This window comes from Pelobates fuscus, chromosome 11 (assembly GCF_036172605.1).
Source record: "Pelobates fuscus isolate aPelFus1 chromosome 11, aPelFus1.pri, whole genome shotgun sequence".
NCBI classification, from domain to species: Eukaryota; Metazoa; Chordata; class Amphibia; order Anura; family Pelobatidae; genus Pelobates; species Pelobates fuscus.
Window position 1 is genome coordinate 114,746,532 of NC_086327.1, and position 67,362 is coordinate 114,813,893.

The following is a 67,362-nucleotide window of genomic DNA, read 5'->3' on the forward strand; positions in this document are numbered from 1 at the left end:
ATAAACACAGGTTACTGGCTATGGGAGGATAATGTATAATAAACACAGGTTACTGGCTATGGGGAGGATAATGTATAATAAACACAGATTACTGTCTATGGGAGGATAATGTATAATAAACACAGGTTACTGGCTATGGGAGGATAATGTATAATAAACACAGATTACTGGCTATGGGAGGATAATGTATAATAAACACAGGTTACTGGCTATGGGGAGGATAATGTATAATAAACACAGGTTACTGGCTATGGGGGGATAATGTATAATAAACACAGGTTACTGGTTGTGGGGGGTAATGTATAATAAACACAGGTTACTGGTTGTGGGGGGATAATGTATAATAAACACAGGTTACTGGCTATGGGAGGATAATGTAAAATAAACACAGGTTACTGGCTATGGGAGGATAATGTATAATAAACACAGGTTACTGGCCATGGGAGGATAATGTATAATAAACACAGATTACTGGCTATGGGGAGGATAATGTATAATAAATACAGGTTACTGGTTATAGGAGGATAATGTATAATAAACACAGGTTACTGGCTATGGGGGATAATGTATAATAAACACAGGTTACTGGCTATGGGGAGGATAATGTATAATAAACACAGGTTACTGGTTATAGGAGGATAATGTATAATAAACACAGGTTACTGGCTATGGGGGATAATGTATAATAAACACAGGTTACTGGCTATGGGGGGATAATGTATAATAAACACAGGTTACTGGTTGTGGGGGGATAATGTATAATAAACACAGGTTACTGGTTGTGGGGGGATAATGTATAATAAACACAGGTTACTGGTTGTGGGGGATAATGTATAATAAGCACAGGTTACTGGCTATGGGGGGATAATGTATAATAAACACAGGTTACTGGCTATGGGATGATAATGTATAATAAACACAGGTTACTGGCTATGGGAGGATAATGTATAATAAACACAGGTTACTGGCTATGGGAGGATAATGTATAATAAACACAGGTTACTGGCTATGGGGAGGATAATGTATAATAAACACAGGTTACTGGCTATGGGAGGATAATATATAATAAACACAGGTTACTGGCTATGGGGGATAATGTATAATAAACACAGGTTACTGGCTATGGGGGGATAATGTATAATAAACACAGGTTACTGGCTATGGGGGGATAATGTATAATAAACACAGGTTACTGGCTATGGAGGATAATGTATAATAAACACAAACACAAAAAAAAAAAATACAAAAAAAGAAAAGAATGCAGCTTCAGAATTAGTCTAAATTGTATGCTGTCTAGGAGGTGGGAGGGTCTGGGAGGGAGGGTTTGCTGCTGATTGGCTGGAATGTGTCTGCTGACTGTGAGGTACAGGGTCAACGTTTACTCAATGATGATGAATAGGGGGCGGACTGAACATCGCATATGTTCGCCGTCTGTGGCAAACGCGAACAAGCTATGTTTGCCAGGAACTATTCGCCAGCGAACCGTTCAGGACATCACTAGTTAACACAGTAAAGGAGTTTAAGCATGCGTGGGATAGGCATAAGGCTAGCCTAATTATAAGATAAGGCCAGGGACTAATTAAAGTATTTTAAAAATATTGGGCAGACTAGATGGGCTGAATGGCTCTTATCTGCCGTCACATTCTATGTTTCTATGTTTCTGGTAATGGCATTGCAATTAGAAAAGATCGTCAACCAGGCTCAACTTTTTTTTTTCTCTTCAATAATCATACAAGATCTAAGCCAAGTTTGCGAGAGTAACAACAATCAAGATGACAATTTCGCAGGCTTCACAAATGTATCAGAGTAGTGCTAATAGGTTATACCTGTTACATTCCACACTGACATTGTTACTTATGCATGTTTAAAGTACTTTGAAAGCAGACATTTTGGGCACATGTGCTTTTGTTATCCAAAAGAGAAACCTCAAGTTCAACATTGTGCAGTTTGTTGAAGAAAGGAACTAAAACAAGTAATAATATAGAATGTTTCTGCCCAATGGCCTAAATCATGTATTTTTCTTATGTTATTCAATTCACGAGTTATATTAGTTTACCAGTTATTTACTCTTTATTTGTATAAGCGATATCCAGCTAAGCTATTTTTTGCCAAACCGACAATGCCAAACTTATTGTCGAATTATATTTCAAAGTTATGATTTTATTGATTCCTCGTCATTAAAGGGATACTCTAATCACGATTAACTCTGCAACAAGGTATCGTGATTATGATTCCAGGAGACGTTTGGTGCCGTCCCATGGTGATCTGATTTGGAATGGTTTGACACTTACCTGGCTTTTATCCTCCGGGAGGCATAACCACCTAGTAAAGCTAGTCAAAATGCGGAGTCAAATGCAAGAGCTGAAAAAAACGCTTGCGCTGTGCTCCTGCACAGCAACAGAGTTTCAGCAATCAGGTAATCAGGAGAGCCGTGCTGAGTGCGGAAATCCTGATTACCTCAGATTTTTTAAATGGCATCATTGATGGAGGAATCCATATCTGTGTCTGCCACAGATTTAGTGGATGCCTCTCCAATGTTAGAAAGCTCCATAAGAGAGCTTTCCTTGCCAGGGATCTATCCTTTTCATCTTCTGAGGAGGATATGGGCCCAGTTTTATGTAAAGAGAATAAAAAGAGGTGGCTGGTCTCTTCTGCCAGTTCCTCGTCTGACTAAAAATGTTCTGCTCCTCCTTCCCCTCATACTTGTTTGAGTAAGCGAAAAATTAAAAGGACAGGATCCCAAAAGAGGAATAGTGTGTTTCCCTCATTTGAGCACCAGAAACACCTTCCAGAGAAAAAGGATAAATCTCGTTGGAGGTTAGCTAATCCTTCTCCTTCCTCTTCTAGAGCGTTTGCTCATTTTTCCTCCCAAAGCCGTTCCAGTTCTAGACACAGCTTTCCAGAAATTGACTGGGTATCTGAGGAAGTGGTAATTTCAGCAGCTTCCACTGAGTGAGGGAAACTTAGCAACGTTCAGAAGACTAGAGTGAGTCTCCTAGGAAAGACTCTCGCATCAAAATTATTTCACTCCAGATGGGTTATGGAACATGACTCTGAGGTTAGAGATTTTGCCAAACTAGCCTTTAGATCCCCCTTGGTTAAGGAGGATGACCGTCTCCTCAGGAACCACATTGGTATCACGAACATCCAGTCTTTAAAGGCTCCTGACGTAGATCCTGCTCTGTTATCTATCACAGGGAGCAGTGTTTCTACAGATCCCACAGACCAGACTTTTCATAATATACAGATTAAAATTGCTGATACTATGGGCCCACTATTACTGATGCTGGAGAAAGCAGAAAAAGAAGGCAATGCTCAGAAACCTTCTGCTTCATCTCTGCTGGCGTCTAAGATTACTTTATTGAAAACATCCAGCAGGTCAGTGCTAATTATTGGCCAATCCTTTAATTACATCTCAAAGATTTGCAGAACCCACTGGCTCCATGCAGCAGGAATGTCTGACCTAGCCCCTAAATCACATGAGTTCCCAAATTTGGAGAATTCTTACCTTTTCAGTCCCTCATTCATTCAGAGGTTAAAGGCCATTATAATGCAAAGAGATCCTTTTCAGAGCTCAAAAAGTCCTTTCCTGGCTACAAGAAGCCTTTTCGGACAGAGGGACACCCCTATCGGGCTGCAGTAGCATCCTGACAAGCATCTCACCAGGCCAAGTACCGCCAATACAGTGGAAAACACAAGCTCCCAGGTGGTGGCAGAGGAGCTCAATCCAGGGGTGGACTAGCTTCCAAGAGAAAACCCATGGATTCAAGTAAGTGTGCCTCCTCACACGCCACTAAATTGGAAGGATATTTCTTCAGACAAATGGGTTGTAAAGATTTTTCAAAGGAGTTTACAACTCCCTCTATTAAGGTTTCCAGTTCAGAGGTTTGCACCCGGCAGAGAGAAGAACCCAATGCTAGATGCCTCCCTTTCCCTAGCTTTAAATCATGGGAAGATTGAGTTGGCAGACATGTCTATTACAGGATGGGTCAGCCCATCGTTCCCAATCTCAAAATCAGACGGTTCCTGGAGACCGGTTTTAAGAGTTAGGTCTTTGAATACTTTCATCAAAAGAAAAAGGTTCAGGATGGAGGGTTTATCAGATCTTCCAGGCTGAGTACAGAAAACATTTTTCTGCATAAAGTTAGACCTAAAAAATGCCTTACATTCAGTCCCTATAGCCAAGAAACACAGGCGTTTCCTCAGGTTTCGGTGGAAAGGAAAGGTGTGTCAGTGTACTGTTATGGTGTTTGGACTATCCAATGCACCATACACATTCTCCATAATAATGAAATCAGTGATAGTTCATGTCAGACTAAAAGGTTACATGTGTCTGTACTATCTAGACGACATCCTGCTCATGCACCCAGATGGGGAAGTCCTTGCTTATCAGAGGGATTATCTTGCTTCACTTTTACAAGACCTAGGATTTGTAGTGAATTTACAGAAATCAGTCATAATCCCACCCAAAGCATTCTCTTTCTGGGTTTTGTACTGAACACCAGGACTATGTCACTAGGAATCCCTCAAGACAAATGGGACAAATTATTGGTACATCTGACTTCATCTCTCAGGCACCAGAGTTGGTCCTTGAGAGATCTGGCAAAGATTATCTGGAAATGAATAGCTTTAACACCAGCCTACGAAGATTTCCCTTTACTTTGCAGAAGAAATCAGCTGGTTTGAGGGAATCGATTAAGACAGGGTGGCCATTAGGAATCAAAATTCTTTCTCTCCAAGAAAGTCAGAGAAGAGTTGAAGTCTATTCGGAGGTTAGAAATCCCACTTTCTCGTTCCCTGTTAGAGCAGCCGTTTGCAGTTACTCTGACATCAGATGCCTCAAATCATGGTTGGGGCGCGTTTACAGCCCAAAACGCAATAAGAGGAATTTGGTCAGACCAAGAGAGACTCCTTCATAGAAACATCTTGGAGTTAAGAGCAATAACATTAACTCTCTAGGGCCTATTTCCTCTAAACCAGTTACCGACGTCGGTAAAAGTCCAATTGGACAACAGGGCAGCGGAGGCTTATATAAACCACAGAGGGGGCACAAGATCAAGGGGTCTTTGTTTGGAGAGTCTAGATCTTTGGTCTTGGGCTTTAGCAAACAGAGTTCGGGTTTACATTCAGGGAGAGGCGAACAAGATTCTCTCTTGCCAGAGTTTGTCTCTGGCAACGATTCAATTAAAGATTGCTCTATTCCAAAGGATAGAAAGCAATTTTGGCCAGAGACAAGCATATCTGTTTGCATCCCAAATGTCTGCACAAAGTCCCAGGTTTGTCTCCAGGATTTGGACAAAGAAAGCTTGGAAAATGGATGCACCATCTTTCCAATGGACAGATGTTCCAGCCCCTTATGCATTTCCCCCTCCATCTTTACTGATGAAAGTGCTGGAGAAGATCCGCAGGGACAGGGTACAGAGTTTAGTTCTCGTTTACCAAGTATGGATCTCTATACCCTGTTATCTATCAGTTAGTCAATGGAATCAAGATCCCATTGGGCATGACTGTGGACTGCTTTCAGGGAACCAGCGATCATTTGCTCAAGCTTCCCCAGCTGATGTTGATCGCAGCCCTGGTAGGCTGTTAACGCATCCCCTTTTATCAAATCAGGTCCTGGACATCATTAATTCATCTTTAAGACGCAGAACTAGGGTAAGATATAGAAAGATGATTGAGGAATTCAAAGAATGAGAGGTTTCTTTTCTATCTACTTCTCAGGGATCTGATACCATGTCCATTGGCTTTAGAATTTCTTACCCTTAAGTTCCATTCTGGTTTAGCGGTCAGTACCATCAAGACCTATGGATCTGCTTTAAATTTCCTTATCCCTAACTTTACTCAGGGTGCCCTGTATTTTAGATTGCTAAAAGGGTTATCAGTCTGCGGCCAATATACTCCATGTTACACATCTACTTGGGATGTAGACCTCTTATTAAATTTGCTTAATTCTTTGGATAATGCTAAAATTTATTTAAGATGGACTGCTATTAAGTTGGCTTCTTTGCTGTCACTGACCTTGGCAGCTAGAGGAGCTGAGTTAACTCAAATCCATATTTCAGAACCATGGTTGTTCTGGACCCCGGGAGGGTTCCATATTATACTGAAAGGGAGACAAAAAACTCACATACTTCCCCAGGTTTGGTGGAATTGGATTTGGTCCAAGATCCTTCTGAACCAAGCTTATGTTTAGTCAGTTTATTACAATCGTACCTTGACTTTTCCGCTGCATTTAGAAATGATATCAGTCAATTATTTACTACATCAAGGAATCCCTTTCATACAGCCAAGGTTAATACAATTGGAGGTTGGATACTTTCCGCCATATCTTCGGCTGGTATTGATGTTTCCGTGTTCAAAGACCACTCATTTAGGGACGCCTACTAAAGCAGCAGCAAAAAGGCCTTCCCCTCCCTATTATCTTGAAAGCTGCAAGGTGGTTGTTCAGTAAAACCTTTGTTAGATTTTACTGAAGGCCATCAGAAGTTGAAAGACTTCAGTTTCTTAGGACCACTACCACGTGTGTGCTACTCTACCAACTAGCTTTGTTAGGAGGACAAATCGGAGTTTGCAGGAATCTATGACCTGCAAACTTTCTTTGTCTTAGGGATGAGCATAACCACCAATAGCGCCTGTCCCACCCTCCCCGAGTGTAAGGCTTTTGCCTGCTGGTGGTAGTTTGTTTTTCTTTACATAAGGTTATCTTGTGGATATTCCGGCTTTTTCTTACTGTTTTCTGTTTTCTTTACAGACTATAACCGTACTCCAAGACAAGACCAACAAACCAAGGATCCACATAAGTAGGAAGATTGGATGCTAATAGCATCTGCAATAGGAAATTCTCATGGGCTCCCTGCATAAAGAATCTGCGTTTAGAGACTTGTTACAATATATCATTTTTCTTTACAGAACTTATTTTGTTGCAATTTACGATGTTCCAGTTTCAGTGTCTATTTGATACTTTCTTAAAGCGGCACTGTCATGCCGAACTTACCTTTCCTCAATCTCTTCCTCTTCTACCCCTCTCTCAGGATCTGTTCTTCTTTTCTTCCTGTCTCCTTTAGTTTTCTTTAAAACCATAAGACAAAGTAGGGACTCTTTGTCTTATGGGATTCCTCCGCTTGACCAGCTCTGACCAGCGGAGGAGCAAAGTGTGCTTCATTTCCGCTGGTCAGAGCAATTTTCCCATGATCCCTAGCTTTCCTCCCTGTTCCCACAATGCTTCCTGTCAGTATTGCCAAACGTCCTGTCACTTAGACAGAACGCCGGCAAAACTGCCGAATTGCATCCTAACAGAATTCTCCATTGGTGTTAGGATGCAATTCGGTACTTTGTTTGTATCGGAATTTCATTCTAATGAATGAAACTCCGATCCTATTCATTGTCGCGGCTGCATCTTGCAGCCGCTTAGTAGATAACTCCCTAATTCCCACGGTATCAGGGAGCTATCTACTAAAAGGCTGAAAGACCTAAATTGGTCTTTCAGCCAACTTTACTAATACTAAGTAAAGATTACTTAGTATTAGTAAATAATATGCCCCTACTCGCTATACCGCGAGTAGGGGCATGTCTAGTAAGCAGTGAGCAGCCTGTGGCTGCTCACTGTAAAAAACAAAAAACAAAAAAAACAATAAACACCCCCCCTCCCCTGCGCGGGGTTAAAGATTGGGGGGGGGGCGACCTACTGCCCCCCCCCCCGGCCCCCACCCCTGCGCGGTGGGTGGGGGCCCTAATAAAACAATAAGGGGGGGGGACCTACTGTCCTCCCCCCCGGCCCCCACCCCTGCGCGGTGGGTGGGGGCCCTAATAAAACAATAAGGGGGGGACCTACTGTCCTCCCCCCCGGCCCCCACCCCTGAGTGGTGGGTGGGGGCCCTAATAAAACAATAAGGGGGGGGACCTACTGTCCCCCCCCCCGGCCCCCACCCCTGCGCGGTGGGTGGGGGCCCTAATAAAACAATAAGGGGGGGGGACCTACTGTCCTCCCCCCCGGCCCCCACCCCTGCGCGGTGGGTGGGGGCCCTAATAAAAACAATAAGGGGGGGGGGCCTACTGTCCTCCCCCCCCGGCCCCCACCCCTGAGCGGTGGGTGGGGGCCCTAATAAAACAATCAGGGGGGGGGACCTATTGTCCTCCCCCCGGCCCCCACCCCTGCGCGGTGGGTGGGGGCCCTAATAAAAACAATAAGGGGGGGGGACCTACTGTCCTCCCCCCCGGCCCCCACCCCTGAGCGGTGGGTGGGGGCCCTAATAAAACAATAAGGGGGGGGGACCTACTGTCCTCCCCCCCTAGCCCCCACCCCTGCGCGGTGGGTGGGGGCCCTAAATGAACCCCCCCCCATCAAGGTGACTAGGGGTCCCAAGCCCCTAGTCACCCCCCACCCAAAACATTCTATCCCCTACCTACCCCCCTCACCCTAAAAATAGTGAGGGGGGAATAAAATAACTAACCTGTAAAAAAAAAAAAATTAAACTTGCCATTTGACGTCTTCTCTTTTCTAAATTCTTCTTACTTCAGCCCCCCAAAAGGCCAAATAAAAATCCATAAACCCGTCGCACTTTAAAAAAAAAAAAAAAAAACCGAGCGCAAACAAAAATTAATCCATCTTCACCCATGGAGGGCACGCCGCGTACTGAGCTCCGCAGGGCGGGTCAAGGCTTATAAAGCCTTGCCCCGCCCTGCAATTAGGCTTAGAACACAATGATTGGTTGGTTTAAGCCAATCAGAGTGCTCTGTGTCATTTTACACAGCGTGGGAAAATTCAAAAGAACTTTCCCACGCTGTGTAAAATGACAGATCACTGTGATTGGATGGTTTTCAAGCCATCCAATCACAGTGCTCTGTGTCATTTTACAAGCGTGGGAAAATTCCAAAGAACTTTCCCACGCTTGTAAAATGACACAGAGCACTGTGATTGGATGGATTTCAAACCATCCAATCACAGTGCTCTGTGTCATTTTACACAGCGTGGGAAAGTTCAATTTTCCCACGCTGTGTAAAATGACACAGAGCACTGTGATTGGATGGCTTGAAATCCATCCAATCACACTGCTCTGTGTCATTTTACAAGCGTGGGAAAGTTCTTTGGAATTTTCCCACGCTTGTAAAATGACACAGAGCACTGCGATTGGATGGCTTGAAAACCATCCAATCACAGTGATCTGTCATTTTAACACAGCGTGGGAAAGTTCTTTTGAATTTTCCCACGCTGTGTAAAATGACACAGAGCACTCTGATTGGTTTAAACCAACCAATCATTGTGTTCTAAGCCTAATTGCAGGGCGGGGCAAGGCTTTATAAGCCTTGACCCGCCCTGCGGAGCTCAGTACGCGGCGTGCCCTCCATGGGTGAAGATGGATTAATTTTTGTTTGCGCTCATTTTTTTTTTTTTTTTTTTTTTTTAAAGTGCGACGGGTTTATGGATTTTTATTTGGCCTTTTGGGGGGCTGAAGTAAGAAGAATTTAGAAAAAAGAAGACGTCAAATGGTAAGTTTAATTTTTTTTTTTTACAGGTTAGTTATTTTATTCCCCCCTCACTATTTTTAGGGTGAGGGGGGTAGGTAGGGGATAGAATGTTTTGGGTGGGGGGTGACTAGGGGCTTGGGACCCCTAGTCACCTTGATGGGGGGGGGGGCATTTAGGGCCCCCACCCACCGCGCAAGGGTGGGGGCCAGGGGGGGAGGACAGTAGGTCCCCCCCCCCTTATTGTTTTATTAGGGCCCCCACCCACCGCGCAGGGGTGGGGGCCAGGGGGGGAGGACAGTAGGTTCCCCCCTTATTGTTTTATTAGGGCCCCCACCCACCGCTCAGGGGTGGGGGCCGGGGGGGAGGACAGTAGGTCCCCCCCCCTTATTGTTTTATTAGGGCCCCCACCCACCGCTCAGGGGTGGGGGCCGGGGGGGAGGACAGTAGGTCCCCCCCCTTATTGTTTTATTAGGGCCCCCACCCACCGCTCAGGGGTGGGGGCCGGGGGGGAGGACAGTAGGTCCCCCCCCTTATTGTTTTATTAGGGCCCCCACCCACCGCGCAGGGGTGGGGGCCAGGGGGGAGGACAATAGGTCCCCCCCCCTTATTGTTTTATTAGGGCCCCCACCCACCGCGCAGGGGTGGGGGCCAGGGGGGGAGGACAATAGGTCCCCCCCCCTTATTGTTTTATTAGGGCCCCCACCCACCGCGCAGGGGTGGGGGCCAGGGGGGGAGGACAATAGGTCCCCCCCCTTATTGTTTTTATTAGGGCCCCCACCCACCGCTCAGGGGTGGGGGCCGGGGGGGAGGACAGAAGGTCCCCCCCCCCCCTTTATTGTTTTATTAGGGCCCCCACCCACCGCTCAGGGGTGGGGGCCGGGGGGAGGACAGAAGGTCCCCCCCCCCTTTATTGTTTTATTAGGGCCCCCACCCACCGCGCAGTGAGCAGCCACAGGCTGCTCACTGTTTAGTGGACATGCCCCTACTCGCGGTATAGCGAGTAGGGGCATTGGGGAGATTTTAATCTCCCTTGTCCTATTATGGGGGTCATATTGACCCCCATAGAGTGAGGGGGGACATGGGGGGCTTAGGAAGTGGCGAGGAGCACTGCTCCCTGCCGCTTCTATAGTTACATATTACAAGGAGGGAGCTGCACGCCGGTAGCTCCCTCCTTGTAATAAACTGAACGAACAAACTAACACTGATACACAGTGTTAGTTTGTTCGTCTGATTTTTTCTATTCATTCATTCGTCTGTCTGATGAATGAATGAATAGATGAAATTCCCGTTCGCATGTCCAGGTGTTTCACTGGGCATGTGCGGGAATCTCACAGTCTGTGTAGTGTGGGTAGATGACGTGTCCCACAGGGACTTCACCTACCCACACAAAGATGGCGGCGCCCTGAATAAAGATCGGGGCAGAAGATAAAGAATTAAAAAGAGGTAATGTGGGGGGCTTAGGGGCATTTGGGGGTGACTAGGGGGTCGATTGGATGTAGTGGAGGCGGGAGGGGGGTTAAAAAAAAAACGGGATTCGGCATGACAGTGCCGCTTTAAGCTTATACCTTGTTGTTATCTGTTTAGCTGTGTGCATTATACAAAGGTTTTCAAGTCCATCTCAAGTCCGTCTTTACAACTTGTTAAATATTTCCTTGTTCCCCTATTTTATTGGATCCTTGAATTCTATTTTTGTTTAGATGTTTAATTAAGTGTCTCTACCCTTTGGGTAATATATATTCTCAGTGCTTCGTGGGATGAGCTAACCATCCGCAGTTTCCCAATTTTACAAATCTGAGGTAATTAGGATTCCCGCGCTCAGCACGTTTCTCCTGATTACCTGATTGGCTGTAATGCTGTTGCTGTGCAGGAGCATAGCGCAGGCATTTTTTTAGCTCTGGCATTTGACTCCGGGAGGCTGCTACATTCCAACTAGCTTTGCTAGGTGGTTATGCCCATCCCCAAGACAAAGAAAGTTAGCAGATCATAGATTCCTGCAAACTCTGATGTTGGGCTCCCATGGTCTTTTCTGTTTGCGATGGCATACTAAAGTGCAAGTTCATAGTTCAACATTAACAATATCTCTCTACCTTTTGTATATGTGTGTGTATTGTATGTTCTTCACTAATTGTACAGCGCAGTGGAATCTGTTGGCGCTTTATAAATACCAGTAATAAATATATAAATATCAGTTTTGTAGAACTCTCGACATTGTTCATTGTCTGAGAGTATGTATAAAGGACACAACTCATTCAACCTCATTTATTTAATATAATTTACTATAATATCATTTAATATAATGTGCTTGCATATTTTGTGTACCCATGGTACAGCACTGGCAACTATACAGTTTCCTTATGAATAAAACAATAACATGAAGATAAACCATATCCTGTTTGTTATCTTGTTTGGTTTGACAACCTGAGTACACTTCGAGAACAGATCATTGATGAACCCCAAATAAATAATGTATGCAACCCATGTCGGTGCAAGAGAAAACAATCTCCTGTTACACTAACTAGTTTGGCTCAGTACTTGGCATTGTCAGCTACAGAGTGTCACTGTTCATAAATATTTTATGATTTTTTTTTTTTTATAGCTGAATACACTGCGGTTAAAAAAAGACTAACGACACTCCTGAGGTCTCATAAAAAGAGCCACAGCCTCTCCCAGGTCAATGCCAAAAACTACGTACTACCTGCCTCTCTCAGCAAACATGGTAACATGATTGTTATGTATACATCAAGGCTTAAAGAATATAATGTAGCAAACATTCATACAGCATTATTTTAGTGGACGTTATCCTTGTGCTGTAATGGTCTCCAGCCAGCATTTGCTAGGCGACACACTGTTGTTAATGAAGAAGGGGGATGGGATTATAGGAGACGCTTCAACTTGTCAAACCAGAGTATTGAAACTCCCTTTGTTTCCCGGCAACCAAAGGCAGCTTCTGTGAGCAAAAAAAAATGTTTTTTTTTAAATGACTTCCTGAATTAACTAGATTTCACACAAACAAGTAATGTCAGTTTAATGTGTGAGTGATACAGAGAGGCTAAAAGGAGGTAGTTGGAAAGGAGCAAGATTCTAAATCCCCACATGTGAGACTTACTGCTGCTATTGCAGATGGAAAAGGAAGTGGATAAAAGGGGCAGCAATCACATCCCATCATCCGCAGTTACACATTCATGTTAAAAATAGACAAAACCTATATCAGGAAGCATGGAGAACTCAGAAATGGAGGGATGTGCAGATATTAAGCACCTCTACGATGGAAGAATCAAGCCTTAAGGTGAGACAGGTGCAGAGAAAAAAAAGAGTGCAAGCCTTTAGGGCAAGTGGAAATACTAATGTCGCTACTAATGCATTTGCCTTTTTTTCTAAGGATATACAAATATACAACTGCATTCTGGTTGTACATGCCAAAAATCCAACATCAATGGAAACATTAAGGCGTTTTGATTAAGAAATCAGATTAAATTTCTGTTCTCACAATAAATATATGCTGGTGTTAATTACATATATCAGTTTATTTCCAAGACATTTTCAGTTTAAATGAGTTACAAATAGTGTATAGAAAATATCAGCATAAACAATATATATTTTATAAAACATTTTTTTTTTAAATATCTTAGCAAATTATAACAAAATCTGCTATTTCTATTGTATGGAAATTCGTTACCATTGTTTTTCTTTTTTTTTTTTTCTTCTTAAGTTAAAGGATCTTTTTTTTAACCCTGGGCATATTATTTTTTTTTATACAGTTTCTATTAATGGAATTTGAAAGAACAGATATCTAAATAGGGTGGGAAAAAAAAAACGCTTTGTGTCTTATACTCAGCATTCGAAGCCTTGGGCGTATATTTCGTTTTAGAAGTCATTCTATTGAAAGATCCATCACTTACATCCTCTGATCATATAACTTCTTTGTTACATTATGTCTCTTTTGGGTTATTAGAGTAACATCCTTGTGATTATATACCAGTGTTCTTCTTAAATATTCACTAAACGCTGGGTTTTAGGTACTGAGTAATTGTAAGAGGGCGTATCGTTAGTGTGATAACTGAGCAGTTCATAGGACTTTAGTACATAAACACTAATAACTTAAAATTAAACTTATCGTTTTAAGTAAGTTGGAGTGTTTGACCTTAGACTATCATAAATCATATTTTCGCAACAATATGTGAGCTTTACACCTTAACAATAAAAAGGTCAAGTGAAGGCCCTTCCTCTCCCAAAACACAACAGGTGACGCTGGCTAATCACCTGCTCTTTCTACTTTCTAAAATACATTTCTCTAATAATCCTAATTGATAGGAGGATATTGAATATGGCAGGAAAGAATATGAATTTGTTAAATATAGATAATAGCATAGTTTGTTAATTATATTGTGCTATTTAATTTGTGAAATGTTTTGCAAATTAGACATTTACAAATGTCAAGCGTTATAGTCTCATACAGGTGATAATGATCTGAATCAGTGGAGTCCAAAAAAGGTAATCTCACACTATTAGAGGGAACCCATGACAAATGACAATCATTATTCCAGGAGTATGGGATATCTTCTGTCTATCCGCCTTTGACATTAAAAATGAACTAAAGATTATTATTCGCCTCCTTTCCAGTGCCATGACTACTCCAATCCATTGCTTGTCATTGAGAAGCAATAGATTGCTACAAGGCATGCGCGGTCAAATGTCGAGCCCTCCATTCACATGCTGTTATACGCAGCATTTGATTTCCAGAGTGAGTTTTAAATAGTCTGGAGGAACAAGTGCCTCTAGCAGCTGTCAGGAAGACAAACACCAGTAGTGGATTTACTAATGTAAGTAATGTACTAAGACAGCCTCTAGTGTCTTTCTACCAGATTTTACTGGACTCTAGGTCACTTAAACGAGACTGGATGTCATCACGTTCTTCATGAAGACATACAGCATCAGTGAATTGCCCATAGGAAAGCATTGATTCAATGGGGAGGGTTTAATGCGCTTGAGGCACTTGCCGCACATGAACATTAGGTCCCCCCATTGGATGACGTCGGATGAGGTGGAGCGCTGGTCCAGAGCCAAAGAACATCGGCACTGGAAGTGGGTGAGTTATTAAATGGTTTTTTAACACTTTGTTGGTCCTGTGGGAGGCAAGAGAGCGGGGGACCAGAGGGCTCTATGTTATATACAGCTTTGTCTTCCGAACCCTATAGATTCCCTCTACCTTGTAATGTAAACATTGCAATTCCAAAAGCACTGCATTGCTTCCAGTGGTGTATCCTGGTTTTGTGCTGCCCTAGGCAGGACCAAACTCAGGCGCCCCCCTCCCGCCCGCGCCACCCCCATCCAACCCTTCCCCCCACCCGCACCACCCCCACCCTTCCCCCGCCCGCCTTCTAAATACACACACACACACACACACACATTCACTTACAGATACGCATACACTAGCTAACAGAAACACACACTCGCTAACAGAAACACACACACACTTACAGACACACACTAACAGACACACACTCACTAGCAGACACACACACACGCACTAACAGACACACACTAACAGACATACATACACACACACACACACTAACAGACATACACACTAACAGACATACATACACACTAACAGACATACATACACACTAACAGACATACACACACACACACACACACACACACTAACAGACATTCACACACACACTAACAGACATACACACACACACACACTAACAGCCACACACACACACACACACACACTAACAGACACACACACACACACACTAACAGACATACACACACACACTAACAGACATACACACACACACTAACAGACACACACACTGACATACACAGACATTCACACACACACACTAACAGACATACACAGACACACTAACAGACAGACACACACACACACACACTAACAGACACACACACACACAGACATTCACACACACACACACACACACACACACACACACACTCACTCACTCACATATTTAACCCTTTTTTTTTTTAATTTAACCCCCCCAGCCTCCTTACCTTTGGGAATGCTGGGGGGTCCAATTTCTCCCTGGTGGTCCAGTGGCTGCTGGGCGGCACTGGCGAGGGAGCACTTCCCCTGAGCTGTCTGCTCAGCTCCCTCGCGTGCCGCAGAGTGAGGCTGGGAGCCGGAATATGACGTCATATTCCGGCTCCCAGCCTCACTCTGCGGCGCGCGAGGGAGCTGAGCAGACAGCTCAGAGGAAGTGCTCCCTCGCCAGCCGCCCGCCCGCCAGCGCCGCCCAGCAGACCGACCGACCGCCCGCCCAGACGGCATGTCAGTTAGCCGCAAGGCTAACAAGACATTTGCCTTGGGCATTTGGGGGCGGCGTTTTTTTCCGCCCCCTGGAAAATGCCGCCCAAGGCAAATGCCTTGTTTGCCTCGCGGCTAATACGCCCCTGATTGCTTCCAATTGAATGGTTAAAATGACGGGACCACTGCACACAGAGTACTTCATTGACATGTGGTCTGAGTGACTACATTGTTTCTTTAAGGCTGACATCATTAGGGTTATAATTTTGCAGCTTGATGTCTACTTTTTGAACACCCCGATTTGAAGCATTTTTTTTCCACATTAAGATAACTAATTATCTGCATGGCATTTTTTTAGAATACCTATAAAATTTATAGCTGTCCTAATCATTCGCATTGAAGAACATGTCTTGTCTTAAATAGCTTCTTAAGTTACCACACTCTGCTGTGTTACATTAACATGAGGATTTCTTTAACAGGTAACCTGGCAGTACAAGGCTCTTGTTTGTAGAATAAGAGAACTGGAACCCATCCAGTCCATTGTATTACCTGCTCAATTCACACGTTATCCTTTTCTGGGTTTATAATGACCTGAAAGAAGTGTAACAAGAACCTCCAATTAAAAAAAAAAGACAGATCGTTCAATTACCCTGTATGGGAACTCGCCCTGTTAAGTTGAATTGTTTATGTTGAAAAGTAGTGTATTTTTTTTCTTCAATACTTTTTAAATAAACTTGTCAGAAGTGATACAGCCTCAAATCACCCTAATAATACCTCGTCCCCACTTAACCCTTTAATGATATCACAACCTGTCATTTAAACCCAACACTGTTTCAAGGAGTACCCGTGAGTGTATTCTTTCTTTCATCTTATCCTTTAACCCCTGCATTGCCCTAATTTTAACCATTACCTTCTACATTTCCATTACACTAACCATTAACCCAACCCTACATTATGAAAAAAGGGAAAGTGGGGGGTTGGCGGGTGGGGACACAACCAGAAGATGCATTTCTCAAGATTGGTTCCGTCATAAAGACCGAAATATATACAAAATACAGGTTAAGGAACAGCGGACACAAAGTACAGTTTTACATTTTGCACGACTACGTAAAATCACCTATCTCCGCAAACAAATATGGGGATTTGTTTACACCACATGGCCAAATTTTGTTAAGCCGACCACTACGTCACAGTACCCAAATATCGGTGTGTCCTACAATAATTTTAACATGGGAAATTAACGTGAATCTGGTCTGGATTCCAAATATACAAAGAAAAAAGGGGAATTGTGGTGAGGGGGCATTTTTCAGTAGTGGTTCTATAATTATAATTGCATATTTGATACCCAGACTAGATTCCTTTTGAGTGCGCTGTTCTTTAATCTGTATTTTATACCGACCCAACAAAACTTCAGCGTAAGCCTAACCTAAAATGAGTCTCTTTGGGTTTTACATCATTTGAAAAAACTATTTCCTTTCAAAACTTGTGAAAGCGTTATGCTATTAAAATAGTTTTGACGTGACAGTTGTGTTTTAATTTCTTGGCTTTCCCTTTAATCAGAGTCAGATATAAAAAAAGCATTGTATATATGAAGTATTGAATGTATTGCTCCAAAATATTATCTAATCATTAACGTGTAGCAGTAAAAAATTACATCAATCTACAACTAGTGGTTTATACATTTCTTTTACCTTTACAGTCAATTTGAAATCACAACTTCATCCTGTTATCACAGTAAAAAAACAACAGAGCCCACTTTTATGCTTTAATCAGAACCCTAATGAAATGCAGTTAAAAACCAGTTCAGTTGAGCATGACCAAGAAGACTTGCAGCAAGGATTGCGTGACACTTTAAAACATGTCCGAGGGCAGATGGAAAGAGAAGAGGATGGGAGAGAAAAAAAGACAATGGACAAGGTCAGCGGTACAATGGCCAATGTTAGTAAAGAGAAAAATTATCCCGATGAATCCAAAAGCCAAGAGATATGTTTAAAGACTACCCCAAAGCCAAGAAAATCTCGGGAAACTACCAAATCCTCCAGTGACTTCCGTAGTAAGACACCTTCAGTAGCAAACAAGAACAAAAAGAATAAAACCAGAACAAAAGGAGTAGATGCACAAGTACCGAGGATGTCTAAAGGTAGTAATAATAAAGAGAATTAATAAATCTTTATAATGTTTATCAATAAACACCAAAGGCATACATCCAATTTTAAAATATATTTTCTCAAAGCTTTGTTACATTTTCTATGTTGAAATATTCCCAATACCTATTAAGGTATATATTAGACAGCGTTTTTTGTTGTTGTTTTTTTTTTTTTAATGTCATTGCTAGCATATCTGATTAATTGTTTTTCTGTATAGTTAGTGAATTGCAATTACATTCCAAACATTGGAATATTTCGATATTTTGCTAAATTTGGGTGAAGTCTACCAGAATCGCATTAGAAGTGAATTATAAAGACAGAGATTTGTGAGACCCATTAGGACACAAAAAGACAGACCAATGGTCAGCAGAACAAAGTATGCAAGGATGTCAAATAAAGATTCCTGTCCTAATGTGTTTTACACCCCACCTCCTATAGAATGTAAGCTCGTTTGAGCAGGGTCCTCTTCAACCTATTGTTCCTGTAAGTTTATTTGTAATTGTCCTATTTATAGTTAAATCCCCCTCTCATAATATTGTAAAGCGCTACGGAATCTGTTGGCGCTATATAAATGGCAATAATAAATAAATAAATAAATAACTTTGTATGACTGTATCTATCTATCTATCTATCGATCTATCTATCTATCTACATGTCTGTCGGTCTCTCTGTCTTTCTATCTATCTATCTATCTATCTATCTATCTATCTATCTATATATCTATCTATCTATATATCTATCTATCTATTATCTATCAATATGTCTGTCTGACTGTTTGTATCTATCTATCTATCTATCTATCTATCCATCATCTATCTATCTATCTATCTATATATCTATCTATCTATTATCTATCAATATGTCTGTCTGACTGTTTGTATCTATCTATCTATCTATCTATCTATCTATCTATCTATCTATCTATCCATCATCTATCTATCTATCTACATGTCTGTCGGTCTCTCTGTCTTTCTATCTATCTATCTATCTATCTATCTATTATCTATCAATATGTCTGTCTGACTGTTTGTCTCTATCTATCTATCTATCTATCTATCATCTATCACTATGTCTGTCTGCTATCTGCCTATCTATCTGTGATCTGCCTGTTTACAGAATATTATATAACATGGATTATGTGTACGTGACTTTGATGAATTGAAAAAGAGTCAACTTTACAAGGTTTCCACATTTATGTGTGGAATTATTTTACCATTGGTCTATCTCACAGCTTGCTCTACGTCAGCCAGATCTAAAGGCTGCTGTATCCACTGGTCCACAGGTGAATCTGGTCAGGACACACAGTCAAAAAGTTTCCCCCAATAAAAACTCTTAGAAAAAAATGATAAGACTAGATGTGAAGTAATGCCGACAAGGTGCAACTATAGGAACATGCCAAAATATTTCTCATACTAGTTGCTTTATGGGTGCTCCACCACTAGCCAGGTAGAATACAAATGGAGAGGTTTTCTACTAGTTAAAGTTATGAAACATATTCAACCAACAATTAAAGAGGTTCTCCAACCATGCCAGTGATCCCTTCACTTTCATTAGATTTAATAATTTTGCCAAAAGGTAATACGTTCTATAGTTGTCCCTTATGTTAGGAAATAATTAACTAAACTATAGTACTAACTTTAAATTAGTTTTTTGTGTGTCGGGTCAAATTTCTTCAACTTTCATTTTCAGTGTTGATGTCACTGTGGTCTTAGTGACCAGTAATCAGTATGTTATTTGGTAATTAGTAAGATCATTATCATAATGGTTCCTTTGTTCCAATCATCTTCATAGGGCCAAAGGTGTATTGAATCATGTACAAACCTTGGAGTTGACAGGTACAGTGCTAGTGCAAGGCTTCTCTTAGCAACACTAAGAATGAGTGTATTATTATATACAAGATTATCCCAGGGACAATATGTGGTTCAACAAGGAAAAAAATACCCAGGACAAAATTCTTTAAATTAGATCAACCCATAAGATATTTGCCCTCATAACCCCTTTGCCAGTCTACACCTGGAGGTATGTTAGATATTAACTGTAGAGTAATTGGAGTTATTGTTTGTGCTATTCCCCCATTCAAGGTGATGTGCTATTCTTAAGCATCTCAACATCATTAAACCGGTTGATAAAAAAAAAAATTGAAGATACATGTTTCTGGCCAATCTGCGAGTGGAAGGGTTACGAATTGGAACTCTTCGTGCTCTGGGATCTATTAGCAGAGAAGGATTATGTCCAGGCACTTGCTCTATAGTGAAGTGTTAAAGTAGAAATGCAGGAAAAGAAACCTGCTAATCAGCTTTACAGCAGCTAAAGCTCATTATTTCTAAGTCCAATGATTAGAATAAAAGAAGAGAAATGTAGAGCCTTTCCTCATTAAGATATAAGGTGAGTCATCAGACCTCTGCTGTTTACATGCATAATGCTCTAGAAAGGTATCACTAACTTCAGACACTTTTCGCAAGTCATAGGTTTCTGGATTATAAATTTGAAGTCAGTGCTGTTCATTTTAATCAGGGATTTCAAAGTTATTGCACCCGAGGGCCACTGGCCAAGTTGTCTTCTCCCACAAGGGCCACAGATCAATACTCACAACTGCATGTGTGCTTGCACACACACAGCTACACACTCCCATACACATGCCCACACATAGCTACACTGTCTTTTATACACATACACACATATCTAGCTTCCTATGAACAAGCACACCAACACACCCACACCAACATGTTCCCATATATACATGCACACATAAAGGGTGACTCACTCCGACACACGCAGCTGCTCACTTACACTCAAAAACAAACAGCAACACATTCCCTTACACATACACAATGACATGCTCCCACACTGAGCTATACAGTCCCAAACACACAACTACACACTTTCATACACACAAAGCTATACATCCCAAGACACACAGTCAGGCACTACCACAAACATACAGCTACATACTCTGATATGCACACACACAGTTGCACCCTACTATACACAAAGCTACCCAGGTCTTTCAGCACCTGCAGCGTGGCTGGACTCTTAGTAGAGGCTGGTTCCGTATGTTGTGTGCACCAGCCAGCCTCATCACTGAAGTTCTAGCACTCAACTACAGAATGCAGAACTTTAGTAATGAGGCTGTCTGGTGCTCACAAACACTGCTCCCCAGCAGACCAGTCTCTTTAGACATATTAAATAAAGGCCCAAGTATAGTCCTGATGTGAGATAAAGAGAGGTATGCTGGGATTTAGACTTAGCACTCTAATTAGTGACTGTCCCACTCAAACCAGGGAAGGTGGTGACGGGTCCCATGAAAGCATTTTTTGTGAGGATGTAAATTGCTTGGAGCTTGTTCTTTTAGAACCCTGATGTAAATAGTTACTTAATATAAACGTTACTTTTGTGCCAGATTGGGTGTAAATTAATGCTTTGCTCACCCATTCAACATTGAGAAAGTTGTAAGTATGTTAGAAATTATAATGAACATTGTAATGCTATATGTATTTAAATGTAACAGACACAACAATCAGGTCTCATGTGGATAATCCTTGCTTTTTGTGTTGTTTTGGGGCCTTACATATCACATGGTATAGTTATTAATTAATGTTTCCTAGCGCATCTGCTTGACTGCTGACCACTCCAACAGACCCCCTTTCTTTTTCTGCAGTACCCATTGATAAACACACAGAAATACATGTATAGTGGATACAGCAATGACCACCATTTTTTCTAACCATTGCTATATAAAACAACAGCAATTAAGTTACAACAACAACCTGTCAGCTTTAGGGGGATTACCAAATAGACAGATGCGCATCACTGAGGCCCATGAGTCCTGTGCAGCCTTCAGCAGACTGTGACTGCCCAAGTCGAGATTGGACAACAAAACTGCTACTGTTTAACTGCCCTGGCCAGGAATTCCACCACTGGTCCTATTATCACCTGGGGCCGCTACAATGATGTTCCACTATGTCTGGACAGTCCTATCAGGAAGGAAGCAGTCACACTTCCCCCCTCCCCATTTGTCCAGGTAGATTTATCCACTACTATGTATTAATGTACAGTGTTAGATGCTAGAAGCGTCATGTAACTTATAATGGTGCAGTTGTCAAAAACTACCATTATGATGCCCCGGTGCATGGTCTGCATTGTGGATTTGCAGGTAGTCTTTTTTAAATAAAGCATTGTTAGTCATGTTTAAGTACAACATTGTTATGTTGAAGCAATTGAAAAAGTTACATAGTCATGATTTTTCAAAAACAACAGGGGCCACTTCTTTAACCAGTAGATTGTAGACATGGGGTAAAGGTTATACTTTTTGCCTTCATTAAGCTATTGCCCAAAATAGCTATTTCCTAGAAAACTCATACCATTCTACATATTGACATATTGGAGGTATACAATCTGAATGTATACGGGACCTTGGCTCAAGTACATACTGGAACTTAGGAACATGAATATTGGTGATGTTTATAATACTGTCTACTAATTAAGCTCTCTAAATTTGAAAATATAAAGCAAACAGTATTCATTTTATACTTTGTGTATGCTGATGTTTTTCAAAGGACACTGTTAACTGGGAAATGTCATTTCTCAGAATTTTTTATTTTTTTTATTAATGTCTGTATTTAACAAATATGTACTTGTGAGGTGTGCAAAATAAAATCACATGTAGAAATAGACACCTATAATCCTGCAACTGGGCACCTCCATCTTAGCTCCCTGTCAGATATTGTTATACGCTGCCTCCATCTTAGCTCCCTGTCAGATAGTGTTATAAGCTGCTTCCATCTTAGCTCCCTGTGAGATATTGTTATAAGCTGCCACCATCCTAGATCACTGTCAGATATTGTTATAAGCTCTGTCCTTTGCTCATGGCAGCCAGCTCAGGGAAAGCACACAGAGAAGAGGAGACATGAAACAATAGTTTTCCTCTGCCTTTTCATTTGCAATGTTTGCCTTGTCTGAAATAAATTGTGGTGTGATGTGCTAAAACGTTAATATAAATTTAAGAGGAAATGGAACAGCTCATAAAAAAGGTTAAAACAAGTTATATGTGATTTTTGATGTTTTGTTAAATTGTGTAAATTCCAAAGAGATGAACGTTTCTCTTTAACATATGACTAACAGTGTTATATATGAGAATTCAAAGTGAACTCAAAGTGATTTTCACATACAAGGTAAAAGTAGCCAAACTGGAACAAACCTTTACGTCTACTATGCTTCCGGATCGACTACTTTGGCCTGAAATGTGAAACTTTTAATTCACTTTGATACCTTACTTGAGTGAATAACCATGTATCAGTAGATTACAAATGTATATCCCATACCATATCTGACAGCCGTTAAATTAAATGTTTGACGTTGCTGTGCTTTGTTTACCGTTTGGTGAAATGTAATGACTCACTTTGACCATGTTCCACTTTTAGTTATATAGTTTATAGAAATGCCGTGAATTATCATGTGTGGGGACATTTAAAGTCACATTTGCCACATTTCCTGCTGCCTAATGGAAAAACAGTAATATTTTGTTGTTTTTGGCCTTTGAAGAGTGAGATTTTTTTCATCCTTCAAAGATCTCTAACCTATTATATCATATCCGCCCCTTTCTTGCACCAGATACTACCAAGGAGCTTGTCCATGCTCTGGTAATCTCCCGCATGGATTACTGTAACCCTCTCCTGATTGGTCTTCCCAAAAGCCGTACTGCACCCCTACAGTCCGTAATGAACGCTGCTGCTAGACTGATTTTCCTCTCTAGTCGTTTCTCTCACACCTCACCCCTCTGCCAGTCCTTACATTGGCTTCCTGTATGCTATAGGAGTCAATTCAAGGTACTAACTCACACCTATAAAGCACTGAACAACTCTAGCCCCTCTTATATCTCCTCACAGATCCATAGGTATGTCCCTTCTCGGTCTCTCCGTTCTGCCCGTGACCACCTCCTGTCCGTTGTCCGCACTCGTACGGCCAACTCGCGCTTGCAGGACTTCTCGCGGGCGGCTCCCTTCCTATGGAATAGCCTGCCTACCGCCATCAGACTCTCCCCTAGTCTTGCATCTTTTAAGAAGTGCCTTAAAACTCATCTCTTTAGGAAAGCATATGGCCTCCAAGACTAACCCTTACCTCACATACCTGTCTCTTGCCCTCTCCTAAAGGGCAGTCCACCTTATTTGATTGCAAATTCCTGTCCTAATGTGTTTTACACCCACCTCCTATAGAATGTAAGCTCGATCGAGCAGGGTCCTCTTCAACCTATTGTTCCTGTAAGTTTATTTGTAATTGTCCTATCTATAGTTAAATCCCTTCTCATAATATTGTAAAGCGCTACGGAATCTGTTGGCGCTATATAAATTGCAATAATAATAATAATAATAATAATATATGATATGGCCTCCTGATTATATATTCCTCGCTGCTAAACTTGGTTTCTGTTAATGAACAGATGGGGAAATATTAATTCTTATTTTAAAATTTTTATCTGCCTGAAATATGTATCGGTCACCCCTTAATTCCACATACAGAACAATGCTTTTTTAATTTGAATGTACCCATCTTAAGCAGGAAATGTTTTTGTATGCCGATGTGTTCTGTGATAAATTTGTTTTTTGTAACCAGTGTATAGTATTTCCACTTCAGGAAGACTCATTTGCACACAAAGTGAAGAAGATAGCTGTATCAGACAGGCTTACTGGGTGACTAATGCCTGTGATGTATGCAAAAGCACACATTAATCAATGCCTCTGTCTGACAAAAATGCAAATGTCTTCAAGTACAAGATACTTAATGAGGATAGACCCGAGGTTCGACATTGTGTAAACCTCTTCTAAAATAAACCATATCCTTTTTAACACCATACAGTTATATTCGAGTCACAAAACGAATGCAACATTTTGGTAAAAATGGGTAAGCTGAGGGTAAATCAATCTGTTACCAACTCACTGCAACAAGCTGTAGTAAACCTTGAATATAATTGGCATCTTTTTACAATGTCTCTACATTCTATGTACATAATGTCTGGTGGTTTCCTTTCTAGACCTCCGGGCACAACAACAGTCTACGTTTGATCAGTATCTCCAGTGGAACACAATTAGGAAATGTCTATATTCTGGACTGTTGGTATGCCTTGGGGACTAGGTTGGGAACGACTAAGTAATTGTATTTCAGGTTTAGTGAAATAAAAATGCTACTAATGCAGAGGAAACTGAACCATTGTGCTACAAATGTGCTAACTCCAGTTCGGTTCAAGTCTTACGTCACACACAAAGCCATCTACTTGACACTCCTGAGCTCCATCCAGTGGTCATCTTGAGTGCTGCACGATAGATAAATCAAGATTAGCACTAATATTGTAACACAAAGGCCACACAAAGGCCTTTATATTTTTATATTTTGGAATACGCTTTTCAAGTGATTTAATATTTTTTGGGGATAAACTTAAAAAAATAAAAAAAATATTAAAATATCAAAAACTCAATGAAAATATGAATTCATTTGAAAAAATTAGCCAAAAAAATAAAAAAATATTTTGGAAAATTAATCTTAAATTATTAAATGAAGCCAAACCTCATACAAATTAATGTATGATTTATTTTATTAACAGTTACCTGTAGTAAAATGATTGCACACTCTTGCTCATCTACTCATCTTCCCATACAAACAACCATTATCTTACTTTAATAACAGTCCGAGATCAACAAGCAGTGCCATTGTTGTTTTATTATAGCCATGTATTGTCTTTTGTTGACTTTAGCTTAGAGTTCTAGGATGGATAGCTACAGAGCTGCTAACAAGCTGGCACAAGCAGATATACAAGTTGATGAATAACCTCTCATGAGCGCTTTTGTTGTTTCAGTGTGCAAAGGTGATGGCGTATTTTGCATTTATCTTATCTCTTGCTTCACCCTGAACAGCTGGATGTGAACCTTCTAATTCAGACCCTCTGGATGAGCCAAGAAATGAACCCTCCTCACCAACCCAAAGAATTTCCATGGAAACACCCGGTTTGGCAGAGAAGAAGATGGCTGACCCGAAGGGTCCAGGTCCTTTTTTTTATATAGGAGGCAATAACGGGGCCCAGCTGTAAGTACTTAAAAATAATGTTTAAAATGGTGTTTGATTTCTGATTCTCTCCGTAGAACCCTCAACCTTCGTAGAGAGTCAGCATTTTACAGAATATTTTCCACTTTTAAACCCAAGGTTGAGAAAAATGCATATTCCTAGACTAAAGCTTAACTCCCATCAAGAAAAGCCATATTACATTACTCTTCTACCATGATTCCAACATCATACGTTGAGGACAAAATTGTAATGCACCTTAAATTATTGTCACAATAGAAAAAACAGTAACGTTTGTGTATGAATGCAAGAACTAATTTATATTCGAATCTCCTAGTAATTCCAAAATATAATTTATTGTCACTGTTCCAGATAAAATACTACTAGAATCTTTTCTGTATGCTGTTTGCAACAGTATTTTTTTTTTTTGTTATATGCATCTAAAGTTATTCACTTAGAACCCTCATTGTGTTTTCTCTACAAACTCCAGATGAGGGTGTGAAGGGTGTCAGAATCTCCTCTAATTCACTACACGGTATTCAGATCTGAATTTCACAGATTACCTAAGATTAATTGCCATAAATATTTATTTCTATTTTAAGGGGACACTATAGAAGCCCAGACCACTTCATCTTATTGAAGTGGTCTGGGTGTAGTGTCCCTGTCAATATAGCGCTGCAGCTGCAAACATTGTAGCCACTAGAGGCGCTTCCTCATGCTTCACAGAGTTTGACTCCGTGAAATGCTGTTCATGAGGATACTCAATGTCTTCATAACCCCCATGTGACGGAACACCGTCACTGAGTACCATGCCCACATGTGCCCACTCACTCGCCTGTTTATTGTTTTCAGGTCATCATGCTGGGGATCTCCCCTTGTTTGCAAATCATGTTTGGGCTTGATTGGAAGATTGTGCTTGTCCTATTCTAAATGTGATAAAAATTAGGCTTTAATTTGTGGGTAGGTATTAATGTCTCTTTTGGATATGATATTGAAACACAAGGGTTTGTTTGTTATTGAGTGCTAGTGATCATTAACATATCAAAAGACTTCCTATCTAAGAGGCAATCAAGACATATGGCAAATGGAAGAGTTAGGTTGTGCTGAAGCCAGACTTCCAGGCCACTTGTGTGTGACTTCTCACACCTGGCACAGTGGCTCTGTTGGGGTCCCAGGTTCAAAGAGGAACTTGGGTTGTAAGCTCTGACCTTCCATGCAATCAATTAACCCCTTTTGAAATATTAAAATGTGTTTGTGGGGTGGTTGGAACTATTGTAGATTTTCCTCAAGAAGTTTCCTCACATATCTCAGGCACAGAGGATCTTGAGAGAAAAGACCCTGTATGTTTGTGTTGGAAACCCTTTTCAGGGGACTTTGCATACAAAGGCTGTTTCTTGCCCTGAATAAAGACACAGTCTACTCCCAGCATTAATTCTTGGCTAATGTGTGGGGGGAACATCTATACTGCTCTATTTACTTTCTATCCCTGCTATACTCTCTGGAGGAGAGCTCTAACCCCTGGGAGCTGGACCCAGGGCTTAGGTCCAGGTTGGGAAGAGGCGGCGAGACTCTAGCCAAACTGTGGCGGCTAGGGGCTGGAAGTGCTTATGGTGTCCCGGCAAAGTGCTTATGATACTCAGCAATATCTAGGAAGCGTGATTGGCGGAGGTACCCAGTCGGGGTACCAGGCGGTCTGCCACATCCCATATAAAAGAATTGATTCAATGTTTTCCTATGGGAAGGCCTATGCACACTTGTTGCTCGCTGCGAATATGCATTAGGTCCCCCTGTTGGCTGAAGTTGGAGCAAGCGGATATTGATCCAGTGCCGAGGGACCTTGGCACTGGAGTCAGTAAGTGTAACATTGTTTATAACCATTTATTTGCCACTGGGGGGCCGCGACGGGGAGGGGGAGGCAGAGAGAGACACTATAGTGTTAGAAATACAGTTTTATATTTTTTACACTATAGTGTTCCTTTAAGTGAAAAGAGCTAAAAGTTGTATTTAATTAACTGACTATCTGTTTTGCTTGAAAGGTTAGTATCTCTAAAAAGGTTATTTAATGCTTTGCTAAATCTGCACCTTGCTAATTAATGAACAGGACAATGCACGTGTGAGCAAACATATAAGATGTCTATGCTGATGTGTATCATGCTTTTAAAAAATCAGCAGATGTTTGATCATATGATTAAGCCTTATAAACAATAGAAAAAGTCTAAAATGTTAAAAGAATTACTGATTGCATTTTGGAAATTCAGTTTGGCGAAATCACTACATCTTAAAAAAAACAAAAAAAAAACAAGATTTGTTTAGGTAGTCAGATAGATGCCTATGTGAAGGCATCTTCTGAATATTGTCCATGCAAAATAATCGGGAAATAATGAAATATTATGTAAATATTTCGCAGTACATTGATAGGAACATTCTCTGTATTTGGTTCACAGATCAAGTGAGCAAAAGTAAGCAATATAGAGAAAAGGAGGGGGAGCAGTAAAATGAACAAATCTCTCTTCGCATATTACATATTTAGTAAATATATAATGTATAAATATATTTATTTTATTTTACTGTATGTTTTTCTTGTTTAAAACTTACGTTGTTTTATCTTTTGCTTTTTTTATGCATGAAAAAATAAATTAAAATAAAATATAAATAGTGATGTCCCAAACAGTTCGCCTGGAACCGTTCGCTGGCGAACATAGCGTGTTCGTGGTCGCGAACATGCGTGATGTTCGGTCCGCCCCCTATTTATCATGGAGGTGGGAGGGCCTGGGAGGGAGGGTCTGCTGCTGATTGGCTGGAATGTGTCTGCTGACTGTGAGGTACAGGGTCAAAGTTTACTCAATGATGACGAATAGGGGGCAGACCGAACATCACGCGTGTTCGCGGTTCCAGGCGAACTGTTCGGGACATCACTAAATATACATATACTTATACATAAGTAGAGATGTGTTTCTACTGCACCTCCTCTTTCTTCTCTCAAATAGTTACTTCTTACTTGATCTGTGAATAAAATCCACATATAAGGGTTGCCCCCTAGCAATCAATCATTTTTCCCCCCCATCAATTGTCTTTTTAGTTTAGAACTCCAAATCACGAATCAAGCGAAAATGTTTGTCTATTGTATGAACCGTTTGCTCAGTTATATGTCCATATGGTACTTCGAATTTACTGAATTCAGATGACCTGTCTATCAGTCTAAATTCAGACGCATTGTGCCAAATATGGCCAAAAACAAGTGTTACGTATACTAGTACGTAGTATATAGTTAATATTAACCTGTCATCATAGTTATTAATTTAACATGAACCTGTCACCCTGACTCTTGTCATGACTCTTTTATGTACTTGTTCCTCAGTTATGATTAAGGGCAGCGAAGCCCAGAATGCATAAGGTGTTTGTTCATCCTGTCCTGTTTTGTCCTCCACTGTATCTGCCATATAGCATTTTAAAAAATGCAATAAAACTTTTCATGTTATACATTGTTTTGTGAGCCTCATATTACCCCCAGAGCAGTGGGAAATTAGATTTTTACTATTCAGGTTTACTTTAAGCATTGTATCTCCACATGGAGAATCTTAGAGTCTAAGTACCATAACCACTCAAGCTCTATGTAGTGCAGTATCTGTTTTTTTAGCATCTATTCCAACTACAGAGCCTGGCTTCCCCTGTCCGATGCCAAGGGCTCAGCAGGGTGGGAGGTTTGCTGTCCTGCAAAAGGTTCCTCTTTGACCATCCTCTGTTTGTTTGGCTTCTCACCATTCTCAGGTTAACCCCTTAAGGACCAAACTTCTGGAATAAAAGGGAATCATGACATGTCACACATGTCATGTGTCCTTAAGGATTTAAAGGACCACTATAGTGCCAGGAAAACAAACTCGTTTTCCTGGCACTATAGTGCCTTGAGGGTGCCCTCACCCTCAGGGTCCCTCTCCCGCCGGGCTGAAGGGGGAGGAAGGAGGTGAAACACTCACCTTTCTCCAGCGCCAGGCTCCCTCGGCGCTGGGGACTCTCCTCCTCCTTTGGATGTCATCGGCTGAATGCGCATGCGCGGCAAGAGCTTCTCAATGCTTTCCTATGGATGCTGGCGTCTTCTCACTGTGAAAATCACAGTGAGAAGCACGGAAGTGCCTCTAGCGGCTGTCAATGTTTAGATGGACCTGGTACCCAGACCACTTCATTAAGCTGAAGTGGTCTAGTTGCCTATAGTGGTCCTTTAACCCAGCTGTTCCGTTTTCCTTTAGAAATAATAAGTAAATAATAAGTAAATCACCTCCTTCCATCAAAGAGATATGCAACCCACACTATCCAAAAGTTTATTGCAAAGGGCATTTGTATTTCAAGATCTCTCTCCATGGTAACATGGAACTATGTGTTTCTAGTGATCACTCATATGGTCTCTATACAAAAAATTTGTTCTCAGAATTCATATTAATCCACATACCGAACTATGTCCATAAGCAGCTTGGATTGTGAACCAATCGAAAATACCTTTTATTTTTTATTATTAATTTTTTTTTAACATTTTAATTTTTTACTTAAATTAAGATGTCAGCCTGCTGAAACCAACAAGCTGTGATTTAATAGCAATTTTTCTTTCAATCGATAAACGGCACGCTAATATTGATTACACTTGCTGGCTACTTGTAATTGACAGGGAGCTGGGCTAATATTGGTTCAAATGCTAAACATTAAAGTTGATTTACCATGCTCCATTCTGAGATTGTCAAACACAATCCTGCTGATGCAATGAAATACAGAAATATCTGTGCATTCACATACACATTCACCTTACCCACCTTTACACCTATGTTATTCACATATTATTATTATTTTATTATTTATATAGCGCCAACAAATTCCGTAGAGCTGTACAATGGGTGGACTAACAGACACATAATTGAGATCAGACCACTGGAGGTACAAGAACAGAGGGGGTTGAGGGCCCTGCTCAATGAGCTTACATGCTAGAGGGAGTGGGTTATAGTGACACAAAGGGTTAGAGTAGGGGAATTAAATAGTTTGTTAGAGAAGGGTTTATTGAGTGCTTGGTAGGTCATTTTTGACAGTTGCAGGAAAGGAGTCATGGGGTGGGGGATGAGAAACCTGCTGACAGTTTAATTGATAAGCTTTAATGAAGAAGTGAGTTTTCAAAGATTTTTTGAAGGAGTGGAGGCTGGGTGAAAGTCTGATTGAGGAGGGAAGGGAGTTCCACAGAATAGGTGCAGCCCTGGAGAAGTCTTGAAGGCGAGCATCAGAGGTGGGAATCCGGGCAGAGGATAGGCGTAGGTCTTGGGCTGAGCGCAGGGGTCTCGACGGGACATACCTGTGTGTGAGGGAGGATAGGTATGTTGGAGCAGCATTATGTAGGGATTTGTAAGCAAGCGCCAGAATTTTGAATTGGGCCCTATATCTAACTGGAAGCCAATGCAGGGACTGACAGAGCGTGGAGGCGTGGGAGGTGCGACTGGACAGGAAAATAAGCCTTGCAGCCGCATTCATTATAGATTGCAGCGGTGCAAGCTGGGAACATGTAAGACCGGTGAGAAGGGGATTGCAGTAGTCGAGGCGAGAGAGAACAACAGCATGAACCAGTATCTTAGCCGCATCCGGCGTTAGATATGGGCGGATGCGCGCTATGTTCTTGAGTTGGAAGCGACAGGATTTGACTATCGATTGGACATTGGGAGTAAAAGAGAGGTCAGAATCAAAAAGAACCCCTAGGCAGCGAGCCTGCGAGGTAGAGGTGATAGTAGCGCCGTTGACTTGGATGGAGACAGACACAGGAGTAGCAGCACTTGAGGGAGGAAAAACTAGAAGTTCTGTTTTGGACAGGTTGAGTTTACGGAAGTGAGCAGCCATCCAGTTGGAAATAGCAGAGAGGCAGTCAGAAACACGAGTCAAGGTGGGCGGGGAGAGATCAGGGGAGGACAGGTAGATTTGCGTGTCATCTGCATATAAATGACATGAACATTCACCTTACCCACCTTTACACCTATGTTATTCACATCTAAACACCAGCAAAACCTAGCTACCATATTGGGTGTATCTCCCCATGACATATTTCAGCAATGTGACTGATCTCAACATTTATTTAATTTTATTTTGAAGACAAAGTGTATGTTTTATTTTTTTTTATTATTATTATTATTATTATTATTATTATTATTATTATTATTATTATATTTATAGAGCACCGTCAAATTCCGCAGCGCTTTACAATGGGTGGACGAACAGACATGGGCCTCCGCAGGAATTTTTCCAGGGGGGGGGGGGGGGCATAATTGTAATAACATCTATGCTTGGCCCCTTTTTGGCAGTGTCATTAAGGGGAGGGGCATGGTCATTATCACTTAACCCCTTAAGGACCAAACTTCTGGATTAAAATTGAATCATGACATGTCACACATGTCATGTGTCCTTAAGGGGTTAAAGCCAGGGTGAATAGCGTTTTCACAACTATGGTGTCAGGAATACATGTTTGTATTCCTGACACTATAGTGTTCCTTTAAGCAAATTAAAGTAAAATTCTGGTCACCATAACAACTTCATCTGAATGAAAATGCTATGATGCCAGGAAGCCCCTGGGTGCTCTTTCCTTTAAGGGGTTAAACCGCTCTCAAATGGTTTAACCCCAAAGGCTTCCTCCAGCTCCAGGTCCCTCAGTGGTATTCAGCATCTGAAACGGAATGTCATGAAATGCAGATTGATGTCAGGCATGGGTGCCGCTGATTGGCTAGAGTTGACAGTTGACGCTCTAAGCCAATCGCTAGTTCCCGGTTCATAATTTTGTAAAACTTTTTTATGAATGGGGAGCTATAGATTGGCTTAGAGTGCCAGCTGACCGCTCTAGCCAATCAGCAACACCCCTACCCAGTGGCACTCTGTGCTTCCTGACACCCATTAAATAAAAGTGAACACATTAACACTGATATTTTTTTTTTTACCTGGGGAGATGAGAAGGTCCAGAGTTTCCCTGCCAGGCCCAGGTACCAAAGCCTTATGATGTGGTGTCCAGAATAAAGTGGAGGGTTCACTTCATTTGTCCTTCCTGCTCCAATCTCCTTTTCTTCTCCTTCATTTGACAGTCTTCTTTTTCTTCTGACACTGTCTTCTATATTTGGCTCCTTCTGCTCCTTTACCTTTCTGCTTATTTTGCATCCTTCTGCTCCTTTCTCATTCTGATTCCTTTCTGCTCCTTCTTCTACTTTAGCTGTGTGCTCCTTGCTGTCCCTTTCTGCTCCTTCTTCAACTTTACCTTTGTGCTCCTTCTGTCCCTTTCTGTTTCTTGCAGACCCTGCTCCTTGCAGACCCTTGCTGCTCCTTGCTGACTCTTCATTTAGCCCCCCCCCAACCCCCCATGCCTCACTTGCCTAATCTATAGGCTGCCCCCCATGCCTCACTTGCCTTATCTATAGGCTGCCCCCCCATGCCTCACTTGCCTAATCAATATACTGCCCACCCCATGCCTCACTTTCCTAATATATCGGCTGCCCCCCATGCCTTACTCCCATAATATATAGGCTGCCCCCCCATGCCATACTCCCCTAATATATAGGCTGCCCCCCATGCCTTACTCCCCTAATATATAGGCTGCCCCTCCATGCCTTACTCCCCTAATCTATAGGCTGCCCCCCATGTCTTACTCCCCTAATCTATAGGCTGCCCCCATGCCTTACTCCCCTAATATATAGGCTGCCCCCCCATGCCTTACTCCCCTAATACATAGGCTGCCCCCCATGCCTTACTCCCCTAATCTATAAGCTGCCCCCCATGTCTTACTCCCCTAATCTATAGGCTGCCCCCATGCCTTACTCCCCTAATATATAGGCTGCCCCCCTTGCCATACTCCCCTAATATATAGGCTGTCCTCCCATGCCTTACTCCCCTAATATATAGGCTGCCCCCCATGCCTTACTCCTTTAATCTATAGGCTGCCCCCCATGCCTTACTCCCCTAATATATAGGCTATTTTAACCCCCCCCATCCCATCCCTCACTTACCTGATCTGTAGGCTGTCTCTGCTGGCTGCATGTGTTGCTCCCCTGCAGTTTCAATCAGCAGAGAGAAGCAGGGATAGATGCAGCTTCCTATCCCTGTCTCTCTCTATACACCTACTGGCTGGCGCCGGTATTGCAGTTCATTTTAAATCTCACATGAAAAATAGCAGAACAAGCTGAGAAATCCAGGGGTGGGGGCAAGTGCCCCCCCCTTGTCCCCCCCCCCCCCCCTGCGGACGCCCATGCGAACAGACATGTAGTTGTAACCAGACAAGTTGGACACACAGGAACAGAGGGGTTGAGGGCCCTGCTCAATGAGCTTTCATGCTAGAGGGAGTGGGGTAAAATGACACAAAAAGGTAAGGATAGGGTATATGTGGTATATATGGAATTGTTCGCAAAATAAACAATTCCCAATATACAAAACTCAATTCTCAAGTGAAATTGAGGCATATTATTGTGTTTTGAGATTAATTTGTGATTGATATGGATATTTATCCTATAACATAATTTGTGTAGAACAACATTTTCCACTTGCAACTCGACAATTTATAGATATTCAGTTAGTGTTTTTGTCTCTCCAACATTCCTTATCTCATGCTGCTAATATTGTGTAATATCATGCTGACGTCAGTTATAAAAGTTTAGCACCTCACTAAGTAGATATGCGTGATACAAGTTACCACTGATGTACACCTGGTGATACAAGAAAGCCCAATTACGCTGCTATGCTAATTTTATCAATCATTGTTAAGGCCTGATGAGGCTGTTATCCAATAAATGTTTGTAAAAGTCATCAAGGCCCTATTTATTTTCTTAATTTTTATGAAAATAGCATTGGTACCATGCTACACATTAGTTTGGAAAAAAGACTTTGATATATATCTAATTTGTCCTCTTTCCCCCCAACTATGGTCAGTGGGTGGTGGCTAATTTTTACATGGTTGGCCCTATTGACTTTACCAGCCATCATTTATAGGCAGCGGATGGTGGCCCTAATTATAATATAAGGGAGAGATCTAGTGCCCCCCTCATCCCCCATCCGTGAGTGGCTTGTGAAGGGTTAAATTAATAAAACTTTAGGGAACGTAGTAGTAGTAGTGCGCCCCTACCGTCACCCTAGGCAGTAAGTGGTGGCTATAATTAAATATACAAGGGGGTGGACATGCCAATAATTCTCCCTCAGGACGATTAGGAAAGTAAACTTACCCCCTACCTACCTCCTTCTTACAGTAATAATAGTGAGAGAGGAGCAGTAAAAAGAATTTTGAAAAAAACATTAATCATCTTTTTTCTTCTTAGTCTTATTTTTTTACCCACAAAAATAGCCATAACTAAATGCAAAATAACACACAATTATATATATTGAAATGAAAACACTCAATTTGCAAAAAAAACAACAAAAAATAAAAACTAAATTGAACAAAAAATAGATCAATATTCATCTCGTGAGGGCTCCACGTAAAATGAGTTTCAGGCTTTGAATTCTCATTTGTGTGCTCTGCCTGGTGTTTAGTGAATTTATCTGGTAGTTATGAGGGGTAGTGGATACTTAAAGGAGAACTGTCGCCTGAACAATATTTGTTTTATATATTAGTCCTTTTATTAAGATTCTTTGTTAAATTGAGTATTTGTAAATAAATGACAAAACCACATCCCTACCTTTAGCATATGAAAGAACCCATTGGTGATATACACGTGTCTTCGGTCAGACAGTGTTTAAATTTTACAGTAAGTAGGTCTGATGATGTCACTGTACTGCGCGGGCAGTGAAGCAGGAAAGACCATAGAGGTTTTCAAGCACTGCCTGACACAAGGTGTATGTATATGACTGAAGGATCTTGTCATATACTAAAGGTAGCGGTGACCATTTCCTCATTTTTTTTTTACATATACTTAGCTTTACAGAAAATCCATTTCCTTTCAAAACTTGATGAAAGTCATTATATTTCAAAATAATGTAGAGATGACAGCAGTTCTTTAATTATTATTGCTGTATTAAAAAAAATGAAGGATAAATACAATTGCTACATAAAGCTACCACTTACAATACATACAATATAAATCAAGTGACAGTATCTTCATTTATTACGAGCAATAGCTTTGTACAAGGTTTTTTCTTTCAGTAAAAAGACTTACTGGGACCTCCAGAAACTTCTGCTATGCTTCTAAGACATATTTAGCAATTCCATAGGAAGCTCACTGAAGATCCCGGTAATTTACAGCAAAAACAGGAAATTTAAATGTGATTTTTTATTTTTTTTAAACATTTTATCCTGAGTTTTATAATGAGTTATCTAAATAAAATGATATTCTATTTCAGCCTGGTGTATCCCTTTAAATAGTTTCTATTTATTTGCTTTTAACCCAGCTCTGCAGAAAGGTTTGTTTAATAAATACATGTCTATGTGTCAAACTCCCAACTATAAACCGACCAATAAACACGAACGTTCTATGCACATAACTAAGAAAAAAGCTCCCTCTACTGTCCACAAAAGGTAAAGCAAATACATAGTGACTTTCAATTACAGAATCCTTTGGTCTTTAACACAAAATCAAAATGATTTAATGCACGTACAAATTGAGACTTTAAAATTATGTCTAAACTGAAACAAAAATTTACTATAGTGTATAGATTGTAATATTTCAGCTTCAGTTCTCCCACCAAAAATCGAACTTTGTTATGTTACATTAAAACCACTTCAGTGAATTACCTGAATCCAGCACCAATGTAGGCTCTGCCTACTCTCCTCCCCTGCCGACGTCAGCCGGCAGGGGAGTCTTAATGCGCATGCGCGGCAATGGCCGTGAATGCGCATTAGACCCCCCCATAGGAAACCATTATTTAATGCTTTCCCATGGGGATTTCGGCGACCCTGGAAGTCCCTCTAGAGGAGGACTTAACCCTGCAAGGTAAATATTGCAGTTTATGAAATCTACAATAATTACACTTGCTGGGTTAAGGGTAGTGGGAGTTGGCACCCAGACCACTCCAATGGGCAGAAGTGGTCTGGGTGCCTGGAGTGTCCCTTTAACAAACTGCAGTTGATTTATTAATACATTTTAATCCATTTAAAATATGCACATAGTGGCAAAAAAAAAAATAAGCATTGCCGTTCAATGCTTCTCTATTGAAACTGTAGCTGTGGGTGAAGTTAAAAGATGGAGGGACATTAACCTCTATCCCTTGAACTGGACTCTGCCCCCGGACATGTTCTGTCCACTTAACCCCTGGTACTCGACCTACCTTTCTTGCCTGTTCAGTACTATAAACTTATAGAGGATGCATTTGGCAAACAAGTGGTACATTTGAGACCTATCTGCTAGGGTGCGCAGAGTTTAATAGTCCAGAAAAGCTAAAGGGTAACATAGGAACTTCTGTTAGAGCAGACTACGCATGTCTATGAAGTCTATACCCAAAAGCAGCCATGCTTGCATGGTGTTTTGCTGTGCATGCGCATTAGCCTCCCAAATGTTCTCCAAATAAAAGCATTGCATTGACGATATGGTCTAATTTGATGATCACTTTCTTTTCAGAGAATGGTGGTTTTAACACTATAGGGTCAGGAATACATATTTGTATTCCTGACCATACATACGTGTTTGTATTCCTGACCCTATAGTGTTCCTTTAAGCAATGCTCAAACATCTTCACTACACCTGTGAAAAGAGAACCAAATATATGAGACTGCATGATTTGGCCTTCACCTGGGTGTATATAGACTGTCTGTCATACTGAGATATTGTGGTGGCAGTCTATGTCTGCTATTTCAGTATTCCTTGACCCTGATTTAAATTAATTATCTCAACCCTCACCAGTGATGTGACTGTGATCTACCGAAATGTGGCTCTATCATGAGACACAGTATCCTGAATTTTTCTTTTTAAATAAAGGTATCAGTCCATACATCATGCTAAGCTCTTCCCCTAGTAAAAAATAATGTAAAAAAAAAAAGAAAAATAAATGGTCCAACATGCGTTTTGGTGCTCAATGACGAACCTTCTTCAGAGAGAGAAAAAAGATCCAGTATATAATGATATGATAAAGATATAAAGCAAACAGAAGTAGTATTCTGAGAATTCAAAGAAAAACAAGATAATGGTGTAATTCTAGAGTATTTGACTTTGTCTCCCCAGGGTTCTTGCTCAAAGGACAGAATGATGGATTGTCGCACTAAAATAAAGCTTTACCTTCTGGGAATTTCTGAATATTGAAAGTCGTGTTTATTTATTGTTTGGAACAACCTGTATTTTTTTTCTGTGCCTGGGTGTGCATTTACCTATACACATTTATATATTTGAAAACGATGACTAGCAGTTAAAGTAATCCACTTTTCTCTTCCCCTTGAATTTATTTAATACCATGTAACTGTACATTTGGCATTGAAATTACAGATTTTATTTTAAAACCTTTCGTTATATTAATTGCCAGCCTCGTTATCTGCAATCTGCCATGTATGCTTAAAAACATCTTCTCCAATTATACGAAACCCCAAGGGTTCTTTTTTTTTTTTTTTTTTTTTTTTACAAAGCAGATATTTTAACCCATAGGATTATTTTCTAATTTAAAGTTACTGCTTTTAGTCACAGGTAATGAAATAAAATGAAGTTAGGTCAATTTAGAAAAATTTGTAAGTAGATGTACATTTCTATGTATTTAAACAATTTCAAAGTATTTATAAATATATTTAAAGATATATGGATATGTTGCTGCCTTAAATCCTGTCCGTTTCTCAACTTACTTTTATTTAAAGAAAGAGCAATGCATAAATTATAGACAAGCATCATGATAACTTTGCATCATTGTAATGTTGTTATGGTACATAGAGTAACATTGCTCCAGTAGCCATGCTAGAATGACTTAGAACTGGAGAGATATGATAAAACCTGCTCCAGCCTAAACATTGTCTCAAAAAGTAATATAAAAGGAGAAATTCCCACTCTGATGTTCAAGCTCTCACAAATCTGTGATGCATATTCTATATTCTGACAAAACCTTTTTGACCTAGCCTGTTATTATTATTAAAAATGTGCCGTCAATCGCATGCCATGTCAAACCCAATGTTCCTACTCAACTTGCCAATGCTGTTGTGGCATCGCAAGAAATATTGTATGTATATACGTGCACAAGAAAAATAAAGAATTTTTAAAAAAAGGAGAAATTCCCCATTTACCACCCAAAATTCATATAACTTTGCAGCATTCATTCTCACTTGTGTGCGTCGCACATTTGTGTCATGCGCAACTTGGAAGGACATGTCTTCTCTCTTCCCTATAGCTCTGCTGATATTCTCCCTATTGCACTATTGGAGTCCAGTATGAATGAGGTGTAAATGAGGAATCTGCCACCAGGAATGATAGGCAAGAGTTGGGGTTCCATGGGAGGACAAAACTGGTGGGAAGTCTGCAAAAAAACAAGATGCTGGAGAGGAAGACAAAATGTAAAAGGATGGGAAGACAAAGATACATGGAAAAATGTGTGAGAGGGCACACATGGAGATGACAGAACTGCAAAGGGGTCAAAAGGGAGTAGATCATGCCAGTCATTGGGTATATAATCTTGAAGTTTGAAGGAAGTGGCTGGAGTGAGTGGAGTGGAGTGGAAGCAGGGGAATACTGGACCATAGCTATGACTTATGTTTGACTTTATGTTTCCAAGTTGCTAAGATTAATCTGTCTGATTCCACCCGATGATGATGAATGCGCTCTTTGATAAGAATACGTTTGATGCATTTATTAATTGCTAGTACCATTATTCTCCTTAAATGGTCACTATAAGACAACTTTCATGATTGGATAGCTAGTGGTACAAAGAGCACACTGAGCCTATTCTGAGCTCTGAGAGCGTCTAAGATTTGTAAACAAGATAATCACTCAGACTGCCAATCAGGTAGCTGGTATTCTCGGTTCCAGATACCGGATATCACTTTTGTCTTGAGCCTGCACAACTTGGGCTGAGCTTTCTCTTCATCCAGGAGAAAGAGTTCATCATTGGACCATACATGGGCAGATTGCAACTCTGTGGGTCAGTCCACATAGCGTGGTTCACTGTGCAACACTCCTCATCCTTTGTGATTGGATTGCAATGTACCCCTAAGTTTCATAGTCTTCACCCTTTTATTCTAAATAGTTGAATGCTTGAATGAACAGACAATTATTAAAGCACCTGCAGTAATGGACAGACAGAATTTTAAGCACTGCCAACTAACACAGCAATGTGTGTCAATATTGACGATTTGACATTTGTCCACTTCAAATTATGAGGTACAAAGTATTATGAAGATATATATCCAGGTTTCAGGAATCTACTGTACAGGAGATGCAGCCTTTCTGGGAAGTATCAATTTGGAATAATGACCAGATCAGACATGTTATGGCATTTGCAATGTTAAAAGCAGTTATCTTAGACCACAGCCCACCCTGCTGAGTGTCCTATTTCCCATGCCAGTCCTGGGTTTGTTTGAGCATGCCACAGGACCAAAATTAGTAAAAATCCAAATCCGCAATGTTTTGAACTTGCGTTTCAAAGTGTTTATTCAAAAGAGTAGCCAGGTAAATGGATAAAGAGATAAAAAAGAAGTAAACCTGACACATTGTGTTCCTTATTTAGGGTAAGTGCTTACTGTATGCGAAGAGGTTGGCAGCGCATTCAAGACAACAAGAGAGAAGATTATAGATTGAAATGGTGTGAGGCCAAGTGCTCGGCAACTTATTGTACATTTCGAGACGGTAAGGGAAAAACTTATAATAAATGCTTTGATTACTTATATATAGATAAAATTATGCATTTAATTATTTGCAATACAACTAAGAATGCATAGACAACTGGCCAATAAACAGTTATTGGTGGCGAACTGATCATAAGCTATAACAGTCTAAGGCAAAAGGAAAGGTTTTTTTTACCGTAAGAACAATCGGGATGTGGAATTCTCTCTGCCTGTAGAAGTGGTTTTATCAGAGTTCGTACAAATGTTTAAACAGCTACTAGATGTGTACTTGCAAAAACATAATATTCAATTATGTAATTTTTCAACTGTGGGGTAATAGCTTCTTGATCCAAGGATAAATCTGACTGCCATTCTGGGGTCAATAAGGATTTGTTCCCATAGTTTGCTGCAAAATTGGAAGTGCTTCAAACTGGGTTTTTTGCCTTCTCTTGGATCAACAGCAAAAAACATATGCGAAGAAGGCTGAACTTGATGGACACATGTCTCTTTTCAGCCTATGTAACTATATGTGACATATATGTCGAGCTGGGAAAAATTTGCAAAAAGTTGTAAATGTTGTTCCAGCTATAATATGGTTCTTTTGTGTTTTACAAGTCTAACAAGGTACAGGCATCGTTCCTCGGACCTCTCTTCCCAGTTGACATGTCCTTCTTCCTTTTAAGTTCTTTTTAGCCTACTTCCCTTCTAGCTTGCTTGAACAGGGCCCTCTCCATCTACTGTAAAATTGCAAAATAATCTGGAATGTGTTAGGACTATTATAACAAAATATATAGTCTTAATAATAACAATAATAATAATAATAAAAATTTGTTTATTATGTTTGAAATTCTGTTTCCAGCTTACCATAAACTATTGTTCAGGGAATAGGTCCCTCTGTGACTGATGTTTCACAAAGGATCTACCTGGCTAAGAGAGTAATGAGAAATATCAGATTAGCAATTTGTCTTTAAATCACTTCTATTACAAAACTGCTGGAAACCTAATTAAAATGGGACTTTTCTTATTAAAAAAGAGATTTTTTATCTACATCTTTACATGGAGTGGGCATGCGATTTCATACTTATCAACAACATATATAACACTTTATTGCATAATGACCTAAATTCCAGGGATTCTAATACATTTCCTGCTTACATATGGGGACGCACCAAGATTCCATTAGCAACATTTTGAATTGCCCAATCATTTGGCGAAAATATTAGTTCCACTGGAACCGATACTGCTCCCTGATGTCACACTTATTCTGGGATGAAATGTATAAAGGCACCCAGAGCGGTAATCCCTATTATTATTATTATTATTAATATGGTTAAAGCATCAAGCTAACTGTTAGATTGGAGGAACTACCCATATTCGAACAAAGAGTCTGCAATGACATAGTGCCTGAAACTATTTAATATACCGTGCTTTATGTGATCTACTTTGCAGTGAAATGCTTATTAGAGTATACCTGCCACCTAGTGGCCAGTTTAAACATGACATATCAATGGAATGCCCACTGCAGATTCAAATATTCTCTAGTACAGGGGTAGGCAACCTTTGGTACTACTGATGTTGTGGACTACCTCTCCCCTGAGCATTATGGCTGTAAGAGCATTATTGGATATGTAGTCAACAACATGCTAATGGTGTGCATCGTTGCCTACCCAGGCTCAAGTTAGTACTGTCTTAACCTGGTTTGCAATGCAGATATAATAAGAGGTCGATTAATTAAATTACATGGTTTTCATATACTGTATATGTATTCAGCCCTGCGGAATTGAATAGCTGTAAATGTAATATATACATGTCCTGACATCATCTAGAGAGCTTAATTCTGGTACATGCTATTCTAGTTTTATTTATCACGTTAATAAAAATAAATATATTGGTATTAATAAACATATTCTAATGATGATCATTTTATATACTCAGAAATTGTTTACATTATTTTGGTTATGTTAAAGGGCAGGGCCGTTTGAAGGAGTTTGGGGGCCCCAAGCAAAATGGACACGCACGCACACACGCACGCACGTAAAGCCTACAGGAACCACAGCATAGCCATACAGTTTAAGTTCACCCACACTTTATATAAATAAAAAAAGTTTACAGTGCAAATACTGCTGTTGCATATACTGTGCATAAATAAAAAATGTTTACAGTGCAAATACTGCTGTTGCATATACTGTGCATAAATAAAAAATGTTTACAGTGCAAATACTGCTGTTGCATATACTGTGCATAAATAAAAAATGTTTACAGTGCAAATACTGCTGTTGCATATACTGTGCATAAATAAAAAATGTTTACAGTGCAAATACTGCTGTTGCATATAATGTGCATAAAATTTGAACATTTTCACCAATTTAACATTTGCAAAAAACACCACTGTACCATAAATCAAGTATACATAAAAAAGTGCACAATAACTAAATCCAACATACTTAAAACACACACACACACACATACATACATACATACACACTCACATTAGCATTTTTCAGTTCTCACAAACATGTGCAAATTATCTAAAACTGCTGTGCGCGCAGTGTGAAAGAGCTCCCTGTCCTGCCCCCTGTCCTATAGAGCTCTCTCTTCTGTCCCTTAGAGCTCTGCCCTGCCCCTTAGTGGTCTTTCCTCTCCCCCCACCCTCCCCTACCAGTCTCTTCTCACCCCCCCGTATTCTCCTCACCCCCATCCCTGTGTTCTCCTCACCCCCTCCCTGTGTTCTCCTCATCTCCGCTTCTCCTCATCCCCTCCCTGTGTTCTCCTCACCCCCCTACCTGTGTTCTCCTCATCTCCGCTTCTCCTCACCCCCTCCCTGTGTTCACCTCATCTCCGCTTCTCCTCACCTCCCCCTTCCGTGTTCTCCTCATCTCCTCACCCCCCTGTGTTCTTCTTACTCCTCCTCCCGTGTTCTTCTTACTCCTTCCCCCTCCCTATGTTCTTCTTGCTGCCCCAATGTTCTTCTTACTCCTCCCCCCTATGTTCTTCTTACTACCCCCCCTCCCTATGTTCTTCTTACTCCCCTCCCACCCTCCCTGTGTCCTCATACTCCCCTCCCCTGTGTCCTTCTTACTCCCCCCGTCCTTACTCCCCCTCCCTGTGTCCTTCTTACTCCCCTCCCCCTATGTTCTTTTTACTCCCCCCATTTTTTTTTACTCCCCCTCCCCTCCCTATGTTTTTTTTACTCCCCCATGTTTTTTTACTCCCCCATGTTTTTTTTACTCCCCCCTCCCCTCCCTGTGTTTTTTTACTCCCCCTCCATGTTTTTTTACTCCCCCTCCCTCTCCCTATGTTTTTTTTTACTCCCCCCTCCCCCTCCCTATGTTTTTATGAATCTCCTGAACCATGCGGTACCCAGCCGGACTGACAGCCAGGAGGAAGAGGTGCTCGGCCACACTACAGAGAAGGGGAGGTGATGAGAGAGGAGTGCTGCAGCTGCCTGAGGCTCTCTATAGAGAGCTCAGGTGGCTGCAGCCTTATAGGAAACACCGGCTCTGCTTGGGGCCCCGGGCCAGCTCGGAGCACCAAGCAACTACTTGGTTTGCCTGCCCGGTAGCGACGGGCCTGTTAAAGGGACAATTTAGTCACTCAGATAACTTGATCTCAATGAAGTGTTGTGGGTGAAGTGCGCCTGTCATTTTTGCCCTTAATGTAAAACGTTGCCATTTAGTAGATATGTTCAGTAGACATTTTCATTGCAGAGCTGTTTCCTTGACCGCCACTGCAGGTTCTTTCCTCTGTGAGAATTGAGTCAGACTCAGTTCTCAAACATAACCTCCATTGATGGCTCTCATCAAGAGCATCTGATTGGAGGAGTGTGGCGATTGCTGCACATATGGTTCTCATCCCCAATGCTTCTCTATGAGAAGAATTGGATTGGACGAGAAGATGAAAAAGCAACACATGTGGAAAGAGCGGGTGGCTGCACTGAGTAAGTCATGGCACTGGGAAAAAGGTAAGTAGACCCCCCTTTTTAAATGTCATTTAGAGTGGGCCCTGAATCTAAATAGGGAGGAAAACACCAAGGGCTCTACGAAGGGACCCTAATCTGGAACCTTGTCTAGGGCCTACAATGCAATACTACAATAAAATGAGTGCACAATGTGGGGGTGATTAGGGACTAATGCTCAAACACCTAAAAAGTGGTATCCCCTACACCACTTAACAATACATAGCATACATACATACAAAGGCGGAGCTCAATGCAGCAAATATTCTGAAAAGTAAAACAATGCAGCAAAATAGTGTAACACAGTATATGAAAATTTCCAATATAAGAATGTAGTAATATTACTCACAAGCCTAGAGTCATACCGTCATATGACTCAGGTTGTATACGCCTTTGGACCATTCAAGGTTGTCCAAACCCCTTCTGTATAAGGTGCTTTCTTTAAAGTGCTGTGATTTTTCCTTCCAAGTGCTTTGGGTTCCTCCTTTCCCTTTTTGGCCGGTTGCAAATAATAGATACACCAGGTCCAGGGTAGTGAATCCAATAAAGTGCTTTATTCATTTAAAAAAATCAAAAAGTATAAAAGAAATATATCTGTGCCAGATGTGTACCTGGATAGACTAAATAGTCAATGTCAATTGTCCAAAACGCGTTTCGCCTTGTTAAAAGGCTTCCTCAGTTGGCTGTTCTGTCTCTTCCTCCCTCCTTCTGTTTTTAAATCGCCCGCTTCAGATTGTTGGTCCTTGTACTTCCGTTTCCGGTTTCTCGTTACGTGGAACGCACGTGCGTTCCACTGTGCGTCCTCACTTTTTTTTTGCCATTATTTCGGTGGAACGCTACCTGCGTCGTGTTTCCGCTTCCGGTTTTGCGGCCTGTGGAACGCACGTGCGTTCCAGCGTGCGTTTACCACGATCTCATCAGTTATAATCACTAGGCAGTATTACATATGTATGAGTTCCTGCCTAGGCAGTAACTATCATCAGCATCACTAGGCAGTATTACATATGTATCGCCCGCTTCAGATTGTTGGTCCTTGTACTTCCGTTTCCGGTTTCTCGTTACGTGGAACGCACGTGCGTTCCACTGTGCGTCCTCACTTTTTTTTAGCCATTATTTCGGTGGAACGCTACCTGCGTCGTGTTTCCGCTTCCGGTTTTGCGGCCTGTGGAACGCACGTGCGTTCCAGCGTGCGTTTACCACGATCTCATCAGTTATAATCACTAGGCAGTATTACATATGTATGAGTTCCTGCCTAGTGATTATAACTGATGAGATCGTGGTAAACGCACGCTGGAACGCACGTGCGTTCCACAGGCCGCAAAACCGGAAGCGGAAACACGACGCAGGTAGCGTTCCACCGAAATAATGGCTAAAAAAAAGTGAGGACGCACAGTGGAACGCACGTGCGTTCCACGTAACGAGAAACCGGAAACGGAAGTACAAGGACCAACAATCTGAAGTGGGCGATTTAAAAACAGAAGGAGGGAGGAAGAGACAGAACAGCCAACTGAGGAAGCCTTTTAACAAGGCGAAACGCGTTTTGGACAATTGACATTGACTATTTAGTCTATCCAGGTACACATCTGGCACAGATATATTTCTTTTATACTTTTTGATTTTTTTAAATGAATAAAGCACTTTATTGGATTCACTACCCTGGACCTGGTGTATCTATTATTTGCAACCGGCCAAAAAGGGAAAGGAGGAACCCAAAGCACTTGGAAGGAAAAATCACAGCACTTTAAAGAAAGCACCTTATACAGAAGGGGTTTGGACAACCTTGAATGGTCCAAAGGCGTATACAACCTGAGTCATATGACGGTATGACTCTAGGCTTGTGAGTAATATTACTACATTCTTATATTGAAAATTTTCATATACTGTGTTACACTATTTTGCTGCATTGTTTTACTTTTCAGAATATTTGCTGCATTGAGCTCCGCCTTTGTATGTATGTATACAATGCAATACTATACATGCTACTGTGGTACTTGAATCTATAAATGGTCCCTAATTAAAACAGAAACATACTGCACTGAAAAAATTGCAGCTTAATAATTTGGTAATGCAATGAATAATGATCTAACTGGACTGGGCTCTAGCTGCAGTATCTCAGAATCACGGGTTTCATTCCTGCCTGGGCCAGCTGATTTTTTTTATCCTTCAGAAGAGGTTGATAATATTAGAACCATTGAGAAGTGTAATGATAACATCTATACTCCAGGGTGCACTTGAAAACAACATTTATATTTTCTGGTTAAATACATTGACGTTATTAAAAGCAACTTTATGATTTATAACGTACAATCTCTTTGTGTTTTTAAGGTGAGCAATTGGTATACCAAATACCTAATAATAAACTCCTGACTACAAAAATCGGCCTCTTAAATAGCCTGAGAGAATATGAAAGAGTTATGATCAAAATCAGCAAGCTCGGGAACCCTCGGTGAGTACATATTGCACAAGGACTCTCCCCTGTATGAGGACATGTATTATAGACAAATGCAGTTATACAACATTTCTCTTTGCATACATGAAATAAACAGGAAAAAAAGAGTAAAATATATATATATATTTGTGCTCAGAATTTAATATGTAATGGATAGTGTCTGAGATGAAAGTCGGTTGTGGTGTGCCGAAACCAACGTCCGAGTGGGCCTGTAAATAAAAGAGGGCCCACCAAGGAGTGCTGGTGGGTGGGGAACACTTGAACTCGAACATCAGAGGTGAGTAGGGGCTGGGAGTTTAAGTAGGAGACTTACTCCCCCCACAAATTCAGGCATAATGGCCTTTCTACTTGTGCTCGGAATTGAATATGTAATGGATAGTGTCTGAGATGAAAGTTGGTTGTGGTGTGCCGAAACCAACGTCCGAGTGGGCCTGTAAATAAAAGAAGGCAAAGAGAAGTTTGGGAAAAACACACTTTATTGCATTTATTACATAACTAAATTCCTGAAGGCTTGGCGGGGAATGTACGTATTGTATATGGAGGATTTCCAATGACCCAATCTCTTGATGATGATAATAATAATTAAATATCACATTGCGGTTTATCCTTAAGTGCTTACTCACAAGTGCAGTTCTTTATCCCTACAATTATATATATCTATGGTCTACATCTGTGCTCTGAACGGGAGTTTTACAGAAATAATTGCCCTCAAGCTTTAAAAGGATAGGAGATATTTTGCTAACAGGGTTATTCATTAAAGGGCGACTTATCGAGAATTTTAGACCAAACTAATTGAAATTAAATTGTAGCCGACTTGATGAATTGTTCCTTTTTGGATATTTAACTTTGAACACCTGTCAAATCCAACATTATTGAGTAACACTGTAAGTATTAGGTAGCATGGGACAGTGTCAAAGATGCAGAAAGTATAGGAACAATATGTACACATATTAGTATTATTTATTTATACAGACCAACACATTCTGCATTGACACTATACTTAAAAGGATCAATATTTTGTTTGACAGATGGAAATCAATATGGGTTTTATGAGCGCTGTCCACGAGCTTATGATGTAGATGACTAATATAAAGGTAGTGTGCGTTTTTTTTTTGCATTTTAATCACATCATATTCATCTTGTCCCTGCTCAGGATCCTCAGAATGGAAGATTTTTTTCCTGAAACTTTTCGTATGGATATTGCAACTGAGAGAGACACATTCTTTTCTCTTAATGAAGGTGAGATCTCTTACTTCTACTGAGAGACTGCCTTCCAAAAACGATGTTCTATCATCCAGGGAAGTAAAAAAAAAAAACTGCAGGGAGTGTGATGTTTATAATTTCCCTCTACTGGGCACATCACCTTCCATTCTTGTCAAATTCTATTGTTACATTTTGTAAAATAAGAATAACTAATAACGTGCATTATGAACGACATGACTGTGGATTTGTCATTTTGTTATTACCTTATTACTGCACGTATCAGGGAGCACCAAGTAACTATATGACGAAGCACAATGAAACTAGTGCAATTTATATTCTCATAGTAGCCACTTTTGTCAATGTTATTGGAAAATTGTCACTGTTCCACCGGTTGGGGAGGTTACCTCGCTAGTAATAGAAAATAAAAGCTACAAACTAGCTACTAGGTCATTTACTCCTTACCTGGTGGCATTGAAGAGGGATTGAATGACGTGGGAGACCTTCAATCCTTACCACTATCATCAGGATAAAAGATAAATCTGAGCTCTACAGTCACAAGAATCTAGCAGAGAGAGAGAGAGATTGTTTGTAAAACAAGTGGCACAGTTTTTTCTTTGTTGGCATAGATCTTCAATTTTAAATATCTCTATAATGCCCACACCAAGACCATCATTTTAAATGCTGGGGGAATTTTTGAGAAACTACTCTCCAAAAAATGACATCAGTATCCTTTAAAATGCCTGTAAGTTGAGTATTTGCATGCTTTTTAGTTTTATTTTCACACATACATTATGTAACAGCTCCCATGTCAATTCCTCAGTAAGACCATGTCATCTCCTAAAGATTATATCCCTAGCCCCCATACATGGTCTTGTGAAATTTAGTTTTAGCAGTTGACCTGTTTTTATTTTTTGCTGAATTGCTTTGATAGCTGTATACCAGTGCTTTTCCAAGATATATCCTTTAGGAATTATCTGGACTTTCCTTCTAACCACAAATCTGGTTCCTAACTTCTTGTGTAGTGTATTTTGTAAAATAAAGGTTCAAACTGAAACCCAGCATTGTAACCCAAGAATGTATCAACTGCAATATTTTTCCATTGTCTAGAAAGTCAAACATGGATCTGCAAACCAACTGGTCTGAACCAAGGACGGGGAATTTTTTTGTTAAAAACTCCTGAGCAAATCAAAGACCTACAATGCCAACTGCAAGCCATGGACGATGACAACAAAAAGACTCCACACAAGGGTCCACAAGCCAGAATCGTGCAGAGGTAAAAGATACAAGTGTTACGCTGATTGCTTTCTGATCGCTCATGGGTGGAGGCTGGGGGGGGGGGGGGGGGGAGGGAGGGGAGGGAGGGGTACTTGTATTTCTATTAGTTTATCTAATTAAAGGGAAGCTTCATACCCAGATGCACCTGAAGTTGCTGAAGTGCTTTATGTGTGAAGAGTGTGCTATCAATTTACAAAATGTGCAGATTTCAATAGAAATTGGCACTTTTATAAAATAACCTTGTTACACCCCCTTGGCTATTTATTCAGACAGCTGTTACATCTGGGTTTGGTTAGCTCAGTGGAACTAAACTCAAGAGACAGGCAAATACTCAGAGCAAAGACTTAAACTGCATTGGAAAGTCTGTGATTGGACAGCCACAAAAAGTCTGGGCGGGGTTAGAAGGGGAGGGCTTGCAAAGGCTGCATACAAGAGATCCACAGCTTTTGCAAGCTATTTTTGCATGTATAATTTAATGTACAGCTGTTTTAAAATCATTTGCTTTTTCATATGTTGCCTGTCCGGTCTCCAGTTTACCTAACGTCATCTGCAAACGATGTTATACCTCTTACAAACTATATTGTAAGAACAAATGACTAATTTTTCTCACTACCCTTACCACAGTGGGAAAAATGCACAATTAAATGCATGCATGTTTTCATTGGGAGTGAGTCTACTAGACAATGATTTATTAAGTGTTTTACTTTTTTATTTTATTTCTGCAGTGTAGCCAAGCTGAAAGCATTTTGCTTTTTGTTAGAGCTCCATCTAGTGGCATATTTGTATTGCATTGGAAGATTAACAAAAGTTTATTAAATAGCCGAAGTTTTACATACTTTTTCTAAGTTCTCAGATTTTCATTTAAGTTAAACCACCATCTGGATTGTAGGCACAAACAATTGTATCATAAGTGTGTATCATGTCTCACACTTAAAAAATATATATTTTTTTGGATATCGTACCATCACAAAACTTTTTGGGATGTTTGCTTTTACATTTACAATATTTGTCACCAAATATGTGGATTCAAAAAAAAAAAAAAGAGTAAGCATGCCTGGTTATTTTATTATATCCTCACCACCACACATGCAGAGAGAATTAGGAGTTTGAAATTAGGAGCAGTGGCGTCTAATGGACCTCATTTATTTTTATATTTTATTATTATATTTTTTTACATTTACTTTTATACAACTTTGAAGAAAGATGATCAACTTTCAGGGTGAAATAACAGATTGGATCTCTGAGGTCTCACACATCCCGAGCATATTTTAACATTTTATTTCCCTTTGAATATCAGAATAGAGAAGCACATCGCGCAGCTCTTTTGCCACTGAACGGGTTAATTTCATCCTGTTGCATTTGTATGTGCTGCTTTTATCGTAGGATTTTTTGCTTTTTAATGCAGGACTTACTTATAAATATATTACTATTCTTTGAGTGTTTCTTCCTATGCCAACTATTAAATCAGAATGGCATTGGTTCTATGCTTTTCTATGTAGCGTTTCTGATTCCCATGGAAGTGTGTCGAAAATTGGTCGCACTTCCAAACGTTGATTTGTGACATTCAATAGTCAAGCATGGCACCTATGTCACTCTGAGCCCTTGACATTTGACAATCAGTGGCTAAGTGAGGCAGCTGTCACTCTGTGCTCTGAGAGTGAACCGATTATGAAGAATTTCAATTTTACAATTTAAATTTGTATTGTAACATTCCCACTTAATTAATTGCATTCTAGCACACACAAAATGTATTTACTATTTCTATGACATTTATGGTTTTCTGCTTGGATTTCAACTTTGAATTAGTTAGGATACTATTTGATGCTGTACTGTTTTCCCTAATAAATTGAGATAGATTTTGTGTACGGTGAGAAAATTCGGTTCAGCCGAACCACCACCGGATTTTGTTCGGTTGCACAGATATTCAGTACAAAAAAACTGATTCAAAAGGGCATTAAAATTTACCAATCGTTGTACTTCAAAATATATACATCATCATTTTATGTGTATTATCGTGTTATGTGTGTATTTTGCAGTACACTAATAGGAGCATTTTCCTGTCATTTAGTTCAGCGATCAGGTGAAAAAATGTATCTAATAACAGGGAGAGCATTAAAAATATCTTGATATATTATATATTTATTTAATATATAATACATAAATATAGATGTTTTCTCTCTATTGCTCACTTCTTATTTAGTGACTGTTCCCTAGCCATCAATTATCTTTTTTTTCCCATCAACAATCTCTTTTTTTTGGTGCCACGGGCCGAATTAAGAATCACAATCAAATCAAACATGCTGTCCAGTCTCCAGCTTACCTAACATCATCTGCAAACGATGTTATACCTCTTACAAACTATATTGTAAGAACAAATAAAACAAATTCTCCCCTACCCTTACCTTCTGTGTCACTATACCCCACTCCCTCTAGCATGTACGCTCATTGAGCAGGGCCCTCAATCCCTCTGTTCCTGTGCATCCAACACGTCCGGTTACAAATACATGTCTGTTAGTCCACCCATTGTCCAATGCTGCAAAATGTGTTAGCGCTTTATAAATAATAATAATAATAATAATGTACAAAAATAGATATATTGTTATCAAAGTCTATCATATTCATATGTCTGTATTTAAATTAATTGTCGTGAAGTATATTTACAATGCACTGCAAGCTATTTAATAAAACATTAAACTACAGACACATATTTGTCATATTAACATTTTTTTATTATCTTTACAGGTATATACCCAACCCTTTGCTTTTGGATGGACGGAAGTTTGATGTTCGTTCTTACTTGCTCATTGCCTCCACTGTCCCTTACTTTGTATTCTTTTGCCATGGTTACGTGCGTCTTACATGTAATCACTATGATCCCAAGTCTGATGACCTCACAGGTCACCTGACCAACCAGGTATATGTTATTAGTGTCGCTTACAACCTTTGCAAAATAGATCAACTATGCTTGTCAATGTCTAACTGAGTTATTCACTAAAGTAAGTTTTTCAGGAATTCAAAGTGAATTTCAAATTTAGGGACAAGGTACTGGAGGCATGGCTGATTTGGAGAATTTTCTAGTTCGCCAATTCTGTTCTTCAATTTCAAATTCACTTTGAATTCCTGACAATTCTTATGTAAGAGAATAATCCTGTTAATGTGAATATCCAGAAATATATATATATATATATATATATATATATATATATATATATATTTTTTTTTTTATTTTTTTTTTAAAGATTGTCCATAAGAATAGAAAATATACAAAAAAATGTAATTAAACACAAACTATTAATTCTCCCATCATTTTTGTATTGATAAAACAGTTACAATTGTGCTAAAGAAAACTGAATATATATATATATAATTTACTATTCTGTCTGTAACATCAGGTGGGTTTCCTATAAGATCGTAACAAGCTTTTCTTTATACTCATTTGCCCCAGTACATGCAAAAGAAGAACCCTCTGTACAATGAACTTAAGGAAGAAACTGTGTGGTCAATGGAAAGATTTAATACTTATGTGAATGAAATTGCTTCCGATAAAGGCCTACCTCAAGACTGGGTGCTGAATGTATTCACGGTGAGGAAACAACCCATGAGTAACACGCACAAGCAAACAGTGATTCAGCAGTACATCATTTTTTACCTATCCATTAATTACAACAGTATTTTGTATGGAAAATCACACATGCAGTAAAGGCTGATGGAAAGTATTTTAAATAGAACCATAGAAAGATAGGATGAGACGCAGATAAGAACTATTTGTAGCGGACCATGGGTAACCCGGACGGTTACCTCCGCTAATTCCTTCCTTCAGCCTCTCTGGAACCCTTAAAACAAGCAGGCATCCCTTTCCCCCAGTAACCGGATGACACACAGTTCTGGGAGCACAACTCAACTGAGGTTTATTGGAACACACACAGCTTTTTTGCCCAGTACCCTACATGGGGTTCATAATACAAGATAACAGGGGTTTCAATCCCAGGATCCTCTACAGAAAAATATACAGAATTCTGAGACACTCCAAAAAACATTTTTTAAAAAGGGACCAATTTGAATGTGAAAGGGGGCAGACGGTTTACAACATGGATTGATCCTTTGATTAATCAAATGCTCTGCAAAGTGTGAAATTCTACACTTGAGATGTCTGGCTGTCTACTTCCAATGTAAACTAACTGCCTTCAGCCATATGGCCTGTACCTCTTAATTGATTAGTTAATTTCTTTGAAAGGTTAATGATTATTAGCCTTCCAGAATTACATTGTACGATAGCATTCCATATCACAGTATGCTCTGCATTATAAAGTATCACACTCTACTGTATTATAGCATTCACTATCACTCTATATCACACTGTATGATAATATTCTGTATCATCCTGTATCACTCTGTATCTCACTGTATTATAACATACTGTATTACACTATTATAGCATACTGTATTGCACTGCATTAGATCACTCTGTATCACTATATATCACACTGTATTATAGCATACTTTATTACTCTGTACTACACTATTATAGCATACCGTATTACACTGCATTATAGCACTCTCTATCACTATATATCACACTGTATTATAGCATACTTTATCACACTGTATTGCAGCACTCTATATTATAGATGAGTTCCAGTATCATATCCCAAAGAGACACCAACACTTACCCACAGATTAATAACTAAGCCTCATTTCTATTGCATTCAGAATGGGACAAGCACAATCTTCTAATAAGCCCAAACATGATTTGCGAACAAAGGGGGCACATGTGGGCATGGTACTCAGTGACGGCGGTCTGTCACACTATTCGACCCATCTAGTCGGCCCAATTTTCATTATTTATTGGCCTTATCTTATAGCTTGGATAGCATAATGCCTATCTCATGCATGTTTAAACTCCCTCACTGTGTTAACCTCTACCACTTCAGCTGTAACCCTTACACTACCTGATCGATACAACATCATACCTGATGTTTTAAAGCACGTTATTCCAAACAATTTAGGAATGTTAGGTGATTTATGCCCTTTATGGATTGAAACCAGACTCTGCATCAACTATGTAATTTTCCATGGGAGTTTTGTCATGGATCCCCCTCCGGCATGCCACAGTCCAGGTGTTAGTCCCCTTGAAACAACTTTTCCATCACTATTGTGGCCAGAAAGAGTCCCTGTGGGTTTTAAAATTTGCCTGCCTATTGAAGTCTATGGTGGTTCGCCCGGTTCGCCCGTTCGTGAACATTTGCGGAAGTTCGCGTTCGCTGTTCGTGAACGGAAAATTTTATGTTCGCGACATCACTAGTGTTAACCTCTACCACTTCAGCTGGAAGGCTATTCAATGCATCCACTACCCTCTCAGTAAATAAATACTTCCTGATATTATTTTTAAACCTTTGTCCCTCTAATTTAAGACTAAGTCCTCTTGTTGTGTCAGTTTTTCTTTTAAATATAGTCTCCTCCTTTACTGTGTTGATTCCCTTTATGTATTTAAATGTTTCTATTATATCCCCCCAAGCTATACATGTTAAGATCCTTTAACCTTTCTTTGTAAGTTTTACCCTGCAAACTATAAACTAGTTTAGTAGCCCTTCTCTGAACTCTCTCCAAAGTATCAATATCCTTCTGGAGATACGGTAGTACTGCATACAATACTCCAAGTGAGGTCTCACCAGTGCTCTGTACAATGGCATGAGCACTTAACTCTTTCTACTGCTAATACCTGTCCCTATACAATCAAGAATTCTGCTAGCATTTCCTGCTGCTCTATAACATTGTCTGCCTACCTTTAAGTCATCTGAAATAATTACCCCTAAATCCCTTTCCTCAAATGTAGAGGTTAGGACTGCATCAGTTATGTATTACCGTAGAACGCGCCTGTTTTTCTTCAAAAAGCTGGGCCACATTACCAAAAATCCATTACCAAAAATCTATCCAATGATCCATTTCTCCATCGATTCATCCATCCACCAACCCACACACTCACTTATACATCAATCCATCCATCAATTTTCAATCCTCTCATCCACCCACCTACTCACTCATTTTTCCATCCATCCATCTATCCATTCATCCATCCACCAATTTCTCCATCCATCCAGCCATTCATCCACCCTCCATCCGTCCATCCATCCATCTATCCATTAATCCACCATTCATTCATCCACCATCCATCCATCCACCATCCATCCATCCATTCATCCACCATCCATCCATTCATCCACCATCCATCCATCCATCTATCTATCCATCCCTATTTCTTTTTTTGCGTTGTTTTATATTTTTTTGCCTGTCTTCCTGTCTGTTTAGAATATCTATTTATCGGTCTCTCAGGTTTTTATCCATGCTTCCTCCAATGGTTAATTTCCTTTTGCAAGATTCTAAATATAGTTTAGTATCTATGCCTGTGTGTGACCATTTTTCTGCTTTTGATAGTGACTAGAGAAGGAAGTCATGTTTGTGTGTGTATGTGATTGCTGTGCTGTGTTATGCTATGCTCATAGTCTTCCTGTCTCTTGTAGAAAAGGATGCAGCAAATAATGACGCACTGTTTCCTGGCTGTTAAAACAAAGTTGGACTGCCACCTTGGATACTTTGACCTCATTGGCTGTGACTTCCTGATCGATGAAAATTTCAAGGTAATTTGCCAAATCCATAAGGCAGCCAAGTAAATAATGACTGCACTCTCCAGTATGCCAACAGTATTTTTTATTGAAATCAGCCTAATGTTTATATAATCAATACATATAATCTAATATCTGAAATATATGAATCTAGAGGTATTGCCTCAGCCATGCTCTCAATGGTTACTATAGGTCACACATGCTCACAGGAGGAATCTAAATGCCTGACAGTGTCTACATTTCCTGTGTTATCAGAGGAAATACATTAGCTAGTGAGACCTACTGAAGGACTTGAGTGAGATCTGCAGCAGAAAGATTTGGGTAATTGGGGCTGACATTTTCCTTGGACATTTTAAATTTGCATCAGACAACAGGCTGTGCAAGAAAATACATTTTATTTAAAGGGAAACTATAGTCACCAAAACTACTTTAGCTTAATGAAGCAGTTTTTGTGTATAGATCATGCCTCTGAAGACTCTATGCTCAATTATCTGCCATTTAGGCTTTAAATCACTTTTTTTTTCTGTTTATCTGTTTATAAAGCATAGCCACACCTCCCCTGGCTGTGTCTGACACAGCCTGCATGAAAACAAAATGGTTTCCATTTCAATCAGATGTTAACTTACCTTTAAGGTTCTTATCTCCTGCTCTGTAAATTGAACTTTAACCCCTTAAGGACTAAACTTCTGGAATAAAAGGGAATCATGACATGTCACACATGTCATGTGTCCTTAAGGGGTTAATCACATGAGGCTTCTGCAGGCTGTAGCAGGGTTTTAACAGAACAATAGATAAGAAAGTCTAAATTAAACAGAATTTGCAATACAGGAAGTGTAAACATTAGATGACTCTTTACATGTAGAGCTTAGGAAGGCTGTGCAAGTCACACACATAAAGGGCTGTATAAACAAAGTGATTTAACTTCTAAATGGCAAAGAATTGAGCAGTGAGACTGCAGGGGCATGATCTATACACCAAAACTGCTTGATTGAGATAAAATTGTTTTGGTGACTACCGTGTCTCTTTAATTCTTGAGTCAGTAAACATTAAAGGAACAGTGTAGCATTAGCAATAAAAACCTGTATTCCCAGTCCCTGTTTAGTTTAGCGCACCCTCTGTGCAACATTAAATAAATAAAATAATGATTGTATACCCCCACAGATCTATTGGCAATTAGATGTTCAAATAACTTAAATGCATAGAGAATATGAGTGAACAAAATATATCCTAAATGTATTTATTTGCAGCAGTGGATAGTATTGAATTCACAGTCAAACCCACAAAATTTAGGACTCGTCAATTATCAAATTGGAAGATTAGTCCCATTTCTAAACCCTATGACCACGGCATTCCAACAAAACCTGAATTAGTGCCAAATTAAATAATCACATTGGTGTCAAAACATCCTGCACACAAAAGGTTCTAAAATAAATAAATCAATAAACAAACAAACAAACTGAAACATGGTACCCGGACACCTATGAAACATAAACATCCTTCTATTCTCACACCGGGTAGGGCTGTATTATGTAATCATGAACTGAATACATGGCCATGAAACAGCCAACCTCCTTGTTTTCCTATGCTATGCCGTGTGGTGGAAAACTGTTCCTAGAACCAATATCAACCTTGACTATTAATCAAATATTTTTTTCATGGGGAAAGCTTAAGTAATCTGTTACGGGCGGGTAACTTACACCAACATCCAAGTTGTAGAAGAACGGTATTGACAGGAATTATTTCTTTTTCCAGGTGTGGCTGTTGGAAATGAACTGTAACCCAGCCTTGCACACCAACTGTGAAGTGCTCAAGGAAGTGATCCCCAGCATTGTTGATGAAACCCTTGGTATGTTCTTGCACTTCAAATAAAACAGTCAAACTGCCTCGCTTTCTTATGTTATTTGGGAACCAGTGCAAGTGGTTTATTACTATAACAAAATTGCTTAGAAGGGAGGGACAGAAAGTATGGAACTGTGACATCACATTCCTCTGTTCATACCTCTGTACCTCTATTTTTATCTATATAAAATTAAACATGCAAAACATGCAAGTAATTATTTAGACCAAGCGGCTTACAGTGCAAAATGTTGTGTTGATGCATGCAGTGATCTTTTAAATGTGTTTTTGTTCTTAATGTTATGCACTTCTGAATTGCAATGCAGATTTCGTTTTACTTGCTAGCTGTTTTTATACCAGATATTAAAGGAACATTTGGAATTATTATAGAGGTTTCACTTTTAACCTGGGGTCCAGTAGGTGATGCTCTACACCTCCACTACAGCCTATGGGAGTGCCAAAAGCTCTCTGTCTGTGCTAAGCCTGGCCATGCAGGGCTCATTTGATGAGAACAACCAGCTGACACTCTTAGCCAATGAGCTAGCCCCACACTCAAGGGGTTATCTAAGGAGAGCTAGCAGAAGCCCCAAAGCAGGAGTTTCTGGCTGGTAAGAGGAGACAGGGGGCATGCCCAGGTAAAACGTCAAACCAATCTAAAATCTGATGACTTACAATGGGTGTAGTTGGGTGGGCATACTGTTATGGCCATGATATTTGGAGTGTTCCTTTACATTTTTGGTCCCTCATATAGATCCACAGTCTCTGATATTTATGTATGTACCTTGCATCATGGTGGGATAACTTTTTGCCTACCAAATAATCCACTATAATGCAACAAAAGAAAAAACAGCAAACGGTTATCAAATAATAATTACATATGATTTAATTTTCTGTCTAGACTTGTCTCTGGAGCTCTTCAATAAGAAATTAAAAAGTCAACGATTTTTGCCACTGAATACTCAGAGCAAGTTTGTACTACTCTACAATGGAGAAAATAATGAGCAGACGGTGAAATTTGACTGGCCTACAAATACCAGCTTCACCAAAATCCAGAAGGAATTGTCACCAGAAAACTTCAACAAAACTATTAGAAGCGTTGAGAAACCACGGCTAATTCTCAAAGTTCCTGTGAAAAATAGGGTCAGCAAAATTGTCATCCCTAAAGTGACCCCAAGAACAACAGCTATGATGGCCTCAGTACAGGTAGTAAACATCCCCAGTAACAATTTACCATATAAAATGAAGCACAAATCCAAGAACGAGGTAACACCCAGCAGGTCTGATGCTTTGAAGCACAGTGGCGTACCATCTGAAAGTGACCAGACGAAGGACATAGCTTTACAATCCGCCCCAGTAGCCAGGTTCTCCTTTACAAATCTTCAAAAACTCAGTTACTGGAAGCAAAACACCTAGAAACATTAAAAAGAAGCGTAAAACACCTGTGAACAGCAGCACAGAAACAAGTCCAACTCAAACAAGTGTTTTCTTAGAACCTGAAGATGTCAAGACGCAAGACCAACTTACAGAGTGCCAAATACCTCTGAGTCCTTAAAAGTATGAATGCAACTCTCAGTGACAGGAGCTTTACTTGAAAAACACTGGAATAACAAATTAAAACCTCCAAAACAGCATTGTCTTGGTCATTATTCTTCAGATGTTTTTCCAACAAATTGTTGAAGACCTTTTAAATACAGTATTTATTCCACATGGTGTGCAATGATGCAGTGTTAATACGGGTAACCTATATTTTCTATAGTTGTGTGTGTATTATAATCTAAAATATAATATAATCTAAAAGTTCCTGCACTCTTCACCGTATATTTTATATTGCCTGGTGCGTATCAGCATAAAAATGAATTATCTTGATGAAAGTTTGGGGGACAAACTGAAACGTTGATTTTTATGTGAGCAATAAAATTTGTTTTATTTTGCACTAAAAGTCCTTAGAGTGCTATCTTATCTTGGATTTTTACATATATATTTATATATATTTCAACAAAGTCAGCTGCACGCACGGTCTTGAATAAAAAAAATCTTAGTATATTGAAGCTAGACCTTCACTCCGGACTGGGAAAAATGTAGGCCCGGGAATTTTTTAGTCACAGCGGCCCACTGAGAAAGGAGTGGGGCCAGAGGGGGTGTGTTTTGTCATCACCAATGGCAAGCATGCCCCCTCTCAAAGTGAGCATGTTGGTTAAAAACTCTTCCAGGGCAGACCCTTACACAAAGCTCTGGTGAAAAGCTCTAGCATGAAAAAAAGGCTCTCTATTTGTTCTGCACAGCGGAAGCATTTTTATTAACATGCTTGCACTGTGTTTGCTTGTAACTTGTCAGGAGACAAAAGGGCCAGGGCCAAGAGAGAGTATTGTACATGTGTTTGGAGCCTGCTTGTGGGATTGCATGTGTGTAGAGTGAGCTGATTATGGTGTGATGTTGTGTAAATAGGTCGGTTTCAGTTGTGTTGTGTTTGTGAGGTAATGCATGGCTAGGAGCTGTAGGGAGTGAGAGAGTGCGTATAGGAAGTATAGTGTGTATAGAGGTATAGTGTGTTTGTTTAGGGAATGTAGTATGTGTTTGCTTACAAGGAATATAGTCTGGGCATGGGGGATCCAGAGTTTGTATGTCAGGAATGTAGTGTGTGTGTGAAGGGGATCTATTGTGTGTGTGAAGGACCCAGAGCGTGAATAAGAGATCTAGTGTGTGTTTATGTGCATAGAGGATTCAGAGTGTATATAGGGATTTAATGTGTGTAGATGATCCAGAGTTGTGTAAGGTATCTAGTGCGTGCAGGGCCGGATTAAGAACCCAGTGGGCCTGGTGCTGATAATTATGCGGGGCCTAATTACAAAATCTTATCGACCAAAAACAGTCATACATCTCAAGCGTCATGTATCTGGTGTTGGAGGGAAACTGAAAGGATGCAGCTATAAGAAAACACATACTCTATGCTAATCTCTTTATCTAATTTATGCTTTCATCTTTCAAGTAAATCCATACCAACAGCAGTGTCCAGTAAAGCAGGAAGCCAATGGGTGGGGTAAAAGAGTAGGCCACTGATGCGAATCACATGACCAGAACTGCCAAAAGGGGCAAACATGCCCAAAAAGGGGGTATGTCCAAAGAATTGGAAGGCCAGCCTGGCATCAGTGTCCCTATGCATCAAAGTGTCAGTGTCCCCATGTCACCCAGTCCCCTTGTCTCCCAGTGTCTGTTTGCCCTTTTCTCCCAGTGTCCCCATGTCTCAGTGTGTCCCATGTCACTAGGATACTGGGGGACACTGAGAGACACGGAGACACAGGAACACTGGGACACTTGGGGACACTGGGAGACATGGGGGCACTGAGACACTTGGGGACACTGGGAGACATGGGGGCACTTGTGGATACAGACATGGGGACACTGAGACATGGAGACACTGGCAGACATGGTGACACAGACATTTGGGGACACTGGGAGAAATGGGGTCACAGACACTAGGGACACAGAGACATGGGGATGCAGACACTGGGAGACATGGGGACACAGAGATATGGGGACACAGACACTGGGAGACATGGGGACACTGGGAGACATGGGGACACAGACAATGGCTGGGAGGCATAGGGACACTGGGAGACATGGTGACACAGACATTTGGGGACACTGGGAGAAATGGGGTCACAGACATTAGGGACACAGAGACATGGGGATGCAGACACTGGGAGACATGGGGATACAGAGATATGGGGACACTGGGAGACATGGGGACACAGACACTGGGAGACATGGGGACACAGACACTGGGAGACATGGGGACACTGGGAGACATGGGGACACAGACAATGGCTGGGAGACATAGGGACACTGGGAGACATGGGGACACAGACATATGGGGACAATGGGAGACATGGGGACACAGACATTTGGGGACACTGGGAGCCATGGAGACACTGGGAGCCATGGGGACACTGAGACACTAGGGACACTGGTTGGGAAACATAGGGACACTGGGAGAAACGGGGACACAGACAATGGCTGGGAGACATAGGGACACTGGGAGACATGGGGACACAGACAGATGGGGACACTGGGAGCCATGGAGACACTGGGAGCCATCGGGACACTGAGACACTAGGGACACTGTCTGGGAGGCATGGGGACACTGGGAGACATGGAGACACTGTGTCCCTAGTGACTCCGTGTCCCAATGTGTCTACCTATGTCTCACAGCGTCTCCATGTGTCTCAGTGTCCCCACGTATCCCAATGTCTCCTAGTGTCTTAGTGTCCCCATGTCTCCCTGTTGCCTTTCCCCTCATCCCTCACTTCCCTGAGCTGTAGTCTGTCTTTGCAGGCTGGAAGCAGCGGTCTGAACTCTCTGTGCTGTGTAGCTGCTCCCCCACGGATCAGTGAGTAGAGAGAGGCAGGGAGGGATATGCGGTAACTTCCTATCCCTGTCTCTCTCCATACACAGTATGTAATCTCCGTTTATACTGAGAACATTTTTTGCATTTGTATTGCTGGTTTTACTGCAATACCATCACGGCCAGGCAGCCTCAAATACAGGCTGTGCCTTAAAATACCAGTCAGGTGGAAAACCTAATAGTAGTGTGTTAAAAAATGGGCCTATTCCATGGGCCTGGGCCTAGAGCTGCAGCTCCATCAGCCCCTATGTTAATCCGGCCCTGAGTGCGTGTCTGGAATGTAATGTGTGTATGAGGGGTTCTGAGTTTGTGTGTGTGGGGGGGGTACTGCATATTAGGGTGCTGCATGTGAGGGGTGCTATGTGTTTCTGAGGGATGCTTTGTGTGCTGTGTGTGTGAGGGTGCTGTGTGTATGTGAGGGGTGCTGTGTGTGAGGGTGCTGTAAGTTTGTGGGTGTATGTGAAATGTGCAGTGTGTAAGGGGTGCTGTGTATGAGGGGTGCTGTGTGTGTGTATGTGAAGGGTGCAGTGTTTGATGGCTGCAGTATGTGTATATATGAGGGGTGCAGTGTATGAGGATGCTGTGTGTGGGAGGTGCTGTGTGTGTGTGATAGGGTTCTGTGTGTGTGAGAGAGGGTGCTGTGTGTGTATGTGAGGGGTGCTGTGGGTGAGGGTACTATGTGTGGGGAGGGTGCAGTGTGTGAGGGTGCTGTGTGTGTGAGAGAGGGTGCTGTGTGTGTATGTGAGGGTGCTGTGTTTGTGTATGTGAGGGGTGCAGTATGTGAGGGGTTATGTGTGTGTGTATGTAAGGAGTGCTGTTTGTGAGGTTGCTATGTGTGGGGAGGGTGCTGTGTGTGTGAGAGAGGGTGCTGTTTGTGTGTGAGGGGTGCTGTGTGTGCTGTCTGTGTGAGGGTGCTGTGTGTGTATGTGAGGGGTGCTGTGTGTGTATGTGAGGGGTGCAGTGTGTGAGAGGTGCAGTGTATGAGGGGTGCTGTGTGTGTGAGGATGCTGTGTGTGGGGGTGCTGTGTGTGTATGTGAGGGGTGCTGTGTGTGAGGGTGCTTTGTGTGGGGTAGGTGCTGTGTGTGAGGGTGCTGTGTGTGAGGGTACTGTGTGTGTTTGAGAGATGGTGCGGTGTGTGTATGTGATGGTATGTGAGGAGTGCTGTGTGTGAGGGTGCAATGTGTGAGGGGTGCTGTGTGTGTGTATGCAAAATGTGCTGTTTGTGAGGATGCTATGTGTGGTGAGGGTGCTGTGTGTGTGTGAGAGTGCTGTGTGAGTGTGTGTGTATGTGAGGGGTGCAGTGTGTGAGGGTGCTGTGTTTGTGTGAGATAGGGTGCTGTGTGTATGTGAGGGTGCTGTGTTTGTGTATGTGAGGGGTGCAGTGTGTGAGGGGTGCTGTGTGTATGTGTAAGTGCGGGGTGCTGTTTGTGAGGGTGCTATGTGTGGGGAGGGCATTGTGTGTGAGGGTGCTGTGTGTGGTGCTGATGTGTGTGGGGGGGGGTGATGTGTGAGGGTGCTGTGTGTGGGTGTTGTGTGTGGGTGTGTGCTGTGTGTGTAAATATGTTTGGAGGTATTGTGTGTAGATTAATGTAACTATATATATAATTTTTTTAATTAAAAAAGCACTGTATCCCCCTACCATCTTACCTTTTGCCTGGGAGGGGGGCAATGCTGCCATCTCTGGTGGTCCTAGTGGTGAGAGTGAACTCTAGCCTACAGGGCCAAAGTTCACACCCGCGAGATCGGAGCTTTGCCATGGTAACCGCAGCAATGATCCGACCTCACGAGAGGAACCCGGCAGAGCTGCAAGCCAGAGCTCCTCTGTCCTCTTTCCTCTCCCTCCCCACTGGCCCATAAAGGCACACAGAAGGGCTGATGCTTAGAAAGCGCCGGCTCTGCATGGGTCGGCAGGGGAGATCTTTTGATCTCTCCTGTCAGCCTCGGCCCATGGCCATCGCGGTCGACTGGGCATTTGCCCGGTTAGTCCTATGGCCAGTCCGGGCATGCTCTCTTTGATCTCTCCAAAACTCCTTAATGGCTTTTTTCCATAATACAAGGATCACCATTATGTACTTTCCCCTCTCTCAATATCATGTCTCTCCTTTCCTGCAATCCTGGCTTTTGGGAACACCAGGAAACTTTTCACAACAATACATGACAGGAGCGCATCATAAGACATGCTCACGCCATTTACAGTGCACAAGGTACTTGCAGGGAGTCCTGAAACAGTGCATCTTGCTGAGTCTGCCCTCAGTGGGCCGGCTAAAATGATTGGCAGGCAGCTTGGCTTGTATTCCCACCAGGCTGACCTGACAGTTATATGGATGGACATGCTCCCTTACTGGGTCGGTCAACCCCTTTCCACGCAGGCCCATCTCCTTTTGAGTGGAGCCAGTGACACAATCACATCCCTGGCTCACCCCCTTTACTCCCCTAACACCGGTTTATTTATACCATGCACAGATTATTACTGGTGCTGTGTATATGGTATACCTCCCAGCTTCCCAAGCCTCCTTATTTAGGAGGAACTCTCCCTATTTTGCATCCAAATTCGTCTTTCTGTTTTCTATCCTAATGTTCCCCTTTTCTAGGAACTCCATATTGTTGGTGTGTCTGAGTAAATAACAGAGCGGCACAGCAATAATACTCCCAGTAATGTGTGTTTAAACTGCAATAATGGTGTTTACAAATCAGTCTGTGTAAATAAGACACATTGTCCTTGTTCTAAATGAAGTTTCTCAGAACAGACCTGTCCTTGGCTACACTCCTACTTAAAATGTTGGACGTATGAAATAGTAAGACAAGCGTGGAGTGTTCATTCACAAGGCAATTTTTTTAAAAAATGTGCGTTTGTTTTGATTGTCCATATGTATCGCTAGATACTGAACCATTTTGTATTGCATACCGTACTGGATTAACATAATAATGTATTTATCTGAAAATCTACCAGTGCTATCTATATCAAATGGTCCAAACACTATTAAAATAAAAATCCTTGTTTTAATCTTTTAACCCCTTAAGGACCAAACCTCTGGAATAAAAGGGAATCATGACATGTCACACATGTCATGTGTCCTTAAGGGGTTAAAGTGTGTTTCCTAATTATAGCACAATCCCTCTAAACATTAACACACACACATACATATTTAATTTTATTAGTTTTGTTTTGTTTGTTTCTCTAACAAGTCTATTTTAGTGTAAAAAAACACAATATCTGTGTCAATCCTTCCACAATTCACTGTTTAGTGAATTAACCCCAAAGACTATTTGGGAGGAGTAGATTGCAGCATATTTAGGGCTTCGACACAGTATAAGGCTCCGCCTTTTTGCACACCACTTTATAAATGTATCTCTTTTATATGCTTCAGCCCTTTTCAGCCATACAGAGTAACTCGTTATTCTCTGAGTTGTACTGGATTGAAAGCTGAATTGCAAAATGTAGTCAACAAATTCAAGCTGTGACTAGCTGAGTTGGGTAATATTTCCATAATCACTATTTTGCCTATAATGTGTAAATTGGATTTTAATCTTACACCGTTCAGAGTAGTGCATAACCCAGACTGATTAGAGAAGCATTGTGGAATACGTAGGTCACAGGCATATCTTTTTAGTAAAAGTGGACTTTAGCGTGTTTTATTATTTTTCTATTTCACTAATAACAAATAGCGTATTTTATTATTAACAGTCATTATTAAAGTAAAAACATCACGTTTTCATTAAAAGTAAATGATATGTTAGAAAAATTGTAATGAGAACTCCTTAACAGTAACTGGGTCCATCCCATGGTACAAAACCATCCCGTCAAACATGAAACCGGATAATCGTCTGCAATTACCAGCATAAATGCGTGTTATGTAGCTTTCAACATTAGTGGCAAAGTGTTGTGTTGAATAGTAAGCAGACATACTTTATATATTATTCCATCACTTTTTTTTTTTTATGGCTACCTGATGTAAATCCTTTAATAGGATGTACTATTAAGATGAGACACGTGATTGACTATTTGAAAATAAAAATCAACGTTGTGCCTTGCTCAAAACCTTACATAACCTAAAGTGCTAGCCTAGTTATTTTACTATTTAAAATAAAAATTAACAATTTTCCTGTTATTTAAGGTTGTGCCTTGCTCAAAATCTCACATAACCTAACGTGCTAGCCTGGCTGAGCGTTTGTTTTTCCATATATTTTATTGCTGTTTTATCTTAACCCCTTAAGGACACGTGACATGTCATGATTACCTTTTATTCCAGAAGTTTGGTCCTTAAGGGGTTACTTGGACACTAGTCACCAGAGCTACAGCTTAATGTAGTTGTTCTGGTGAGTATAATCTTTGCCTTCAGGCATTTTCATGCAAACACTGCCTTTTCAGAGAAAAGTTTACATATCCCCTAGGGACACCTCCAAGTGGCCACTCCTTAGATGGCAACTAGAGGGGCTTCCTGGCTCAGTGCTGCACAGTAAGCAGCCCTGCCGTTTAGCACTATAGGGTCAGGAATACATGTTCGTGTTTCTGACCCTATAGTGGTTCTTTAAGGCTGGATATCTTCTTGTATGGCATACAATGAAGCTTGGATCAAATCTTCAACCCACAAGCTCAGATTTGTACTTGCGACAAACACATTGCAGTGGCAGGAAAAGTACAATTAAGTGAAGAGAAAATAAAAAAGGTGGTTTTCCAGCAGAGCAGGACAACCTATAACTACTTCATGCTATATTTGTACGAGTGCACCATAATAGCAATGCAAAAAATAAAATACACGTGAATGAAATGGTAAATAAGGAAATACGCTAAAATACACTTTAAACCTCTTTTTTCTGATTATTTTATTTGGATTAAAATTTGCATTACCCAGTTTAGTGGATAACTTTGTAGTTTGGGTCATGTGATTGGCTGGTTGGGTGGAGGGGATTGGACTGATTTACACATTGTGATGGTTGATTGTGACTAATTGGAGGTATGTGGTTTAGATTTA

At 40.7% G+C, this 67,362-nt stretch overlaps 1 protein-coding gene across 1 annotated transcript; it reads left to right on the top strand.

Moving 5' to 3' along the window:
• The first annotated feature begins 14,526 nt into the window (after positions 1–14,526).
• TTLL10 (tubulin tyrosine ligase like 10) lies at positions 14,527–59,611 on the top strand. Its single transcript, XM_063436879.1, has 12 exons — positions 14,527–14,551; positions 17,445–17,885; positions 25,797–25,965; positions 40,552–40,670; positions 46,929–47,049; positions 48,206–48,291; positions 49,363–49,528; positions 52,273–52,444; positions 52,976–53,113; positions 56,049–56,165; positions 57,903–57,996; positions 58,885–59,611. Exons 2-12 carry the CDS (start codon positions 17,531–17,533, stop codon positions 59,397–59,399), a joined length of 2,052 nt encoding a protein of 683 aa, XP_063292949.1. The 5' UTR covers positions 14,527–14,551; positions 17,445–17,530; the 3' UTR covers positions 59,400–59,611.
• Positions 59,612–67,362: the final 7,751 nt, after the last annotated feature.

What these genes read in the sequence shown, in the direction of transcription:
- TTLL10 (XM_063436879.1), top strand. Translation starts at nt 17,531, where the DNA reads ATGCAGTTAAAAACCAGTTCAGTTGAGCATGACCAAGAAGACTTGCAG. An exon ending in AGTACCGAGGATGTCTAAAG is followed by an intron (nt 17,886 to 25,796) that starts GTAGTAATAATA and finishes CACCCTGAACAG; the next exon opens with CTGGATGTGAACCTTCTAAT. An exon ending in AGCAAGCTCGGGAACCCTCG is followed by an intron (nt 47,050 to 48,205) that starts GTGAGTACATAT and finishes GTCCCTGCTCAG; the next exon opens with GATCCTCAGAATGGAAGATT.